Source organism: Poeciliopsis prolifica, unplaced genomic scaffold (genome assembly GCF_027474105.1).
Source record: "Poeciliopsis prolifica strain line A6 unplaced genomic scaffold, Auburn_PproV2 SCAFFOLD009, whole genome shotgun sequence".
Lineage (NCBI taxonomy): Eukaryota > Metazoa > Chordata > Actinopteri > Cyprinodontiformes > Poeciliidae > Poeciliopsis > Poeciliopsis prolifica.
In genome coordinates this window covers 910,927-980,636 of record NW_026562384.1, presented here as the reverse complement: position 1 = coordinate 980,636, position 69,710 = coordinate 910,927, and the positions used below count along the sequence as shown (strand labels likewise).

The following is a 69,710-nucleotide window of genomic DNA, read 5'->3' as shown; positions in this document are numbered from 1 at the left end:
CTCTCCTGGTTATTTATGTGTGTGTGTGTGTGTGTGTGTGTGTGTGTGTGTGTGTGTGTGTGTGTGTGTGTGTGTTCTCTGTATTAAACTCTCCAAAACACTTCCCCGGATCTGTGAAACGTCTAAAAAACAAAAACACATTCATACATATTTCAGAGAGGAACCCATGTGGGACCACCGATCAGACTGATGATTACCAGATCTGATTTTTTTTTTTGTTGTTTTTATTATTTGTCTTCCAAAGAACAAAACAAGCTGCTGGAAATGTATCTGAAGAAATGAGAGGAAAAGGCGACAAAGGGAATGTGAGGGAGTGGGATGTAAGGAAGGGTGTCCACAGCGAATCTTTCAGAGAAATAAAGCAATAAGGAAATGAAAGGGGCTTCTGTTTCAAAATGAAGATTTCATGTACAACTCTAGCATAACTTTTTGAACTGTTAGATTCACAGTGCATATGGAAAATTTTCACTTTTCCCTGATTTTAGGTTACAGACTTATTCTAATATCTATTAAAGGATCAGAATTATAATTTTCAGGCACATTGTGCCATTTTATCGCTCAATCAAGTAACTATGTTAGGATTAGTTGCGCTATGAATATTAAATATGATTTAGAAGAAATTTTAATGTATAAATGAATGCTGAAGTAGCTCCTATAATGAGCTCAGCTGATGTGCGTTTGCTAATTGCTGCTGGCTAGTCTGAAGGAGCCGAGTGGAGGCGTCATGAGGGAGAGCTGCTGTGAAGCATGGAAGCTCGGAAACTGCAGGTCTCAGGAGGAGCTTTGCTCTCGAAGGCGGGGCTTGGTCCAACCGGCCGTTTTCCACAGCTGAATGGTTGCCATGGAGATTAAATCAAAGCAACACTCCAGGTATGTTTCTGATGAGGGAATGATATCACACCGCCCCTCTAAATGAATTTATTTTCTCAAAATTTTACACACAAATTCCAAAGTTTGCGAAAAAAAAAAAAAAACCTTACATGATGTAAATATGTTATATTAGATGGCACAATAAGTTCTAAGATTTAGTGGATCATAGTTTACTCTGTATTAAAGTTTGATCTAAAACATTTAAGTTTGACCAAAAATCATGAACTTATCACTACGATGAATTATTTCAAGAAGTCCATCAAATAGCCAGCAGGAGTGTGAGATATTTAGTGGACGCTACCAGCAGTCATCGTCAGTGGTAAGTATGTGACACAGACGTCAGGGTTTATGGATTAATTGCATGCCAAAGACAAGCAGTGGAGTGTGAGTTTAATCATGTCATCATTCATATGCGAAGGATGTCAGATATCTGATGGTAAGGTCACCCGCAAAGGTCCCTCGCTTACAGCCTTCTCATTACGAGAGGGCAAAACGCCGACTGTCTGTCACAAACAGAACTCATTGAACTGATTCATCTGAGATGGAAGCTGCGTTTCCACGCAGGATTGAGAATACAGATTGAACAGGGTTTTTTCCTGTCCACATAACGAGCTAATTTGTGAAACAGGAAAGCTCTGCTGAGTTTCCACATTGGCTTCAGGTGAAAACAAGTCGCTTTGCTTTCCAAACTGGAAGGTTCTGGAAAATCCAGTTGTGTTGCCGACGTGTGGACCGGACATTCAGCGATTTACAAAAACAAAATGATTTATTTTGATCAACAGTGATGTAGCGGTGCGCTTTCTCTGTACTGTGCTGGGAATCCTGGTAACAACAGATTTGATTTGGACCGAGTTGAAGGTGCCGTCGGTCTCACTGAGAGGAAGGGGCGTTTAGCGGGTCGCCGTCGTGTTCCGCTCTGCACATCTGGTTCTCGTTATTCCATGTGATCTGCAGCGGCGCTGAGGCGGACCGTCTGTCTGCGGCTGGGACTGACGGACGGCCACAGAGGACCCGACAGGACTCTTCCATTCCGTTTGATCCCTGAACAGCCCGCGGAAGCGAGCTTCAGATGAGACACCTATGTTGTGATCTCCTGTTGGTGCTGGTGAGCATTGATGGGTCTGGCCTAGTTTGTGACTTGTGAAATTTATGACTTGTGTTTTTGCAGCTTTGTGTTTCGTTTCCTTTCCTCATCTCTACATGTCAACGTTGTTCGTTTTTCAGTTGGGTGTTAAAACCATCTGGATTTTGACTCATATTGAACAACAAGGTGTATTTTATTCCAACGTTACAGTGGTGAGAGTTGAACTTCTAAGGCAGTAAACTTAGAAAAAACACTTTGCTCATTCATTTTCTCTGACTCTGTTTGGCTGAACCCCCAGCAGTGGAGATAAAGGAGACTGCAGATATTTCCTTCTGTCAATATTAGATTTAGTATCTGTAGATATTAGACATTAACTTCCTGAGACCATTCTGCGCTGTGTGCATTAATGCATGTTAAGGTATATTTGTGTTTGAACTATTAAAATAGGGAGTTGAAATGGGATTTTGTGTTTTCCTTTGACGTTTTGACAGACGTGTTGTCACATTAAAGCACAAAAAGAATGTGGTTAACCTTTTCGGCTTCCAGAAAACGGTTTTCTGTGTGCAATAAGAAACACACCACTCTTTCGAGATGCATCAGAGAGCATGAATAAAAAAAAGAAAATGGAAACAGAATTATTTTTCTTTTTCTCCTCCTGCCCTTTAAAGCTTGGTTGGGCTTTTTTTCCCTCGCCCAACCTCCATCCCTCTTTCCTGCAATCTCTGTCCTTTGCCTGGGAAGGAAAATGGAGTCCCTGGCCCAGTGCCACACCTGACACTCCAGCCTTAATCTGATTAATGTTTTTAATTTATATAAGTGAGTTGGCAGAGAGGTAAAAACAGAGGCTGTTGCCTTTTACTGCTGCTGGAAGCAACGACTCACATGCGCTTATTTGCACCGGCCGGATCTTGAAAGGGTAAACCGCGCGTGTGTGAATAAAAGCGGCGTGTCGGTGGCAGACAATAAGATAGAGACGGAGTGGAGTAAACACGGAGTCAGAGATGAAAAACGTGAGAGCAAACAGCGAGGGCGAGAGGTGAAGTGAGGAGAGTGAGAGACAACAAAAGGGGAGAAATGGGAAGAGACATGCTGTAGGGCAGGAGGAGTAAAAGATGAGAGGAGAGAGAGAGAAAAAGATATGAAAAACCCAAGAAGACAAAAAGAAATGACAGAGGAAGAAAAATGGATAAAAACCTGAGGACAGTTTAATTGGGGGAAAAAAGAAATAGAAAATCTTTCAATTGATAGATAATCAAACCCACAAGCTCCATTCCCTAAATTAAAAATATGATGCCGGGCACAAAGAACCGCTGGGAATCTGTTTTATTATATTGTCTCCATGTTGTTGTGTGGATCCCGGATCACACTGAGTGTCTCTGCCTCTCTGTCTGCAGATCTAGATTCTGATCATAGCGTGTTCAGGGATTTTAATGTTCCATCTAATTTATGAGTCCAGTCACTTACGTAGAAGCTGATCCACAAACATAAACACACACACACACACACACACGCGCACACGCACACACACACACACACACACGCGCGCGCACGCGCACACACACACACACGCACGCACGCGCACACACACACATCTTGAATAATAAGTGCTGTACACAAAAAAAACACAAAACCCTACCAACTACATTTGGTTTAGTTTCTAGAACAAATATCTCAGGCCACTTGGAATAAGACAAAACTAGCTTGTAACTTTTCAGAAGAAATAGGAATTTAAATTAATAATGACTTAGTATCGATGTAAAACTACTATTTCTAAGTGAAACAAACTGCCGGTAGAAAAAAAAAAAATCATTTTATTTTGTAATATGGGAAAAATGTCTTGTTCTCCAAATACACCTTGTCTAATCAGTCAGTTCTGCGGGTCTGAGATGTTTGTGCTCAACCACAGTGAGCCAGTTCCACAGGGAGCGTGAGGAATGATTTCACTACTATTTTTATTTGTGTCACTGTGGATGTCCCAAACACACCAGCATGATGTCACCAGTGGTAATGGAAGAAATGAAGCTGAAAAGGGACAGAGTTGTGTTTTCCAGGCACATAATGCCGTTTTGTTGCACAATCAAATTACTATGTTACCTTCTGTTGTGATGAAAATGCTTTACAAGTCAAATAGAACAAAAAATATAAATAAATAAATTGGCAGGAAGTCATCACAAAATTATAACGTGACACAATGCTCAAAAAGTGGACTTTATATGACATTGACCCTGTAAGGATAACTGTCTATGGGAACTGTTGAAGCAGCACCTTGTGGTCTGGGTTGGCCTCAAGGTTTCCATCGTCTGTGGCAGAATAAGGAAAAGTTCTGGCTTCAGTCGGGACATTCTGGCTCATCTCACCGAAAACTGTCTCACAGAAACTGGCGATATGTACAACCAGGAAACAATCCTGGTTGCGCCAAATGGCAACGTTATCACCACCCGAGTTCAGATTCATACCAGACTCATTAACATTAGATGCTCCTCATCCCACAAACAGCAGTGTCTTTTTCTCTGTGGCCTCCGCCTGCCAGCTCGTGTTCACGCCTCACACCTTTTCTTCCTCTGACGCCGTCTCAGTTCTGACCTCTTGCCTTTTCATTTTCTGATGCATAATGACAATGCTTCCTGTCTGAGTGTCTCTGTTCAGAATCCACGGCATTGATGACTGTCTTCTGTTTCCTCCTGTTATCTCTCTGATATGAACATTAAAGCAAGCAAATGTTAATTGGAGCAGAAACAGAGTTAAACTGCAAATGTCTGACTGAGCTGTGCTATAATTTGAAACCCCTCACAAATATTTAGAGATGTTTTCTTTTTCAGGATGACAGTTTTACGTCCGGTGAAACTAAGAGCCCGAATGATGTACTGGACTGACCTGGACTTGGAGACTGAACTGGATGAATGTGGCATTGTTCAGCCAGAGCTGCATTGTAGCTGTTGTTGGACGTAAATGAACCAGTTCCTGAAAATTGACTTTTGATCTCCAGTCTCTGTAGTCTCTTTAAAAACTCTTCAGGAAGTCATCACAACACGGCTCCTCTATTAACCCTTTAGCAAGGCTTTTACCGGCGTTGCAGTGAGAAGCAGCTCCTGCGCTGAGCTCAGCTGATGCTCAGTTCCATCGAGGTTTTTGCTGTTTTCTGGTCTGAAGGAGCAGAGTGTGGAAGAGCTACTCTTACAGATGGAGGCTTAGAAACTGGAGCTCAGAGGAGGAGCTTCGTCCTCCAAGGCGGCACTAAACCCATCCAGGTGTTTTGTGCAGCTGAATGGTTGCCATGGAGACCAAATGATTTCTCAAACATGTGTCAAAGAATCAAAGCTACACTCCAGGTTTACTTTTGATGAGGGAACAGCATTATAATGTGAACTAAAGCTGGAAACAAGCGCTACCCCGAGTCCAACCAGGTCTGCTTCATATGAGTTTCTGAGTTTGAGAGCAATTTGTCTTTGCAGAATCCAACGTGAGGAAACACGTTTTGACAGGCGGAGGTTCAAATCCCTTTTTTCCAGCACCAGGCCACGGACTTGGATTGGAAAATTTGAAACTGAACGTTAAAACGACACAGATTGGAAAAACTTTCTTCTGTCTTTCAGGATCTTCGAAAACGTTTCTCTCTGAAGCTTTTCCCTCAGACGTTTCCAACATTCGCTCACAGCATAGAGAACTCTTATGTAATGTTATGTATTTTTAGAGGAAACAATCCAAGAATTTCCAGTAGTTACACAACACCGCAAGACTGACAGTGTTCTTTTCAAACTTCCATCTAAACTGATGCAAGTCGGTCAAAAGAGAGTAATGGGAGAAATGAGGTGGAGGCTGAGAAACGCTGAAGAGTCTCAAGTTTCTAATTTGTTGCTCGTTGGCCTTTCATCTCCCTGCTATGATTCTGTAGCTTTCTTTTTGAAAGCCTTTTTCTTTGCCATTTTCTTTCCCCCCCAAAAATCCTGCCCTGACCCTCAAGCAGCACTTTCAGGAGGCTGAACTCCAAACGGAGCACAAGTGCAGCCAGAGACGCACATCCAAAATAACAATGAGAAACTCGGAGGCGTCCACGTCCGGTTCACGCTCAGCGGTGTGACTTCCAGGGCCACTTTACACAAACACACATGGAGAAATGGTGTGGCAGGGTTTCATTTGGAAACCCTGCCACACCATGTTTTTTTTTTTTTTTTTAAATTGAGCTAAAAGGCGCTCAGGGCTCTTATTTCCTTCATTTTGTACGCTTAGTTTTAGAATAAAGTGGAGTGCTTTTGTTTTTGCTATGAAGGAATTGATGGAACATAAATGCTTTGCCTCCACATTAGCACATGTTCGTTTCGGAGCGTCCTCCCCAGGATTCACGTTGCTGCGTATCAAAGAGGCGAGTTTGTGTTGTTGCTTGAGGACGGATCCGCAAGAATCTGCCTGCTCTTGCTTCCCTGACTATTGAACTGTGCAGTATAGTTTACCTCTCCTCACCAGAGCCCCACAGTCCCTCTTTTCCCTTCCTTTCCTTTCCCATCCCTTCTTCTTTTGGTCTTGCCAGCTCTTCTCTCTCGGCTGATGCTGTGTGTGTGCTGCAGGGAGTCAGCTGTGCTTCTGCCTCTCCTCTCCACAGAGGTTCTGTCCTTTGAGCTGAGCGAAGGGGGAAGCTCAGCAACGAGCACCTGAGGAGAGGCAGGAACCACGCAGAAGACGGCAGACAGATGGCAGACAGACGTAGGTGTCGTTTTGGAGACGGAGGAAAAGTTCTGCTTGAGTAAAAACACAGGCCTGTTTATCGCTGCCTTGTTTATTAGGGTGCAGAAAGATCTGGGAACTGGAAATCTACACAGCACAACTTTTAGAGAAATGCAGGGTTTTTTAAGTCTTTTTGTGTTTTGCATATTTTGGGTGTTTTTCTGTTTATTTTAACCATAGTCAGATCTTGTAACGCTATTATGTTGTTAATACTTAACACCAACAATACTGTATTTCTTTTATATCTCTCATTCTTTTGATAGAGGTCCTAACTACACCTAAAGTTATCTCACAGATAGATCTCCAACAATTAGCATCTTTTTTATATCCAGGTACAATCAATGGTATTTCTGCACCGATTTCAGATGTTTAAAAAGTCTGAGCTGCAGACTCAGATTGTGACTGATACTGACTTTTTTTCTTGCCTGAAATTTCGCTAAATATAGCAAGAAAGTTGCCGAGTTAGCGACAGTGGGATGACTATTATTAACTGCAAACATCCAGGCTTGATGACCTGCTGGGAGGAGCTAACTGTCAAACCTCTCTCAAGGACACTGGTTGATTTTTAGACCATTACTGATGTAGATCAGTGCAGGTTTCAATGTTCTCTCAAAATGAAGGAAATCGGCACTGATGTTGCTTTATTCTGCACCCCCAGACTAAAGCAATATTACAACAATAAAATCTTACAAGAATAAAGTTATAACAATACAAGAAAAGTCCCAATATCAGAAGAACAAAGTGGCAACATAACCAGAATAAAGTTGTATTATTAACGATCAAGTTTATGTGTACAGCAAATTTCAGCAAGATGCTTTGCATCATGCAAACATAAAATGTGACTAGCATTTGGAGTGCACTCTAGACAAAAAAACAAACAGTGTGAAACAAGAGCAGGTATTACAAAATGAGAGATCTGGCTGAGAAAAGGCAGAGTGTTCTGGTGAGACAGAGCAGCAGTGTTGAAGCATCAGGACTCACTCTTGCTCTATCATCTCTGCCTGAGGATGCTGGAGGCGCTTGGTTGCCCGGGCGTCCTCATCCAGGCCATTGAACAGCTCCAGAGACTTAAGGATCATCTTATTAGTTTCATCCTGATACATTGGTGGCCTCCCCTCATTGATCTTACTGTCATCCTGCAAAAAATAAAAAAATAAAGATATCAGACACAATTAAATGCTTCTGTTTCAGGTTTTACAGGCTGGGGGTTGTGCAGCTCAACCGTCTGGGTCACACTCTTCTCTGTGAGGATCATCACAGGATCATCTGGTAATCACTTCTGATCAATTCCTGACACCAAGTGCCTGCATGTTACTGTTGCTTCCAAATCAAATTATTTTCATACAGTGGGGTGAAAAGACGTTTGCCCCCTTCTGAATTTCCTTTATTTTTCACACTTCGGTGTTTCAGAACATCAAACCAATTTAAACATTAGTCCAAGACAACAGCAGTAAAAACAAAAATGCTGTTTTTTTGGGGTTTTCTTTTTTAAGAAAGGTGTTTTTTTTTTTTTCATTAAATAAGAAACGCAATTAAAATCACACATTAATAAGCTTGTTCTCATGATAAGTCAACAAACATGCCGCACTGTCATCCTCCAACTACTTCCTGTTCTTTGTGTTTTGTGCCAGTGGCGTAAAACACACAGTATTTCTATTGAAGTTTTTTGAGATGAACAGATTTTGATACAGTCAGAAAAGGACACCTTATCCTGACACAAGAGTTTCTGCAAAATTGGCGTGTTTCGGTTAAGTAAATCATCTTTGAAATGTCAAACATATGGTCAATGGAAACGCAGCTAGTGGTGAAACTTCCCAGGAGACAGACATACAGTGTGGCAGGACAAAATGTGGACATGGGCTCATAAGGTAGTGAGGACATTGAGCTAAACCTCAGACCCTGTTGAGATAAAGGGCCTTGAATAAATATTCATACTGTTCAAAGATTTCCTTGTTAATTATGCTGCAGCTTTAAACTTGAATGCCTTTCGCTGGAGATTTCTTCTCTAAACCCACTTCATGACATTTCAACATGAATGTTTCTCTAACCGTATAAATGGGTTTAGATCACTTAGGAAGCAAGGGAAACTAAACATCCTACAACATTCTCGCGATGCTAAGCTAGCTTCTCCATTACGAAAACCGTTCAAGCTAAAAGTAAAAAAATAAAAGCTGTTGCGGTTCGGTTCATGCAGAAGTTATTTACTTCCAATACTTGTCATCTATGCTTTAAAGATGCAGAATGTAACTTTTATACCAAAAATATAGATTTTATGTATTTGTTGAAACTGTAAGTATGTTGTACGGCATAAGACAAATGATCTGACTCTCTTTCACTCTTTCTCTCTCACACACGCACACACACACACACACACAATTATTTAGCTCCAAAAACACAAAATCTTGGTGCGATTTCGAAAATTTCTCTGGCATTGGCTGCTTACCATGCTGAAAGAGGCATATTAATTTAAAACATGGGATACTTATGGAAATGATAATAATGTGACAAAAATTGACAGTTCTCATTTTAAAATACCATATAGTTGTTGTTACGATATGTTCATCAGTGAATGGTAGCTTTCTTTTGCAGTGGATCTCATTTTTGGCATCAGAACACTGGGCAGACTAGAAACTAAACTAAATTTAAAAAAAATACTAGGTAAGATAATAAATTCAAAGTTCTGCAAATTCAAACTAGTTTCATACTCATCTTATTTCTATGTGTATCATCATACCACCCACAACAAGGAAGAAAGTAATAAAAGTTTCCAATTCTAACGCTGATACTGAACGTCTAATTGTGACTGTAGGCCAGAGCATGAAGTATAAATGATTTCCAAAGAGAATACTTGATTTGTTTTCAGAGATTTTTTCTTTTCTGGGCTCACACTGATTTACATCTGTAATTCCTCCATGTCTGTTTAGTGGAATGCTGCCTGAGGCTCCATAAGATTCAATACACATTTTTGTGCGATTGTTTTAAAAAATCCAATTATATATTCTAACTACTGAAAAGCTGTAGTTGTAATTGCTGTTCCATTCACAAACAATAAAGCACATCTTCAGTCCTTATATTTTTAGCTTAAATACATACATTAACTAAGTACTGAAATATATGAAACGATGAGAATTGATTCAAAAGTCATTTGAAGATCTTGTCATTATTTTTGTGAAGCCCCGTTTTGATCAAGTTTGTTGAAATGAGGGGTGAAAGTATTATGTCATTATTGGAAATAGTCTCCTTACCTGCAGTTTATATCCTACACATTTGAAACCAGATATAAAAAAAATTGACCAAAAAGACACAGACATGTTTAAATTAGAATACATTTTTCTTGTTCTAGCTGGCTTACAACTACCAATTTTATTTATATTTGATAAACGGCACACAAATTGGCAAGAACGTGTTTTAAAGGGGTAGAATTCAAAGACAGGATCAAAAAAGTCTACATAAAAATTAAAAAGATCTCACCAAGGCAACTAAAGCAAGACGTTTTTGGTCTGATTTAACATCAGAAAAGATGTGTTTGTGTCTTCTTACTTAGTGTATGTAAATATAATATATGTTTCAGACTATATCGTTAAATTAAAACTGAAACACAAAATGATGTAAAAGGGACACATTGCTATGTCAGCAGATATTAAACACCCCGACATTCCCAAGATGTCAGTACTTTGTCTTTTGACCACAGGGATTGTCTTTGTGGTCCAGCTGCTGTGGTTTGGATGAGTTGCAGCTCATAAGGCAGATTGAGACAACTAGTATTGTCAATTAGTGTAGCAAGACATCTGTTTAGCAGAGAAATCAGCACCAACCTTCAAAGGTTTTTGTGAAAGTCTAGACATTTAACATCTGCTAGCATAACAGGGGTACCTCAAGGATATGAACGTTTTCATTTTGAGCTGTTTTGAAGTTGCTAAAATCAGCTAAAACCGATTCATAATTTTGCCACACCAGCTGCCTGATGGCATTGCTTTTCATGGTTTGAACTAATGGCCTAGCAAAATTTGGTTTTCAGTGCTTAGCCCATATGCTGATATTACATAACCTCCACAACTGATGCTGAAAACCTTGCTCAGCCTTGCTTTCTAAAATCTCTAACAAGTTTCAGCTCCATTTAAATCTGTTCTACAGCCTGGTTCATGAATCAAAAGTCGGTATGCCTGTATGCTGCACACTGGTGAACTGCAAAGAATTCAGCCAACATCGCGGTCATAATTATGGTCTACATAAGCTAACTAAGAAAACTCCAGTTTTGGCTTAGTTAGCTTTTCTAACATCGCTGTTATTGTTTCTTTCCTTAGGTTGAAGTTCAGTGACCTGGTCCGTCTCGGCATCTGTTTGAGCAACTCATGTAGGGAAAAATACATCTAAATCACTTTTCTTGCTACAATATCCCACAATGTTGATATCTACCTCATCATTTACTATTTCCCACTCATCTACACTCCTCCTTTAAACTGCATGGACAGCAATGATTTAACTTCTCTGACCTCTACATTACATTATAATGTTATTCCCTCATCAAAAAGCAAACCTACAGTGTTGCCTTTACTCTTTCTTGCATGTTAAAGAAATCCTTGAACATCCAGTGCCAACCTGTGTAGAATTGTTTGGAGGACTTCCTGAAGGCGGAGTTTCAGAAAGAGCAGAAGATATTAAGAGAGGGGGGCCCAATCTCAAGGCATCAAATATCAAAGTCAAATTTCTTTTCTGCAATATTTTATATATTCAACAATTTTATAACAACTCAAGTAAACATAGTAACTTGATTGTGCCATAAAATGGCACTATGTGCCTGGAAAAAACATAATACTGCCCCTTTAAAGTAATTGTTTACAACATAAGAGGTCTATGAGAATAAAGTAAGGAAATTACACTAGAACTTATGGAAACTGTATGTTGATTTGGTAGTTTTTATGCACTATTTGGCTAAATTCATGTCATTCATAGAAGACTATTACTGTAGTGGTGACTTATAATTAAGTCACCATTAATTATATTCATTTCCATTACAACTGTTTTCATAGTCTATTCTAGTGTATTGCAAGATTACAGTGGATTGTTTTATTATTTTTATTGTTATTTTTTTACTGTCAATGTGGGTACAAGTGGGCTCATACTAGCCTACACTTCTCTATATATTCAGAAGCCTAAAACGCTTTCTTGGTTTAAATTGACCAAGCAAAATGTTGGCTTCAGCTTCATGTAAGGATTTGAATGTGCCTCTTCATCAGCCCTCCCTCCCCCTTTCTAAAAATGGAGCCCAACAAAATAAAAGAACGACAGTCTATAGCATATCAACCCGTCAGCGGTCTGTGACCATCGGCATCAAAGAGAGCTGGATCAAAAGCGATGAAAAATACATCTAAAAACTTCATTCACGCAGCCAATTGCCTTCAGTTACTAAGCGCTTCAAAGCCAGAGCGTTACCTCATTTCCTCCAAGACGCTGAAGTACCGAAACCATTAGCTGGATGTCTGAAAAATATTCATTCATGTCTGATTTTTATAATATACAAAGTTTTTTAATGAGAAGAAAAAACAGCACCCAAACCAGAGTGTGGTGTCAAAGTTTTAGGCAGGTGTGGAAAAAAAAATTACATTTAAGTCCACATCTCTGTGTCAGAAATGCATTGGTCTGGTGTGATATTGTAATTTTAAGTGTCATGTTTTCAATGGTTGTAAGGAGAAATCATAATAATCATAAAAAGGCTTGAAAACACAAGTCTCTGAGGAATTGATCTATAAGCAGTGGAGGCCCAGAACGACTTTCAACAATAAGCTGCTTATGATTGCATATTTTAATAACACAAACAACCAATATGCCTTAATATGCCTTATTACACACAGTGGAAACCATCTTGGCACGACCACAGAGGGAGGCTTACATCCAAAGTTTTCCTCGTCTTTCAGGAATCCATGCCGAGAAAAATTAATGGTGCATCGCACGCTTAACATTTTAATTCATGAATATTTTTAAAAGAAGAAGAGTTCTACAAACAAATAAACGAACATGACCTCTGCATTTTTAAATTTGTGTATTTTTAAAGCCACTTTTGCAGCTTTGAAAATTAGCTTTGAATGACTTCAGTTGTTCTAAAAATGCTGTGAATGACCTGGAATTCACTTCCAGGTAATTTCTTTGTGTTAATAGTAATCGGTTTGACTTTTTATAAATTCAGGTTTTCCTTTGAGATTACGGTTGGGATTCCTGTGGATTCCCAGTGAGACGGCAGCCACTTTGACATTTAAATAAATTCTCAATCAACACATTTCTTTGCGCCTGTGAATGTTTTAGAATCTCTACAGTGGCCATCAGTATTCTAGTGCTCCACACTGTTCTAGTGCCTCTCCCAAAACCCAGACAAATGGCAAATATAACCTTTAGTTGTCCAGACACACACACACGCACCCCCCTCCACACACACACACACGCACACACACACACCCACACACGAACACGCACACACACGTGTGCACACTATCACATTTACTGGCGAAAGAATCAAAAATGTTTCCCAGATGAGAACTCAAACTTTGTTCTGCATATCAGTTTCCCACCCTGCTAAGCCATCATTGATTATTAATAAGTTGCAGATATAATCCCTTATTCATGGAGATGTGACCGTGGTTTCAGACATGGATCCAGAATCTGAGACTTTATTAGATTCAGTTTGTTTTACAATTTGAGCCTTTACACAAGCATGAAGCTGAAGTTACTGTGAAAATTTAAAAGTGAAATAAAAGTTTTGCTAAAAATTACACTAATATGTCATTGGCAAAGAGATAATCAAAATAAGTGCACATATGTGTACAAATGATGATTTGCTTAATATATCAGAAAATGCAGTGAAGCGGGCACTGTACCAGTCTGTCGAGGTGAAGAGAGAGCTGAGCCAAAAGTTGATCTAAATTTTTAACCTCATGTATATTCAAGAGCTTTGGGTCATGTCCAAAAAAAAGGTGCTGGATACAAGCAGCCAAAATTAGTTTATGCGTAGGGTGTCTGGACTCTGAGATCAGATATCCAAAGGGGAATCAGAGTAGAGCCTCTGCTCCTTCACATTGAGAGGTGCATCTCGTAAGGATGCCTTGTAGACACCTATCTGGTGAGATGTTCCAGTCACTGCGACAGACTGGCGACCTGTCCAGGGTGTACCCCGCCTCTCGCCCGGAACGCAGCTGGAGATAGGCATCAGCACCTCCCGACCCCGTTAGGGAGAAGAGTGCTCAGAAAATGGATGGATGGAAATTCCAGTCAAGTTCCACTGGGAGGAGAATCAGGAGAAGACCGAGGATAAAATGCCAAAAAAATCAGCATAAAGTTATTTGAAATTGCTGGTGCCTCTGGAATCTTAAATTGGAGGATCCTCCAGAACCTTTAATAAAACCCGAATGAAGTTCTTTTGAATGAAACATCTGGAAATCCTGAGGTCTTCTGTTCCTTCTTTTAATGTGTTAGAAATTAGGTTCAGGGGAAGAGGTAGCGGGATCGATGCCTGCATTAACCAGAAACTCCTTATCTGGGCTAATCAGACTTCTCACTTAAAATAGATTCTCTTGTCAAATACCACCATCTCCAGCAGAATAGTTCAAGGGTTTACAATGAACTCTTTTCATGTTCTTTTGACTGAAACCTACTGCAGTTTTTGAGATCTTCTGATCTGTTTTCTTATAAGCATGTGGGGAATCTAGTGGTAGAGCGTTCGCTTAGCATGCAAGAGGTAGCGGGATTGAGGCCTGTTTTCTGCAGAACTTCCGTATGTCGGCCACTTTGTCCTTTTACTTAAAATCGAGTATCTAGAGGTAGCGAGATTGATCCCTGCATTTTGCAAGCTGGTCTACTATATCTGTTATCTTTCCCATCAATGAAGATTGAGTATCTCGTGAAGTACTGGCGTGTGCTTCAGTACTGTATGCTCATAACCCAGTTGCCATAATGAATGTTATGGAATTTGTGTTCTTTGCACTTTACTGGTCAATTTAACAGTTGACTAGGGAATTAGAATAACAAGCAATGTATCCTTGATGAAACTTGAACATCCTGAGTGATCTTTATCAAACCATTCATAGTAGACCCCTAACACAGAAAACTCTTCTTCCATGTGTCAGAGGTCACATGCCTTCCCAATGTAATACATCCGACGAGGATGGGATTTGAACCCATGCGTGCTTAGCACAATGGATTAGCAGTCCATCGCCTTAACCACTCGGCCACCTCGTCCTTGTTGTGAGTACTGAGTGGAGGTCCCTTGTGCCATAATAACCCAATATACTGGGCGCCAGTTACACTCCTGAGGTTTTCTGATACTTTTTCTTCTTAGAGTGTGGGGAATTAGCTCAAGTGGTAGAGCGCTCGCTTAGCATAAGCAGGGGCCCGATCTTTGAGCCCCGCCCCTCACGCAAAAATGACGCAAAAGGGGTCGAGTTTTCACAGACTCGTGAATGGTGTGTACTTGGTTCGCATTTTAGCGTGTAATTGTAGTTCATAGATTTGAAATTGTTTATCTCAAGGCATCGAAGGCGGGTCGCGAACCAGCGACCCAGAGGGTCGCGCCGGTCCTCTGCCACTTTGTGAAACCGCTCGCAGAAGCGCAGAATCTACGTCGGAATTTTGAGTCGTGGATTTTTTTTTGTTTCGTTTCACCTTTACATACTTTTTATTTTTTTATTTTTTGTATTGTTTATAATATGTATCAGGTTAAATTAAGTTCAGAGTGTAAAATACATATTTAAGTAAAATCAGTCACAATATGTACCTACATCGTAATATGATCTTATGAGAACTTAAGCTTTCTGACACCTCAGTGTAACTGCACTGTGTTAGGCTGCTCTTTGACCTTTCAAAGACTAGCCTGAAATCCCACAGGAGTCAAAGTTCAAGTGATGAGCAGCACCTTACCTGAGCCCCTGCTGTTCAGTAAACGTTGCATACTCCAGATCAAAACAAGTAAAAGCAGCACAACAAAGTGATTCTGTGAACAGGTTTTATTCAGAGAAGAACACACTTCCACTTATAATGAATAGTATCTTGTACTATAAATTGGAGAAAAAAATCACAATAAAAAATACACAAGTATAAATAAAAAGTACAAAAGATTTATTTACATTTTTACAGAATGAACATCCACCTATGGGGGTAGGGGTTGTGGAGGTTGTGATGGTTGTGGTGGTTGTGGTGGTTGTGGTGGTTGTGATGGTTGTGGAGGTTGTGGTGGTTGTGGAGGTTGTGGAGGTTGTGATGGTTGTGATGGTTGTGATGGTTGTGGCGGTTGTGATGGTTGTGATGGTTGTGGTGGTTGTGATGGTTGTGGAGGCCTTTGCTGGCGCTGCTCTGCCAGCCAGGCCTCCAAAGACTGCCCACCAGCGCTGCCCGGCTGTGGCCAAAATCTTTTGTCTTTGGATGGCCACATGTCCCACACATGTTGAATGCCACCTTCCTGGTGTATCTCCTTTTCTGCACACCGGCGGCCTCTTCCTCTGCCCTGCGTCGCCGATTCCTCTTTGTGGAGCGGGGCACAGGGCAGCTGGCAGAGGAGCCACTGGCATTCCCACCAGAAGGACAGGTGGAGTGAGGACAGGAGTTGCTGGGGGATCACCTGCACCTGTCAGTGCTGACCCCGGCTGACCCCCTAGCGTGATCTGGAGTCCTGGCACTGGAGCTGCCGGTAAGATGGGCCGCAGCGCCGTGGCACTGGCTGGGTGTCTGCCTGGCCGCAGCTTGGGAGCCTGACCCGCCCTGTTTGGGGGCAAGACAAACTCATATTTGGCCCCTGAAGTTGTTGGAGTCTGGCTCAGTGGTTCCCGTGGAGCAGGAAGCTGAGAGCCGGCCACAGCGATGCGGTCGTCACTAGCAAGGCCCTGGGTCAAAATACTCAGCTCCTGGTTGTTTTCCATCCGATTAAACCTGCAGTTACAAAAACGTCATAGCATCATAAGAAACAGACCTTTCTTTCAAATGTCTGTTTACAAAAAAAGAAAAAAACCCCACAAAGAAACATACTTACCACTGTGTCAAGGTCCTTTGATTTAACAGAAACAGCTGAAGAGATATGGCCTCCATGAGGGGCTGGCTGTGGAGGACCAGGTCCCGGATGTGGTGATAGTCTGTCAGGACTTTGGTCCATCGAGGAAGCCTCACACCAGCCTTCTTGGTTGGGGACTTATGCATCGAGCACAGCTTGATGCACATGGCCTCCACCACGCGACTGGTGCTGGGCCACTGGGCAGGCCCCCCCGGATGTCCAATCAGACATCTCTTCACACTCTCCACTCCAGGTGTGACGCCGGTATTCTTGGGAGCCTTGAAGCGTCCATGGACCAGTTTGGGCTGGTGTCTTGGCTGGTAATGGAGCCTCCTCTTGTCTCCATCTGGAAGATCGGCCCACAGACGGATGACCTCTGTGACCTGCTGCTCTTCCAGGTAGAGCGCCTGACGGAGGGACACCAGGTACTCAGCCAAGTCCTGCACCTTGTCCCAGCCAGGGATGCCATCAGGGCCAAGAACCGGAGCCTGCATAGAAGAATTAAAATACAAAATGTCAGGTAAAATGTCAGCATTAAACCACGTACAATATTAGTAACAATCTGCAGGTAGACAGAGTAGCAGCTGATGAGTAATCTACTCACGGGAAGCTGGAGTGGACCGCTGGACCCAGAGGACCCTGCAGGAGCGGGCGCTGCATCCGTCTGGGCGGTGGGCCGTGGCGGAGACTCTCCTTGGATGGATGATGTGTTCGGCCCTGAGGAAGAGGAGAGCGAGGCCAGGGAGATGCTGCTGTCCTCAGGGTTGAGGGCCTCATAGAGGACGGGAAGCGTCAGGTCCTCCGGTTCCTCCTCTACGAAGCCGTCGTCAGCCTCCTCCCCATCCTCCATACTCTCCACCAACCGATCCTCTTCTTCCTGGTCGACCACGACAGTCAGGGAGCGACCGGACTGGCTGTACAGATACTCCATCCCAAGGAGTTCTCCTGCAAGAGAACATAGTCCGGAATTGGAACAAAATAAGTATTCATCCATGCAAGTCAGCAGGCAGAAAAGTAAAGTAGAAGCATAAAGTTAATGAAAAGGCAATTCACTGCACTGAAGGAAACTTTCAGATACGACTTGGTTAAACCTTGAAGCAGGCATCACTCCCCTTTGTGCCAAAAAACCTTTTCATAAAATTTTTATAAAAAACGTTACATTTAACTCTTTCAGTGTGCAAGAAGTCTAGGTTTTATTTACAAAGTACATTTAAAAAGTGGTATTTTAAATCAAATGTGCTGCTTTTGTATCTGTACTATAACATAACTGAGAACATAAAAAACCAAATAAATAAATAAACTGTTGCACTTTGCTATTCAGCTGAATAATTGCTTGTCTTGTGAGAGTTTTGCACAACCCTTCTGAGTCAACGGTGATCATTCTGACCAGTATACGCTCCAGGAGGCTGGTAGCGCTTATCCAATGGAGCCTTGAGGATCTTCCGGCTTAGTCTGTCCAGCGCCTCCTGGTTCCAGCGCATCAGGCCTTCAAGTAGGTAGGCCTGGAAGTGTGCGGCACTGGCGCTGGTCCCTGCAGGTCAGAGGAAATGTATTCTACTTAAAACGATCAGGAGAAAAGCAGAGAAACATTAAAATGCTAATGAGTTACCTGGGATGAAGCGGTTGAGGTGGAGGTGGAAGGACTCCAGGGAGGTGGAGCCACGAGCGCAGCGGTAGCAGCAGAGCTCCACATCACCTTTCTTCAGGGTGCCTGTCTTCAGGTAGAGGGGGAAGCCCTCTGGGTCCTGAATGCAGGTGATGTGTCGCCGCTGGTCCAGCCAGATCTGCTGGATGCGCTCGTGGTCCAGCAGCGGCACTCCCAGAGTGTCCTTCCCACTCTCGCCGTCCAGCTCATCGATGAGCGCCTTGATCCTCCTGGCCGTCTCCTCCACGCCCCGGGTCCTTCTCCGGCAGTGCAGCGCCAGCTCCCGTCTGGTGATCTGCCGGTCAAGCGCCTTCTGGGACACCGGGCCCGCCCCTCTGGCCAGGAGCTCGCCCTGCTTGGCCAGCCGGAGAGCTGCGACGTCCTCCGGGTCCAGCTCAAAGATGCACCTGGACAGGGTTCATGTTGACAATGTGTCTGTTTGAGTTAAACACTTTTGACTAAACACTAAAAGATAAACGACAAAAGAATGTGCAGAGTTTTAGGTTTGATTGAAGCTACTTCATAGTTTGACTCTAGATGTTAGTTGACAACATGCTCTGCCAATGTAATCAATTGCATCTGTTAACTGAAATCAACTTTACATTTCTGACATTATTTTATTCAACGGCATTTAATTCTGTCTCGTTTCATGGAGCTTTGCACACATGAAGCCCAGACCTGCTGTGTTGGCAGTGATGTTAAATATGCGGCTAAAAATGACTAAATATGCCACAGTTCCACCTTCACCTGGACAGCCGCGCCATGAAGGTGCCGTAGAGCGGGTGAGCCTCCGTGATGACGCCTGCTGCAAACCGACGCATGAAGTGCCAGATGTCCAGGCGCACTTTCAGCTCTGTCCAGTCGCTGAACATAGCTGCGACCTGCGCCTGGCCCCGAGCGTGCGGGCTGCAGCAGTCCCGGTCCACGTACATCACAGAGGGCGGTGCCACTCCCGCCTCCCGGTAGCGCCTCACCAAGCCTGCTGCCATAGGCCAAAGGCCGTGCCCCTCCGCGGCTGTAAGGACAGACACCAAGACCTGGCCGTGCTCATTGCTGACATTGGTGCACCAGCCGGCGGTGTTGGCAGCGGCACCGGCCAGCTTCTTGGTGACCTAAAAAATTAAAACAACAATGCAAATGAAGCCAGATAACCAAAACTGTAAATTAAAACTACATTCAAACTGTTTTGTACCTTTTTGGTGGTTCCATTTTGAGGACAGAGCCAAAGACAGATGTAATTTTGGCCCTGACCTCGGGCAGCCGCGAGAGCACGTCCCTGGCGTACACGGACAGCAGCCACTTGGGTTTGGGGAGAGGCAGCAGAGGCGGGGGCTGGAGAACAATGGCGGCTGGATGACGGACGAGTCAGCAAAGGGCTCACAAGCTGTGAGATATTCCAAAGAACGGCGCATCCACGCTGCGCTGTGCTCTTCCGTCAGCTTGTGATACAGCTGTGTGACACTATTCCCTTGGGTCCTCTCCCGCATCAGCACCACCACGCGGATGTCACAGGCGTATCTGCAGAAGGCCACATGTGTCTGGTCAGTGTCAATGGCATGCTTCACTTTAATGCCAGTGAAGCATGAAAGTAGCCCTTTACATGTTACACAGCACAAGCACATTAAAATGCATTGCTGTTATCATCAGTGTGCTTTACCTGTATGTGAGGACGGCAGAAAATTTGGTGCGGTGCCCCAGGTCCAGCTGCCTTAGGATGTCCTCTGACCAAGCCGGATACTTCTTCTTGCATCCTTTGCACTCCAGATACTCTGTGGCCAGGTCATACCACTCGTCTATGTCCAAGACCTTGCGGACGGTCTGGTACAGGCCGGCAGCCGTCAGCCTGTGGCTGCTACAGGCCGGCTGGACACAGACAAGTGGAACGGACCACATCTTTAGGGGCATCCAGAGAAACAAAGGGCGGGTGAAGAAGACATCTGCAGAGGCCGGAGGCTGATTGAAGACAGTTGGGGGCTGAGGTGGATGCCACCAGAACTGAGGATGGGGCCTCAGCTCCGTCTTCCCAGTTTTTGCATTTCGGCAAAAATTGCTTTCCTGATCCAGTCCTGCTGGAAGGGTGGGAGGTGCTCCTTCCAGCGACCAGGAAGCTCTGCAGGGGACTGCAACACGGGGTTGGGAAGGCACGGAGCGGCAGCAGCAGCAGAAGTAGCAGCAGCTGGAGCAAACAGTGGCAGAATTAGTTTATTGTTAAATAAGGATTGTCAGCACATGCCTTTTTCAGCACTGCTAGACAGCTGCAAAGCCTACAACGTTTTGTGAAAAGCATGACATTTAGTAGAAAGGTGATACGATGAGACAGTGATGTTATGGAAGAAATCAGTGAAAGGAGTTTTATTTTCACCCGAGCACCATTTGGGTAAATACTAGAAGAAAAGTGAGATGGGAAGCAAAGCATCATAACACATGACAAGCTAACTGACTACAACATGCTGCAGGGAGGAGAACGGGGGGTCAATGAGCTTCGATGATTAGGGTAAAAATGAAATAAGCAAAGTTCACATACACCTTTAAATTACCCTTTTGCTTTGAAGAATGACACTCAATCTGTACAATGAAATAAAAGATTGTGTCATTGAATGGTTATATAGTAGCAATAATTGTAAAACCTTGTTTGGCATTTACATACCTGGAGGAAGCTGCTCCTCAACTTGTGAGGCCAGAGTGACCATTTCCTGGTCATCTTCCTCCTGAAAGAAAACTCCAGCAGCATCAGGAGCATCAGCAGCATCAGGAGCATCAGCAGCATCAGTAGCATCAGCAGCAGCTACATCTGTAAAATAAAACACAATTAAGCACACATCATCAACACATCTGTGTGTCCTGATTTGTTCATTTTAAAGTGGACCCAAATGTAGAGACAGAGGCTGCAAGTAGCTGATGAAAGTTTCATGGAAATCAATAGTTCTAACTATGGCAGAACTACTACTACTACTGAGCAGATTGTCTGGCAGGTTGCAGGCTGAGAAGAGAGAGAGAGAGATAAATTGGCACAGAGGGCAAGAACACAAACAAACAAGAACTATTAATCTAACAATAACAAATAATAACTGGACAAAACAACATACTGAAGGGCTGAAGTAAAGTAAAACAAGAACAAGACTGGTCTAATCAAAGAATAAGTCGAACAGAAATCAAAACTAAAATTACAAACAAACACCAGAACAAGCCAGGACCTGACACTGTGTGCATGACCGGTACTCACCGTGGGTAAAGAGCCGTCTCCGGGCAGCGGACTCAGACAGAGGTGGGCGACGAGGGACTGCAGCTGTTAAAAAAGATATTTTTTAACCTCATACACTGCATGAGGTTAAAAAGGATGGTTTTGAGGATCATTTAGTACGTACAGGTTTTGGATGGAGAAAGTATTTTGTGTGCCAGCTGTGAAGGAGACAAATGCTTCCCATGTGCCAACAGGGTCTTTACAGTGGCAGCCATCAGGGGCCTGTTCTGACTGGCAGCAGGTGGAGGAGGAGTAGGAGGAGAAGTGGCCGTGGAGGAGGAGGATGCAGTGACGGTTTGCAGATGGGCAGGAGACGGAGCTTGTCTCTTCTGCACGTAGGCTTTGAAGAGTGCCATGTTGGTGTTCGGCCGGGCGTTGGCCTTCTTCAGGTAGCTGATGAAAGCCTGGGCCTCCCTGCTGGGGTCCTCATACACTTCCTTCATGGACCTGCCTTTAAAGTCTCCGAACTCCACCATCAGACACCCAGAGTCACCAGTCTTCTGGGCCTCCAGGAGCATGGCCTTCTTCCTCAGGAACACCTCCTCAGCTTCCCCCACCTCCTTGATCTGGGAGGTGTACTTGAGGAACAGGTGTTTATTGGCCGACAGCGGGTTGTCCTTCTCCTCTTCCCTCATCATGCTGCTGACCAGATAGACTGCATAGCCCAGTGAGTTTTCAAGTATCCAGAACCTCTGGCCCTGGTACTTCCCAAACTGAATTTTGCAGTGGGCCAGAACCAAGAACTGGTCAGTCGGATCCCCTCCACTCTGCCTCACAAAAGCACTGGCCTCAGCCAGAACCTCCTCCTTACGGCAGGCCCTCCCTGCCACAGCACCTTCACTCCGGTTTGCCTCCTCAGTTGGGCCCATAAGGAGCTGACCCTGAGGAGTTCTGCGGAGAACTGGATATGAATGCATTTTCTGACAGGGAAAAAGCATAAATAAGTATTCAAAATTAAATATAAATATCATTGTAATTAACACAATCATTACACTGGATTCATGTCGCTTTTTTCACTCGGCATACTCTGAATCAATACCACATAGCAGTATGATTTATTATAAAATAATGCAGGATATTATCATTTGTAGCTCCGTTATGTTGCCCACACTGTGGACAGCAGGACCCGGCAAAACAACGCGTTGCTATAGGCGGACAAAAAAATATTTATTGATGACAGAAATAACACATATTGGTGGAATCGTCTTACAGAATTATGTGCAATTTTTATATGTTTCTGTTTTTTTTGGCGGGGGTGGAAAAAAATCCCACACGAAGCCCCGTTATCGTTCTCCACGCCGCAGTAACATGTTATGCTAACTTCGGCTAGATAAACACGGAATCTCATACACTGAGCTGTTGCAAAGAAAAACATATTTAAACTTACCGATCGCCAACTATTTCAAAGAATTATTTATTAAAAATCCTAGCTCCTGTCGCTTAGCTCGTCGTCGTCACTGCGCCAGATCGTGGAAGCTGATTGGTCAAAAGTAAGCCACAGTGCCCCAGCTCGGGATGTGATTGGCCCACCCGGACATGAAGCAGCACCGATTGGCTGGCGTTGGGCTTACTTTGCTCAAAGTAAGCCCTTCTCCGCTCTAACATTGAGATGCTGCAGCGCATGTGAGGTAGCGGGATCGATGCCTGCATTCTCCAGAAACTCCTTATTTTGGCTAATCAGACTTCTCACTTAAATACATTCTCTTGTCAAATACCACCCTCTCCAGCAGAATGGTAATATGGCCTTATGAAAAGCTCTTTTAATTTCTTGAATGAAATGTATTGAAAATCCGGAGAATTTCCAGCTTTTTTCTTGAAAGAGCAAGGGGAATTAGCTCAAGTGGTAGAGCGCTCGCTTAGCATGTGAGGGTAGCGGGATCGATACCCGCATTCTCCAGAATGTCTTGATCTCTGCAGTTACTCTTTTCACTTCATTTGAGTATTTTGTCAAGTACCACTATCTCCAGCAGAATAGTTCAAGGGCTTACAATGAACTTCTTTCATGTTCTTTTGACTGAACCTACTGCAGTTTTTGAGATCTTCTGATCTGTTTTCTATAAGCATGTGGGGAATCTAGTGGTAGAGCGTTCGCTTAGCATGCAAGAGGTAGCGGGATTGAGGCCTGTTTTTCTGCAGAACGTCGTATGTCGGCCACTTTGTCCTTTTACTTAAAATCGAGTATCTAGAGGTAGCGAGATTGATCCCCGCATTTTGCAAGCTGGTCTACTCTATCTGTTATCTTTCCCATCAACTAAGATTGAGTATCTCGTGAAGTACTGGCGTGTGCTTCAGTACTGTATGCTCATAACCCAGTTGCCATAATGAATGTTATGGAATTTGTGTTCTTTGCACTTTACTGGTCAATTTAACAGTTGACTAGGGAATTAAAATAACAAGCAATGTGTCCTTGAAACTTGAACATCCTGAGTGATCTTTATCAAACTATTTCATAGTAGACCCCTAACACGGAAAACTCTTCTTCCATGTGTCAGAGGTCACATGCCTTCCCAATGTAATACATCCGACGAGGATGGGATTTGAACCCATGCGTGCTTAGCACAATGGATTAGCAGTCCATCGCCTTAACCACTCGGCCACCTCGTCCTTGTTGTGAGTACTGAGTGGAGTCCCTTGTGCCATAATAACACAATGGACTGGGCGCCAGTTACACTCCTGAGGTTTTCTGATACTTTTTTCTTGTTAAGCGTGGAATTAGCTCAAGTGGTAGCGCTCGCTTTGCATAAGCAGGGGCCCGATCTTTGAGCCCCGCCCCTCACCAAAAATGACGCAAAAGGGTCGAGTTTTCACAGACTCGTGAATGGTGTGTACTTGGTTCGCATTTTAGCGTGTAATTGTAGTTCATAGATTTGAAATTGTTTATCTCAAGGTATCGAAGGCGGTCGCGAACCAGCGACCCAGAGGGTCGCGCCGGTCCTCTGCCACTTTGTGAAACCGCTCGCAGAAGCGCAGAATCTACGTCGGAATTTTAAGTCGTGGATTTTTTTTATTGTTTTCGTTTCACCTTTACATACTTTTTATTTATTTTTTTTGTATTGTTTATAATATGTATCAGGTTAAATTAAGTTCAGAGTGTAAAATACATTTAAGTAAAATCAGTCCAATATGTACCTACATCGTAATGATCTTATGAGAACTTAAGCTTTCTGACACCTCAGTGTAACTGCACTGTGTTAGGCTGCTCTTTGACCTTTCAAAGACTAGCCTGAAATCCCACAGGAGTCAAAGTTCAAGCGATGAGCAGCACCTTACCTGAGCCCCTGCTGTTCAGTAAACGTTGCATACTCCAGATCAAAACAAGTAAAAGCAGCACAACAAAGTGATTCTGTGAACAGGTTTTATTCAGAGAAGAACACACTTCCACTTATAATGAATAGTATCTTGTACTATAAATTGGAGAAAAAAAATCACAATAAAAAATACACAAGTATAAATAAAAGTACAAAAGATTTATTTACATTTTTACAGAATGAACATCCACCTATGGGGGTAGGGTTGTGGAGGTTGTGGTGGTTGTGGTGGTTGTGGTGGTTGTGGTGGTTGTGATGGTTGTGGTGGTTGTGGTGGTTGTGATGGTTGTGGCGGTTGTGGAGGTTGTGATGGTTGTGGAGGTTGTGGAGGTTGTGATGGTTGTGGAGGTTGTGGAGGTTGTGATGGTTGTGGAGGTTGTGGAGTTCTTTGCTGGCGCTGCTCTGCCAGCCAGCCTCCAAAGACTGCCCACAGCGCTGCCCGGGCAGAATGTGGCGCTGCCAAAACGGCTGTGGCCAAATCTTTTGTCTTTGGATGGCCACATGTCCCACACATGTTGAATGCCACCTTCCTGGTGTATCTCCTTTTCTGCACACCGGCGGCCTCTTCCTCTGCCCTGCGTCGCCGATTCCTCTTTGTGGAGCGGGCACAGGGGCAGCTGGCAGAGGAGCCACTGGCATTCCCACCAGAAGGACAGGTGGAGTGAGGACAGGAGTTGCTGGGGATCACCTGCACCTGTCAGTGCTGACCCCGGCTGACCCCCTAGCGTGATCTGGAGTCCTGGCACTGGAGCTGCCGGTAAGATGGGCCGCAGCGCCGTGGCACTGGCTGGCTGTCTGCCTGGCCGCAGCTTGGGAGCCTGACCCGCCTGTTTGGGGCAAGACAAACTCATATTTGGCCCCTGAAGTTGTTGGAGTCTGGCTCAGTGGTTCCCGTGGAGCAGGAAGCTCAGAGCCGGCCACAGCGATGCGGTCGTCACTAGCAAGGCCCTGGGTCAAAATACTCAGCTCCTGGTTGTTTTCCCTCCGATTAAACCTGCAGTTACAAAAACGTCATAACATCATAAGAAACAGACCTTTCTTTCAAATGTCTGTTACAAAAAAAGAAAAAAAAACCCACAAAGAAACATACTTACCACTGTGTCAAGGTCCTTTGATTTAACAGAAACAGCTGAAGAGATGTGGCCTCCATGAGGGGCTGGCTGTGGAGGACCAGGTCCCGGATGTGGTGATAGTCTGTCAGGACTTTGGTCCATCGAGGAAGCCTCACACCAGCCTTCTTGGTTGGGACTTATGCATCGAGCACAGCTTGATGCACATGGCCTCCACCACGCGACTGGTGCTGGGCCACTGGGCAGGCCCCCCCGGATGTCCAATCAGACATCTCTTCACACTCTCCACTCCAGGTGTGACGCCGGTATTCTTGGGAGCCTTGAAGCGTCCATGGACCAGTTTGGGCTGGTGTCTTGGCTGGTAATGGAGCCTCCTCTTGTCTCCATCTGGAAGATCGGCCCACAGGCGGATGACCTCTGTGACCTGCTGCTCTTCCAGGTAGAGCGCCTGACGGAGGGACACCAGGTACTCAGCCAAGTCCTGCACCTTGTCCCAGCCAGGGATGCCATCAGGGCCAAGAACCGGAGCCTGCATAGAAGATTAAAATACAAAATGTCAGGTAAAATGTCAGCATTAAACCACGTACAATTAGTAACAATCTGCAGGTAGACAGAGTAGCAGCTGATGAGTAATCTACTCACGGGAAGCTGGAGTGGACCGCTGGACCCAGAGGACCCTGCAGCGGGCGCTGCATCCGTCTGGGCGGTGGGCCGTGGCGGAGACTCTCCTTGGATGGATGATGTGTTCGGCCCTGAGGAAGAGGAGGGCGAGGCCAGGGAGATGCTGCTGTCCTCAGGGTTGAGGGCCTCATAGAGGACGGAAGCGTCAGTCCTCCGGTTCCTCCTCGAAGCCGTCCGTCAACCTCCTCCCCATCCATACTCTCACCCAACCGATCCTCTTCTTCCTGGTCGACCACGACAGTCAGGGAGCGACCGGGCTGTACAGATACTCCATCCCAAGGAGTTCTCCTGCAAGAGAACATAGTCCGGAATTGGAACAAAATAAGTATTCATCCATGCAAGTCAGCAGTGGCAGAAAGTAAAGTAGAAGCATAAAGTTAATGAAAAGGCAATTCACTGCACTGAAGGAAACTTTCAGATACGACTTGGTTAAACCTTGAAGCAGGCATCACTCCCCTTTGTGCCAAAAAACCTTTTCATAGAATTTTTATAAAAAACGTTACATTTAACTCTTTCAGTGTGAAAGAAGTCTAGGTTTTATTTACAAAGTACATGTGGTATTTTAAATCAAATGTGCTGCTTTTGTATCTGTACTATAACATAACTGAGAACATAAAAAAACGAAATAAATAAATAAACTGTTGCACTTTGCTATTCAGCTGAATAATTGCTTGTCTTATGAGAGTTTTGCACAACCCTTCTGAGTCAACGGTGATCATTCTGACCAGTATACGCTCCAGAGGGGGTAGCGCTCATCCAATGGAGCCTGGATCTTCGGCTTAGTCTGTCCAGCGCCTCCCTCTCCACGCTGCCGTAAATCCTCAACTGGGCGGCTCCCCCAACCGCTTCCTCCATCCGGTCCTGGTTCCAGCGCATCAGGCCTTCCAGTAGGTAGGCCTGGAAGTGTGCGGCACTGGCGCTGGTCCCTGCAGGTCAGAGGAAATGTATTCTACTTAAAACGATCAGGAGAAAAGCAGAGAAACATTAAAATGCTAATGAGTTACCTGGGATGAAGCGGTTGAGGTGGAGGTGGAAGGACTCCAGGGAGGTGGAGCCACGAGCGCAGCGGTAGCAGCAGAGCTCCACACCACCTTTCTTCAGGGTGCCTGTCTTCAGGTAGAGGGGGAAGCCCTCTGGGTCCTGAATGCAGGTGATGTGTCGCCGCTGGTCCAGCCAGATCTGCTGGATGCGCTCGTGGTCCAGCAGCGGCACTCCCAGAGTGTCCTTCCCACTCTCGCCGTCCAGCTCATCAATGAGCGCCTTGATCCTCCTGGCCGTCTCCTCCACGCCCCGGGTCCTTCTCCGGCAGTGCAGCGCCAGCTCCCGTCTGGTGATCTGCCGGTCAAGCGCCTTCTGGGACACCGGGCCCCCCCCTCTGGCCAGGAGCTCGCCCTGCTTGGCCAGCCGGAGAGCTGCGACGTCCTCCGGGTCCAGCTCAAAGATGCACCTGGACAGGGTTCATGTTGACAATGTGTCTGTTTGAGTTAAACACTTTTGACTAAACACTAAAATAGATAAACGACAAAAGAATGTGCAGAGTTTTAGGTTTGATTGAAGCTACTTCATAGTTTGACTCTAGATGTTAGTTGACAACATGCTCTGCCAATGTAATCAATTGCATCTGTTAACTGAAATCAACTTTACATTTCTGACATTATTTTATTCAACGGCATTTAATTATATTCTGTCTCGTTTCATGGAGCTTTGCACACATGAAGCCCAGACCTGCTGTGTTGGCAGTGATGTTAAATATGCGGCTAAAAATGACTAAATATGCCACAGTTCCACCTTCACCTGGACAGCCGCGCCATGAAGGTGCCGTAGAGCCGGTGAGCCTCCGTGATGACGCCTGCTGCAACCGACGCATGAAGTGCCAGATGTCCAGGCGCACTTTCAGCTCTGTCCAGTCGCTGAACATCGCTGCAACCTGCGCCTGGCCCCGAGCGTGCGGGCTGCAGCAGTCCCGGTCCACGTACATCACAGAGGGCGGTGCCACTCCCGCATCCCGGTAGCGCCTCACCAAGCCTGCTGCCATAGGCCAAAGGCCGTGCCCCTCCGCGGCTGTAAGGACAGACACCAAGACCTGGCCGTGCTCATTGCTGACATTGGTGCACCAGCCGGCGGTGTTGGCAGCGGCACCGGCCAGCTTCTTGGTGACCTAAAAAATTAAAACAACAATGCAAATGAAGCCAGATAACCAAAACTGTAAATTAAAACTACATTCAAACTGTTTTGTACCTTTTTGGTGGAGTCCATTTTGAGGACAGAGCCAAAGACAGATGTAATTTTGGCCCTGACCTCGGGCAGCCGCGAGAGCACGTCCCTGGCGTACACGGACAGCAGCCACTTGGGTTTGGGGAGAGCAGCAGAGGGGGGGGGGCTGGAGAACAATGGCGGCTGGATGACGGACGAGTCAGCAAGGGCTCACAGCTGTGAGATATTCCCAAAGAACGCGCATCCACGCTGCTCTGTGCTCTTCCGTCAGCTTGTGATACAGCTGTGTGACACTATTCCCTTGGGTCCTCTCCCGCATCAGCACCACCACGCGGATGTCACAGGCGATCTGCAGAAGGCCACATGTGTCTGGTCAGTGTCAATGGCATGCTTCACTTTAATGCCAGTGAAGCATGAAATTAGCCCTTTACATGTTACACAGCACAAGCACATTAAAATGCATTGCTGTTATCATCAGTGTGCTTTACCTGTATGTGAGGACGGCAGGAAATTTGGTGCGGTGCCCCAGGTCCAGCTGCCTTAGGATGTCCTCTGACCAAGCCGGATACTTCTTCTTGCATCCTTTGCACTCCAGTACTCTGTGGCCAGGTCATACCACCCGTCTATGTCCAAGACCTTGCGGACGGTCTGGTACAGGCCGGCAGCCGTCAGCCTGTGGCTGCTACAGGCCGGCTGGACACAGACAAGTGGAACGGACCACATCTTTAGGGGCATCCAGAGAAACAAAGGGCGGGTGAAGAAGACATCTGCAGAGGCCGGAGGCTGATTGAAGACAGTTGGGGGCTGAGGTGGATGCCACCAGAACTGAGGATGGGGCCTCAGCTCCGTCTTCCCAGTTTTTGCATTTCGGCAAAAATTGCTTTTCTGATCCAGTCCTGCTGGAAGGATGGGAGGTGCTCCTTCAGCGACCAGGAAGCTCTGCAGGGGACTGCAACACGGGTTGGGAAGGCACGGAGCGGCAGCAGCAGCAGAAGTAGCAGCAGCTGGAGCAAACAGTGGCAGAATTAGTTTATTGTTAAATAAGGATTGTCAGCACATGCCTTTTTCAGCACTGCTAGACAGCTGCAAAGCCTACAACGTTTTGTGAAAAGCATGACATTTAGTAGAAAGGTGATACGATGAGACAGTGATGTTATGGAAGAAATCAGTGAAAGGAGTTTTATTTTCACCCGAGCACCATTTGGGTAAATACTAGAAGAAAGTGAGATGGGAAGCAAAGCATCATAACACATGACAAGCTAACTGACTACAACATGCTGCAGAGGGAGGAGAAGGGGGTCAATGAGCTTCGATGATTAGGTAAAAATGAAATAAGCAAAGTTCACATACACCTTTAAAATTACCCTTTTGCTTTGAAGAATGACACTCAATCTGTACAATGAAATAAAGATTGTGTCATTGAATGGTTATAGTAGCAATAATTGTAAAACCATGTTTGGCATTTACATACCTGGAGGAAGCTGCTCCTCAACTTGTGAGGCCAGAGTGACCATTTCCTGGTCATCTTCCTCCTGAAAGAAAACTCCAGCAGCATCAGGAGCATCAGCAGCATCAGCAGCATCAGGAGCATCAGCAGCATCAGGAGCATCAGTAGCATCAGTAGCATCAGCAGCAGCTACATCTGTAAAATAAAACACAATTAAGCACACATCATCACACATCTGTGTGTCCTGATTTGTTCATTTTAAGTGGACCCAAATGTAGAGACAGAGGCTGCAAGTAGCTGATGAAAGTTTTCATGAAATCAATAGTTCTAACTATGCAGAACTACTACTACTACTACTGAGCAGATTGTCTGGCAGGTTGCAGGCTGAGAAGAGAGAGAGATAAATTGGCACAGAGGGCAAGAACACAAACAAACAAGAACTATAATCTAACAATAACAAATAATAACTGGACAAAACAACATACTGAAGAGCTGAAGTAAAGTAAAACAAGAACAAGGCTGGTCTAATCAAAGAATAAGTCGACAGAAATCAAAACTAAAATTACCAACAAACACCAGAACAAGCAGGCCCTGACACTGTGTGCATGACCCGGTACTCACCGTGGGTAAAGAGCCGTCTCCGGGCAGCGGACTCAGACAGAGGTGGGCGACGAGGGACTGCAGCTGTTAAAAAGATATTTTTTAACCTCATACACTGGATGAGGTTAAAAAGGATGGTTTTGAGGATCATTTAGTACGTACAGGTTTTGGATGGAGAAAGTATTTTTGTGTGCCAGCTGTGAAGGAGACAAATGCTTCCCATGTGCCAACAGGGTCTTTACAGTGGCAGCCATCAGGGGCCTGTTCTGACTGGCAGCAGTGGAGGAGGAGTAGGAGGAGAAGTGGCCGTGGAGGAGGAGGATGCAGTGACGGTTTGCAGATGGGCAGGAGACGGAGCTTGTCTCTTCTGCACGTAGCTTTGAAGAGTGCCATGTTGGTGTTCGGCCGGGCGTTGGCCTTCTTCAGGTAGCTGATGAAAGCCTGGGCCTCCCTGCTGGGGTCCTCATACACCTCCTTCATGGACCTGCCTTTAAAGTCTCCGAACTCCACCATCAGACACCCAGAGTCACCAGTCTTCTGGGCCTCCAGGAGCATGGCCTTCTTCCTCAGGAACACCTCCACAGCTTCCCACTCCTTGATCTGGGAGGTGTACTTGAGGAACAGGTGTTTATTGGCCGACAGCGGGTTGTCCTTCTCCTCTTCCCTCATCATGCTGCTGACCAGATAGACTGCATAGCCCAGTGAGTTTTCAAGTATCCATTGGAACCTCTGGCCCTGGTACTTCCCAAACTGAATTTTGCAGTGGGCCAGAACCAAGAACTGGTCAGTCGGATCCCCTCCACTCTGCCTCACAAAAGCACTGGCCTCAGCCAGAACCTCCTCCTTACGGCAGGCCCTCCCTGCCACAGCACCTTCACTCCGGTTTGCCTCCTCAGTTGGGCCATAAGGAGCTGACCCTGAGGAGTTCTGCGGAGAACTGGATATGAATGCATTTTTCTGACAGGGAAAAAGCATAAATAAGTATTCAAAATTAAATATAAATATCATTGTAATTAACAACACAATCATTACACTGGATTCATGTCGCTTTTTTCACTCGGCATACTCTGAATCAATACCACATAGCAGTATGATTTATTATAAAATAATGCAGGATATTATCATTTGTAGCTCTGTTATGGACAGCAGGACCCGGCAAAACAACGCGTTGCTATAGGCGGACAAAAATACATTTATTGATGACAAGAAATAACACATATTGGTGGAATCGTCTTACAGAATTATGTGCAATTTATATGTTTTCTGTTTTTTTTTGGCGGGGTGGAAAAAAATCCCACACGAACCCGTTATCGTTCTCCTCGCCGCAGTGACATGTTATGCTAACTTCGGCTAGATAAACACGGAATCTCATACACTGAGCTGTTGCAAAGAAAAACATATTTAAACTTACCGATCGCCAAACTATTTCAAAGAATTATTTATTAAATAATCCTAGCTCCTGTCGCTTAGCTCGTCGTCGTCACTGCGCCAGATCGTGGAAGCTGATTGGTCAAAAGTAAGCCACAGTGAGCCACCAGCTCGGGATGTGATTGGCCCACCCGGACATGAAGCAAGCACCGATTGGCTGGCGTTGGGCTTACTTTGCTCAAAGTAAGCCCTTCTCCGCTCTAACATTGAGATGCTGCAGGCGCAAGTGAGAGGTAGCGGATCGATACCCGCATTCTCCAGAATGTCTTGATCTCTGCAAGTTACTCTTTTCACTTCAGTTGAGTATTTTGTCAAGTACCACTATCTCCAGCAGAATAGTTCAAGGCCTTACAATGAACTCCTTTCATGTTCTTTTGACTGAAACCTACTGCAGTTTTTGAGATCTTCTGATCTGTTTTCTTATAAGCATGTGGGGAATCTAGTGGTAGAGCGTTCGCTTAGCATGCAAGAGGTAGCGGGATTGAGGCCTGTTTTCTGCAGAACGTCCGTATGTCGGCCACTTACTTAAAATCGAGTATCTTGAGGTAGCGAGATCAATGCCCGCAATCTCCAGAATCTCTATAACTGGGCTACCTATTCTTTTCACTTCAGATCTTTTATCTTGTCAAGTATGACAATCTCCGTAGAATGGGTCAATGGTTTACGAGCTATTCTCATCATTTGTCTGAAATCTACTCACAATCCTGAGAATTTCTGGTAATTTTTTAATGTAAGAGTGTGGGAAATTAGCTCAATTGGTAGAGCGCTCGCTTAGCATGTGAGAGGTAGCGGGATCGATGCCTGCATTCTCCAGAAGCTCCTTGTATTGGCTAATCAGACTTCTCACTTAAAATACATTCTCTTGTCAAATACCACCCTCTCCAGCAGAATGGTATATGGCCTTATGAAAAGCTCTTTTAATTTCTTGAATGAAATGTATTGAAAATCCGGAGAATTTCCGGACTTTTTTCTTGAAAGAGCAAGGGGAATTAGCTCAAGTGGTAGAGCGCTCGCTTCGCATGTGAGCGGTAGCGGGATCGATGCCCGCATTCTCCAGAATGACTTGATCTTAACAAATTTTTCTTTCACTTCAGGTCGAGTATTTTGTCAAGTACCACCATCTCTAGCAGAATAGTTCAAAGGCTTACAATAAACACTTTTCATGTTCTTTTGACTGAAACCTACTGCAGTTTCTGAGATCTTCTGATCTGTTTTCTTATCAGCATGTGGGGAATCAAGTGGTAGAGCGTTCGCTTAGCATGCGAGTGGTAGCGGGATTGATGCCTGTATTCTGCAAAACGTCTGTGTATCGGCCACTTTGTCTTTTTACTTAAAATCGAGTATCTTGAGGTAGCGGGATCGATCCCCGCAATCTCCAGAATCTCTATAACTGGGCTACCTATTCTTTTCACTTCAGATCTTTTATCTTGTCAAGTACGACAATCTCCGTGGAAGGGGTCAATGGTTTACGAGCTATTCTCATCATTTGTCTGAAATCTACTCACAATCCTGAGAATTTCTGGTAATTTTTCAATGTAAGAGTGTGGGGAATTAGCTCAAGTGGTAGAGCGCTCGCTTAGCATGTGAGAGGTAGCGGGATCGATGCCTGCATTCTCCAGAAACTCCTTATCTTGGCTAATCAGACTTCTCACTTAAAATACATTCTCCAGCAGAATGGTATATGGCCTTATGAAAAGCTCTTTTAATTTCTTGAATGAAATTTATTGAGAATCCGGAGAATTTCCGGACTTTTGTCTTGAAAGAGCAAGGGGAATTAGCTCAAGTGGTAGAGCGCTCGCTTAGCATGTGAGAGGTAGCGGGATCCACACCTGCATTCTCCAGAATGTCTTGATCTCTGCAAATTACTCTTTTCACTTCAGGTCGATTATTTTGTCAAGTACCACTATCTCCAGCAGAATAGTTCAAGGGCTTACAATGAACTCCTTTCATGTTCTTTTTGACTGAAACCTACTGCAGTTGTTGAGATCTTCTGATCTGTTTTCTTATAAGCTTGTGGGGAATCTGGTAGAGCGTTCGCTTAGCATGCAAGAGGTAGCGGGATTGAGGCCTGTTTTCTGCAGAACTTCCGTATGTCGGCCACTTTGTCCTTTTACTTAAAATCGAGTATCTAGAGGTAGCGAGATTGATCCCCGCATTTTGCAAGCTGGTCTACTCTATCTGTTATCTTTCCCATCAACTAAGATTGAGTATCTCGTGAAGTACTGGCGTGTGCTTCAGTACTGTATGCTCATAACCCAGTTGCCATAATGAATGTTATGGAATTTGTGTTCTTTGCACTTTACTGGTTAATTTAACAGTGACTAGGGAATTAAAATAACAAGCAATGTGTCCTTGATGAAACTTGAACATCCTGAGTGATCTTTATCAAACTATTCATAGTAGACCCCTAACACGGAAAACTCTTCTTCCATGTGTCAGAGGTCACATGCCTTCCCAATGTAATAAATCCGACTAGGATGGGATTTGAACCCATGCGTGCATAGCACAATGGATTAGCAGTCCATCGCCTTAACCACTCGGCCACCTCGTCCTTGTTGTGAGTACTGAGTGGAGGTCCCTTGTGCCATAATAACACAATGGACTGGGCGCCAGTTACACTCCTGAGGTTTTCTGATACTTTTCTTGTTAGAGCGGGGGAATTAGCTCAAGTGGTAGAGCGCTCGCTTTGCATGTGAGAGGTAGCGGGATCGATGCCCGCATTCTCCAGAATGACTTGATCTCTGCAAGTTACTCTTTTCACTTCAGGTCGAGTATTTTGTCAAGTACCACCATCTCTAGCAGAATAGTTCAAGGGCTTACAATAAACACTTTCATGTTCTTTTGACTGAAACCTACTGCAGTTTCTGAGATCTTCTGATCTGTTTTCTTATCAGCATGTGGGGAATCAAGTGGTAGAGCGTTCGCTTAGCATGCGAGAGGTAGCGGGATTGATGCCTGTATTCTGCAAAACGTCTGTATATCGGCCACTTAGTCTTTTTACTTAAAATCGAGTATCTTGAGGTAGCGAGATCCATCCCCGCAATCTCCAGAATCTCTATAACTGGGCTACCTATTCTTTCACTTCAGATCTTTATCTTGTCAAGTATGACAATCTCCGTAGAATGGGTCAATGGTTTACGAGCTATTCTCATCATTTGTCTGAAATCTACTCACAATCCTGAGAATTTCTGGTAATTTTTCAATGTAAGAGTGTGGGGAATTAGCTCAAGTGGTAGAGCGCTCGCTTAGCATGTGAGAGGTAGCGGGATCGATGCCTGCATTCTCCAGAAACTCCTTATCTTGGCTAATCAGACTTCTCACTTAAAATACATTCTCTTGTCAAATACCACCCTCTCCAGCAGAATGGTATATGGCCTTATGAAAAGCTCTTTTAATTTCTTGAATGAAATGTATTGAAAATCCGGAGAATTTCCGGACTTTTTCTTGAAAGAGCAAGGGGAATTAGCTCAAGTGGTAGAGCGCTCGCTTAGCATGTGAGAGGTAGCGGGATCGATACCCGCATTCTCCAGAATGTCTTGATCTCTGCAAATTACTCTTTTCACTTCAGGTCGAGTATTTTGTCAAGTACCACTATCTCCAGCAGAATAGTTCAAGGGCTTACAATGAACTCTTTTCATGTTCTTTTGACTGAAACTACTGCAGTTGTTGAGATCTTCTGATCTGTTTTCTTATAAGCTTGTGGGGAATCTAGTGGTAGAGCGTTCGCTTAGCATGCAAGAGGTAGCGGGATTGAGGCCTGTTTTCTGCAGAACTTCCGTATGTCGGCCACTTTGTCCTTTTACTTAAAATCGAGTATCTAGAGGTAGCGAGATTGATCCCCGCATTTTGCAAGCTGGTCTACTCTATCTGTTATCTTTCCCATCAACTAAGATTGAGTATCTCGTGAAGTACTGGCGTGTGCTTCAGTACTGTATGCTCATAACCCAGTTGCCATAATGAATGTTATGGAATTTGTGTTCTTTGCACTTTACTGGTCAATTTAACAGTTGACTAGGGAATTAAAATAACAAGCAATGTATCCTTGATGAAACTTGAACATCCTGAGTGATCTTTATCAAACTATTCATAGTAGACCCTAACACAGAAAACTCTTCTTCCATGTGTCAGAGGTCACATGCTCCCAATGTAATACATCCGACGAGGATGGGATTTGAACCCATGCGTGCTTAGCACAATGGATTAGCAGTCCATCGCCTTAACCACTCGGCCACCTCGTCCTTGTTGTGAGTACTGAGTGGAGGTCCCTTGTGCCATAATAACACAATGGACTGGGCGCCAGTTACACTCCTGAGGTTTTCTGATACTTTTCTTGTTAGAGCGTGGGGAATTAGCTCAAGTGGTAGAGCGCTCGCTTTGCATGTGAGAGGTAGCGGGATCGATGCCCGCATTCTCCAGAATGACTTGATCTCTGCAAATTACTCTTTTCACTTCAGGTCGAGTATTTTGTCAAGTACCACCATCTCTAGCAGAATAGTTCAAGGGCTTACAATAAACACTTTTCATATTCTTTTGACTGAAACCTACTGCAGTTTCTGAGATCTTCTGATCTGTTTTCTTATCAGCATGTGGGGAATCAAGTGGTAGAGCGTTCGCTTAGCATGCGAGAGGTAGCGGGATTGATGCCTGTATTCTGCAAAACGTCTGTATATCGGCCACTTAGTCTTTTTACTTAAAATCGAGTATCTTGGGGTAGCGAGATCCATCCCCGCAATCTCCAGAATCTCTAAACTGGGCTACCTATTCTTTCACTTCAGATCTTTTATCTTGTCAAGTATGACAATCTCCGTAGAATGGGTCAATGGTTTACGAGCTATTCTCATCATTTGTCTGAAATCTACTCACAATCCTGAGAATTTCTGGTAATTTTCTATGTAAGAGTGTGGGGGATTAGCTCAAGTGGTAGAGCGCTCGCTTAGCATGTGAGAGGTAGCGGGATCGATGCCTGCATTCTCCAGAAACTCCTTATTTGGCTAATCAGACTTCTCACTTAAAATACATTCTCTGTCAAATACCACCCTCTCCAGCAGAATGGTATATGGCCTTATGAAAAGCTTTTTAATTTCTTGAATGAAATGTATTGAAAATCCGGAGAATTCCGGACTTTTGTCTTGAAAGAGCAAGGGGAATTAGCTCAAGTGGTAGAGCGCTCGCTTAGCATGTGAGAGGTAGCGGGATCGATACCCGCATTCTCCAGAATGTCTTGATCTCTGCAAATTACTCTTTTCACTTCAGGTCGAGTATTTTGTCAAGTACCACTATCTCCAGCAGAATAGTTCAAGGGCTTACAATGAACTCCTTTCCTTTTTCTTTTGACTGAAACCTACTGCAGTTTTGAGATCTTCTGATCTGTTTCTTATAAGCATGTGGGGAATCTAGTGGTAGAGCGTTCGCTTAGCATGCAAGAGGTAGCGGGATTGAGGCCTGTTTTCTGCAGAACTTCCGTATGTCGGCCACTTTGTCCTTTTACTTAAAATCGAGTATCTAGAGGTAGCGAGATTGATCCCCGCATTTTGCAAGCTGGTCTACTCTATCTGTTATCTTTCCCATCAACGAAGATTGAGTATCTCATGGTGTACTGGCGTGTGCTTCAGTACTGTATGGTCATAACCCAGTTGTCATAATGAATGTTATGGAATTTGTGTTCTTTGCACTTTACTGGTTAATTTAACAGTTGACTAGGGAATTAAAATAACAAGCAATGTGTCCTTGATGAAACTTGAACATCCTGAGTGATCTTATCAAACTATTCATAGTAGACCCCTAACACAGAAAACTCTTCTTCCATGTGTCAGAGGTCACATGCCTTCCCAATGTATACATCCGACGAGGATGGGATTTGAACCCATGCGTGCTTAGCACAATGGATTAGCAGTCCATCGCCTTAACCACTCGGCCACCTCGTCCTTGTTGTGAGTACTGAGTGGAGGTCCCTTGTGCCATGATAACACAATGGACTGGGCGCCAGTTACACTCCTGAGGTTTTCTGATACTTTTTCTTCTTAGAGCGTGGGGAATTAGCTCAAGTGGTAGAGCGCTCGCTTTGCATGTGAGAGGTAGCGGGATCGATGCCCGCATTCTCCAGAATGACTTGATCTCTGCAAGTTACTCTTTTCACTTCAGGTCGAGTATTTTGTCAAGTACACCATCTCTAGCAGAATAGTTCAAGGGCTTACAATAAACACTTTTCATGTTCTTTTGACTGAAACCTACTGCAGTTTCTGAGATCTTCTGATCTGTTTTCTTATCAGCATGTGGGGAATCAAGTGGTAGAGCGTTCGCTTAGCATGCGAGAGGTAGCGGGATTGATGCCTGTATTCTGCAAAACGTCTGTATATCGGCCACTTAGTCTTTTTACTTAAAATCGAGTATCTTGAGGTAGCGGGATCGATCCCCGCAATCTCCAGAATCTCTATAACTGGGCTACCTATTCTTTTCACTTCAGATCTTTTATCTTGTCAAGTATGACAATCTCCGTAGAATGGGTCAATGGTTTACGAGCTATTCTCATCATTTGTCTGAAATCTACTCACAATCCTGAGAATTTCTGGTAATTTTTCAATGTAAGAGTGTGGGGAATTAGCTCAAGTGGTAGAGCGCTCGCTTAGCATGTGAGAGGTAGCGGGATCGATACCCGCATTCTCCAGAATGTCTTGATCTCTGCAAATTACTCTTTTCACTTCAGGTCGAGTATTTTGTCAAGTACCACTATCTCCAGCAGAATAGTTCAAGGGCTTACAATGAACTCTTTTCATGTTCTTTTGACTGAAACCTACTGCAGTTGTTGAGATCTTCTGATCTGTTTTCTTATAAGCTTGTGGGGAAATCTAGTGGTAGAGCGTTCTTAGCATGCAAGAGGTAGCGGGATTGAGGCCTGTTTTCTGCAGAACTTCCGTATGTCGGCCACTTTGTCCTTTTACTTAAAATCGAGTATCTAGAGGTAGCGAGATTGATCCCCGCATTTTGCAAGCTGGTCTACTCTATCTGTTATCTTTCCCATCAACTAAGATTGAGTATCTCGTGAAGTACTGGCGTGTGCTTCAGTACTGTATGCTCATAACCCAGTTGCCATAATGAATGTTATGGAATTTGTGTTCTTTGCACTTTACTGGTCAATTTAACAGTTGACTAGGGAATTAAAATAACAAGCAATGTATCCTTGATGAAACTTGAACATCCTGAGTGATCTTTATCAAACTATTCATAGTAGACCCCTAACACGGAAAACTCTTCTTCCATGTGTCAGAGGTCACATGCCTTCCCAATGTAATAAATCCGACTAGGATGGGATTTGAACCCATGCGTGCATAGCACAATGGATTAGCAGTCCATCGCCTTAACCACTCGGCCACCTCGTCCTTGTTGTGAGTACTGAGTGGAGGTCCCTTGTGCCATAATAAAACAATGGACTGGGCGCCAGTTACACTCCTGAGGTTTTCTGATACTTTTTCTTCTTAGAGCGTGGGGAATTAGCTCAAGTGGTAGAGCGCTCGCTTTGCATGTGAGAGGTAGCGGGATCGATGCCCGCATTCTCCAGAATGACTTGATCTTAACAAATTTTTCTTTTCACTTCAGGTCGAGTATTTTGTCAAGTACCACCATCTCTAGCAGAATAGTTCAAAGGATTACAATAAACACTTTTCATATTCTTTTGACTGAAACCTACTGCAGTTTCTGAGATCTTCTGATCTGTTTTCTTATCAGCATGTGGGGAATCAAGTGGTAGAGCGTTCGCTTAGCATGCGAGAGGTAGCGGATTGATGCCTGTATTCTGCAAAACGTCTGTATATCGGCCACTTAGTCTTTTTACTTAAAATCGAGTATCTTGAGGTAGCGGGATCGATCCCCGCAATCTCCAGAATCTCTATAACTGGGCTACCTATTCTTTTCACTTCAGATCTTTTATCTTGTCAAGTATGACAATCTCCGTAGAATGGGTCAATGGTTTACGAGCTATTCTCATCATTTGTCTGAAAATCTACTCACAATCCTGAGAATTTCTGGTAATTTTTCAATGTAACAGTGTGGGGAATTAGCTCAAGTGGTAGAGCGCTCGCTTAGCATGTGAGAGGTAGCGGGATCGATGCCTGCATTCTCCAGAAACTCCTTATCTTGGCTAATCAGACTTCTCACTTAAAATACATTCTCTTGTCAAATACCACCCTCTCCAGCAGAATGGTATATGGCCTTATGAAAAGCTCTTTTAATTTCTTGAATGAAATGTATTGAAAATCCGGAGAATTTCCGGACTTTTTCTTGAAAGAGCAAGGGGAATTAGCTCAAGTGGTAGAGCGCTCGCTTAGCATGTGAGAGGTAGCGGATCGATACCCGCATTCTCCAGAATGTCTTGATCTCTGCAAATTACTCTTTTCACTTCAGGTCGAGTATTTTGTCAAGTACCACTATCTCCAGCAGAATAGTTCAAGGGCTTACAATGAACTCTTTTCATGTTCTTTTGACTGAAACCTACTGCAGTTTTTGAGATCTTCTGATCTGTTTTCTTATAAGCATGTGGGGAATCTAGTGGTAGAGCGTTCGCTTAGCATGCAAGAGGTAGCGGGATTGAGGCCTGTTTTCTGCAGAACTTCCGTATGTCGGCCACTTTGTCCTTTTACTTAAAATCGAGTATCTAGAGGTAGCGAGATTGATCCCGCATTTTGCAAGCTGGTCTACTCTATCTGTTATCTTTCCCATCAACGAAGATTGAGTATCTCATGGTGTACTGGCGTGTGCTTCAGTACTGTATGGTCATAACCCAGTTGCCATAATGAATGTTATGGAATTTGTGTTCTTTGCACTTTACTGGTTAATTTAACAGTTGACTAGGGAATTAAAATAACAAGCAATGTGTCCTTGATGAAACTTGAACATCCTGAGTGATCTTTATCAACTATTCATAGTAGACCCCTAACACGGAAAACTCTTCTTCCATTTGTCAGAGGTCACATGCCTTCCAATGTAATACATCCGACGAGGATGGGATTTGAACCCATGCGTGCTTAGCACAATGGATTAGCAGTCCATCGCCTTAACCACTCGGCCACCTCGTCCTTGTTGTGAGTACTGAGTGGAGGTCCCTTGTGCCATAATAACACAATATACTGGGCGCCAGTTACACTCCTGAGGTTTTCTGATACTTTTTCTTCTTAGAGCGTGGGGAATTAGCTCAAGTGGTAGAGCGCTCGCTTTGCATGTGAGAGGTAGAGCGATCCATGCCCGCATTCTCCAGAATGACTTGATCTTAACAAATTTTTCTTTTCACTTCAGGTCGAGTATTTTGTCAAGTACCACCATCTCTAGCAGAATAGTTCAAAGGCTTACAATAAACACTTTTCATGTTCTTTTGACTGAAACCTACTGCAGTTTCTGAGATCTTCTGATCTGTTTTCTTATCAGCATGTGGGGAATCAAGTGGTAGAGCGTTCGCTTAGCATGCGAGAGGTAGCGGGATTGATGCCTATATTCTGCAAAACGTCTGTATATTGGCCACTTACTTAAAATCGAGTATCTTGAGGTAGCGAGATCAATGCCCGCAATCTCCAGAATCTCTATAACTGGGCTACCTATTCTTTTCACTTCAGATCTTTTATCTTGTCAAGTATGACAATCTCCGTAGAATGGGTCAATGGTTTACGAGCTATTCTCATCATTTGTCTGAAATCTACTCACAATCCTGAGAATTTCTGGTAATTTTCAATGTAAGAGTGTGGGGAATTAGCTCAAGTGGTAGAGCGCTCGCTTAGCATGTGAGAGGTAGCGGGATCGATGCCTGCATTCTCCAGAAACTCCTTATCTTGGCTAATCAGACTTCTCACTTGAAATATACCACCCTCTCCAGCAGAATGGTATATGGCCTTATGAAAAGCTCTTTTAATTTCTTGAATGAAATGTATTGAGAATTCGGAGAATTTCCGGACTTTTGTCTTGAAAGAGCAAGGGGAATTAGCTCAAGTGGTAGAGCGCTCGCTTCGCATGTGAGCGGTAGCGGGATCGATGCCCGCATTCTCCAGAATGACTTGATCTTTGCAAATTTTTCTTTTCACTTCAGGTAGAGTATTTTGTCAAGTACCACCATCTCTAGCAGAATAGTTCAAAGGCTTACAATAAACACTTTTCATGTTCTTTTGACTGAAACCTACTGCAGTTTCTGAGATCTTCTGATCTGTTTTCTTATCAGCATGTGGGGAATCAAGTGGTAGAGCGTTCGCTTAGCATGCGAGAGGTAGCGGGATTGATGCCTATATTCTGCAAAACGTCTGTATATCGGCCACTTAGTCTTTTTACTTAAAATCGAGTATCTTGGGGTAGTGGGATCGATCCCCGCAATCTCCAGAATCTCTATAACTGGGCTACCTATTCTTTTCACTTCAGATCTTTTATCTTGTCAAGTATGACAATCTCCGTAGAATGGCTCAATGGTTTACGAGCTATTCTCATCATTTGTCTGAAATCTACTCACAATCCTGAGAATTTCTGGTAACTTTTCAATGTAAGAGTGTGGGAAGTAGCTCAAGTGGTAGAGCGCTCGCTTAGCATGTGAGAGGTAGCGGGATCGATGGCTGCATTCTCCAGAAACTCCTTATCTCGGCTAATCAGACTTCTCACTTGAAATAAACCAACTCTCCAGCAGAATGGTATATGGCCTTATGAAAAGCTCTTTTAATTTCTTGAATGAAATGTATTGAGAATTCGGAGAATTTCCGGACTTTTGTCTTGAAAAGCAAGGGGAATTAGCTCAAGTGGTAGAGCGCTCGCATTGCATGTGAGAGGTAGCGGGATCGATGCCCGCATTCTCCAGAATGACTTGATCTTTGCAAATTTTTCTTTTCACTTCAGGTCGAGAATTTTGTCAAGTACCACCATCTCTAGCAGAATAGTTCAAAGGCTTACAATAAACACTTTTCATGTTCTTTTGACTGAAACCTACTGCAGTTTCTGAGATCTTCTGATCTGTTTTCTTATCAGCATGTGGGGAATCAAGTGGTAGAGCGTTCGCTTAGCATGCGAGTGGTAGCGGGATTGATGCCTGTATTCTGCAAAACGTCTGTCTATCGGCCACTTAATCTTTTTACTTTAAATCGAGTATCTTGAGGTAGCGGGATCGATCCCCGCAATCTCCAGAATCTCTATAACTGGGCTACCTATTCTTTTCACTTCAGATCTTTTATCTTGTCAAGTATGACAATCTCCGTAGAATGGGTCAATGGTTTACGAGCTATTCTCATCATTTGTCTGAAATCTACTCACAATCCTGAGAATTTCTGGTAATTTTTCAATGTAAGAGTGTGGGGAATTAGCTCAAGTGGTAGAGCGCTCGCTTAGCATGTGAGAGGTAGCGGGTTCGATGCCTGCATTCTCCAGAAACTCCTTATTTTGGCTAATCAGACTTCTCACTTAAAATACATTCTCTTGTCAATACCACCCTCTCCAGCAGAATGGTATATGGCCTTATGAAAAGCTCTTTTAATTTCTTGAATGAAATGTATTGAAAATCCGGAGAATTTCCGGACTTTTTTCTTGAAAGAGCAAGGGGAATTATCTCAAGTGGTAGAGCGCTCGCTTAGCATGTGAGAGGTAGCGGGATCGATACCCGCATTCTCCAGAATGATTTGATCTTAACAAATTTTTCTTTTCACTTCAGGTCGAGTATTTTGTCAAGTACCACTATCTCCAGCAGAATAGTTCAAGGGCTTACAATGAACTCTTTTCATGTTCTTTTGACTGAAACCTACTGCAGTTTTTGAGATCTTCTGATCTGTTTTCTTATAAGCATGTGGGGAATCTAGTGGTAGAGCGTTCGCTTAGCATGCAAGAGGTAGCGGGATTGAGGCCTGTTTTCTGCAGAACTTCCGTATGTCGGCCACTTTGTCCTTTTACTTAAAATCGAGTATCTAGAGGTAGCGAGATTGATCCCCGCATTTTGCAAGCTGGTCTACTCTATCTGTTATCTTTCCCATCAACGAAGATTGAGTATCTCATGGTGTACTGGCGTGTGCTTCAGTACTGTATGGTCATAACCCAGTTGCCATAATGAATGTTATGGAATTTGTGTTCTTTGCACTTTACTGGTCAATTTAACAGTTGACTAGGGAATTAAAATAACAAGCAATGTATCCTTGATGAAACTTGAACATCCTGAGTGATCTTTATCAAACTATTCATAGTAGACCCCTAACACGGAAACTCTTCTTCCATGTTTCAGAGGTCACATGCCTTCCCAATGTAATACATCCGACGAGGATGGGATTTGAACCCATGCGTGCTTAGCACAATGGATTAGCAGTCCATCGCCTTAACCACTCGGCCACCTCGTCCTTGTTGTGAGTACTGAGTGGAGGTCCCTTGTGCCATAATAACACAATGGACTGGGCGCCAGTTACACTCCTGAGGTTTTCTGATACTTTTTCTTGTTAGAATGTGGGGATTAGCTCAAGTGGTAGAGCGCTCGCTTTGCATGTGAGAGGTAGCGGGATCGATGCCCGCATTCTCCAGAATGACTTGATCTTTGCAAATTTTTCTTTTCACTTCAGGTGGAGTATTTTGTCAGTACCACCATCTCTAGCAGAATAGTTCAAGGGCTTACAACAAACACTTTTCATGTTCTTTTGACTGAAACCTACTGCAGTTTCTGAGATCTTCTGATCTGTTTTCTTATCAGCATGTGGGGAATCAAGTGGTAGAGCGTTCGCTTAGCATGCGAGAGGTAGCGGGATTGATGCCTATATTCTGCAAAACGTCTGTATATCGGCCACTTAGTCTTTTTACTTAAAATCGAGTATCTTGGGGTAGTGGGATCGATCCCCGCAATCTCCAGAATCTCTATAACTGGGCTACCTATTCTTTTCACTTCAGATCTTTTATCTTGTCAAGTACGACAATATCCGTAGAATGGGTCAATGGTTTACAAGCTATTCTCATCATTTGTCTGAAATCTACTCACAATCCTGAGAATTTCTGGTAATTTTTCAATGTAAGAGTGTGGGGCATTAGCTCAAGTGGTACAGCGCTCGCTTAGCATGTGAGAGGTAGCGGGATCGATGCCTGCATTCTCCAGAAACTCCTTATCTTGGCTAATCAGACTTCTCACTTGAAATATACCACCCTCTCCAGCAGAATGGTATATGGCCTTATGAAAAGCTCTTTTAATTTCTTGAATGAAATGTATTGAGAATTCGGAGAATTTCTGGACTTTTGTCTTGAAAGAGCAAGGGGAATTAGCTCAAGTGGTAGAGCGCTCGCTTAGCATGTGAGAGGTAGCGGGATCGATACCCGCATTCTCCAGAATGTCTTGATCTCTGCAAATTACTCTTTTCACTTCAGGTCGAGTATTTTGTCAAGTACCACTATCTCCAGCAGAATAGTTCAAGGCTTACAATGAACTCCTTTCATGTTCTTTTGACTGAAACCTACTGCAGTTTTTGAGATCTTCTGATCTGTTTTCTTATAAGCATGTGGGGAATCTAGTGGTAGAGCGTTCGCTTAGCATGCAAGAGGTAGCGGGATTGAGGCCTGTTTTCTGCAGAACTTCCGTATGTCGGCCACTTTGTCCTTTTACTTAAAATCGAGTATCTAGAGGTAGCGAGATTGATCCCGCATTTTGCAAGCTGGTCTACTCTATCTGTTATCTTTCCCATCAACGAAGATTGAGTATCTCATGGTGTACTGGCGTGTGCTTCAGTACTGTATGGTCATAACCCAGTTGCCATAATGAATGTTATGGAATTTGTGTTCTTTGCACTTTACTGGTCAATTTAACAGTTGACTAGGGAATTAAAATAACAAGCAATGTATCCTTGATGAAACTTGAACATCCTGAGTGATCTTTATCAAACTATTCATAGTAGACCCCTAACACAGAAAACTCTTCTTCCATGTGTCAGAGGTCACATGCCTTCCCAATGTAATACATCCGACGAGGATGGGATTTGAACCCATGCGTGCTTAGCACAATGGATTAGCAGTCCATCGCCTTAACCACTCGGCCACCTCGTCCTTGTTGTGAGTACTGAGTGGAGGTCCCTTGTGCCATGATAACACAATGGACTGGGCGCCAGTTACACTCCTGAGGTTTTCTGATACTTTTTCTTGTTAGAGTGTGGGGAATTAGCTCAAGTGGTAGAGCGCTCGCTTTGCATGTGAGAGGTAGCGGGATCGATGCCCGCATTCTCCAGAATGACTTGATCTTTGCAAATTTTTCTTTTCACTTCAGGTCGAGTATTTTGTCAAGTACCACCATCTCTAGCAGAATAGTTCAAGGGCTTACAACAAACACTTTTCATGTTCTTTTGACTGAAACCTACTGCAGTTTCTGAGATCTTCTGATCTGTTTTCTTATCAGCATGTGGGGAATCAAGTGGTAGAGCGTTCGCTTAGCATGCGAGAGGTAGCTGGATTGATGCCTGTATTCTGCAAAACGTCTGTATATCGGCCACTTAGTCTTTTACTTAAAATCAAGTATCTTGAGGTAGAGGGATCAATCCCCGCAATCTCCAGAATCTCTATAACTGGGCTAACTATTCTTTTCACTTCAGATCTTTTATCTTGTCAAGTACGACAATATCCGTAGAATGGGTCAATGGTTTACGAGCTATTCTCATCATTTGTCTGAAATCTACTCACAATCCTGAGAATTTCTGGTAATTTTTCAATGTAAGAGTGTGGGGAATTAGCTCAAGTGGTAGAGCGCTCGCTTAGCATGTGAGAGGTAGCGGGATCGATGCCTGCATTCTCCAGAAACTCCTTATCTTGGCTAATCAGACTTCTCACTTGAAATACATTCTCTTGTCAAATACCACCCTCTCCAGCAGAATGTTATATGGCCTTATGAAAAGCTCTTTTAATTTCTTGAATGAAATGTATTGAAAATCCGGAGAATTTCCGGACTTTTTTCTTGAAAGAGCAAGGGGAATTAGCTCAAGTGGTAGAGCGCTCGCTTAGCATGTGAGAGGTAGCGGGATCGATACCCGCATTCTCCAGAATGTCTTGATCTCTGCAAGTTATTTTTTCACTTCAGGTTGAGTATTTTGTCAAGTACCACTATCTCCAGCAGAATAGTTCAAGGCTTACAATGAACTCCTTCATTTCATCTTTTGACTGAAACCTACTGCAGTTTTTGAGATCTTCTGATCTGTTTTCTTATAAGCATGTGGGGAATCTAGTGGTAGAGCGTTCGCTTAGCATGCAAGAGGTAGCGGGATTGAGGCCTGTTTTCTGCAGAACTTCCGTATGTCGGCCACTTTGTCCTTTTACTTAAAATCGAGTATCTAGAGGTAGCGAGATTGATCCCCGCATTTTGCAAGCTGGTCTACTCTATCTGTTATCTTTCCCATCAACGAAGATTGAGTATCTCATGGTGTACTGGCGTGTGCTTCAGTACTGTATGGTCATAACCCAGTTGTCATAATGAATGTTATGGAATTTGTGTTCTTTGCACTTTACTGGTCAATTTAACAGTTGACTAGGGAATTAAAATAACAAGCAATGTATCCTTGATGAAACTTGAACATCCTGAGTGATCTTTATCAAACTATTCATAGTAGACCCCTAACACAGAAAACTCTTATTTCATGTGTCAGAGGTCACATGCCTTCCCAATGTAATACATCCGACGAGGATGGGATTTGAACCCATGCGTGCTTAGCACAATGGATTAGCAGTCCATCGCCTTAACCACTCGGCCACCTCGTCCTTGTTGTGAGTACTGAGTGGAGGTCCCTTGTGCCATAATAACACAATGGACTGGGCGCCAGTTACACTCCTGAGGTTTTCTGATACTTTTTCTTGTTAGAGCGTGGGGAATTAGCTCAAGTGGTAGAGCGCTCGCTTTGCATGTGAGAGGTAGAGGGATCGATGCCCGCATTCTCCAGAATGACTTGATCTTAACAAATTTTTCTTTTCACTTCAGGTGGAGTATTTTGTCAAGTACCAGCATCTCTAGCAGAATAGTTCAAAGGCTTACAATAAACACTTTCATGTTCTTTTGACTGAAACCTACTGCAGTTTCTGAGATCTTCTGATCTGTTTTCTTATCAGCATGTGGGAATCAAGTGGTAGAGCGTTCGCTTAGCATGCGAGAGGTAGCGGGATTGATGCCTATATTCTGCAAAACGTCTGTATATTGGCCACTTACTTAAAATCGAGTATCTTGAGGTAGTAGCGAGATCAATGCCCGCAATCTCCAGAATCTCTATAACTGGGCTACCTATTCTTTTCACTTCAGATCTTTTATCTTGTCAAGTACTACAATCTCAGTAGAATGGGTCAATGGTTTACGAGCTTCTCATCATTTGTCTGAAATCTACTCACAATCCTGAGAATTTCTGGTAATTTTTCAATGTAAGAGTGTGGGGAATTAGCTCAAGTGGTAGAGCGCTCGCTTAGCATGTGAGAGGTAGCGGGATCGATGCCTGCATTCTCCAGAAACTCCTTATCTTGGCTAATCAGACTTCTCACTTGAAATACATTCTCTTGTCCAATACCACCCTCTCCAGCAGAATGGTATATGGTCTTATGAAAAGCTCTTTAATTTCTTGAATGAAATGTATTGAAAATCCGGAGAATTTCCGGACTTTTTTCTTGAAAGAGCAAGGGGAATTAGCTCAAGTGGTAGAGCGCTCGCTTCGCATGTGAGAGGTAGCGGGATCGATGCCCGCATTCTCCAGAATGACTTGATCTTTGCAAATTTTTCTTTTCACTTCAGGTCGAGTATTTTGTCAAGTACCACCATCTCTAGCAGAATAGTTCAAAGGCTTACAATAAACACTTTTCATGTTCTTTTGACTGAAACCTACTGCAGTTTCTGAGATCTTCTGATCTGTTTTCTTATCAGCATGTGGGGAATCAAGTGGTAGAGCGTTCGCTTAGCATGCGAGAGGTAGCTGGATTGATGCCTATATTCTGCAAAACGTCTGTATATCGGCCACTTAGTCTTTTTACTTAAAATCGAGTATCTTGGGGTAGTGGGATCGATCCCCGCAATCTCCAGAATCTCTATAACTGGGCTACCAATTCTTTTCACTTCATATCTTTTATCTTGTCAAGTATGACAATCTCCGTAGAATGGGTCAATGGTTTACGAGCTATTCTCATCATTTGTCTGAAATCTACTCACAATCCTGAGAATTTCTGGTAATTTTTCAATGTAAGAGTGTGGGGAATTAGCTCAAGTGGTAGAGTGCTTGCTTAGCATGTGAGAGGTAAAGGGATTGATGCCTGCATTCTCCAGAAACTCCTTATCTTGGCTAATCAGACTTCTCACTTGAAATATACCACCCTCTCCAGCAGAATGGTATATGGCCTTATGAAAGCTCTTTTAATTTCTTGAATGAAAATGTATTGAAAATCCGGAGAATTTCCGGACTTTTTTCTTGAAAAGCAAGGGGAATTAGCTCAAGTGGTAGAGCGCTCGCATTGCATGTGAGAGGTAGCGGATCGATGCCCGCATTCTCCAGAATGACTTGATCTTTGCAAATTTTTCTTTTCACTTCAGGTCGAGAATTTTGTACCACCATCTCTAGCAGAATAGTTCAAGGGCTTACAATAAACACTTTTCATGTTCTTTTGACTGAAACCTACTGCAGTTTCTGAGATCTTCTGATCTGTTTTCTTATCAGCATGTGGGGAATCAAGTGGTAGAGCGTTCGCTTAGCATGCGAGAGGTAGCGGGATTGATGCCTGTATTCTGCAAAACGTCTGTATATCGGCCACTTAATCTTTTACTTAAATTCGAGTATCTTGAGGTAGCGGGATCGATCGCAATCTCCAGAATCTCTATAACTGGGCTACCTATTCCTTTCACTTCAGATCTTTTATCTTGTCAAGTATGACAATCTCCGTAGAATGGGTCAATGGTTTACGAGCTATTCTCATCATTTGTCTGAAATCTACTCACAATCCTGAGAATTTCTGGTAATTTTTCAATGTAAGAGTGTGGGAATTAGCTCAAGTGGTAGAGCCCTCGCTTAGCATGTGAGAGGTAGCGGGTTCGATGCCTGCATTCTCCAGAAACTCCTTATTTTGGCTAATCAGACTTCTCACTTAAAATACATTCTCTTGTCAAATACCACCCTCTCCAGCAGAATGGTATATGGCCTTATGAAAAGCTCTTTTAATTCTTGAATGAAATGTATTGAAAATCCGGAGAATTTCCGGACTTTTTTCTTGAAAGAGCAAGGGGAATTATCTCAAGTGGTAGAGCGCTCGCTTAGCATGTGAGAGGTAGCGGGATCGATACCCGCATTCTCCAGAATGATTTGATCTTAACAAATTTTCTTTTCACTTCAGGTTGAGTATTTTGTCAAGTACCACTATCTCCAGCAGAATAGTTCAAGGGCTTACAATGAACTCCTTTCATGTTCTTTGACTGAAACCTACTGCAGTTTTTGAGATCTTCTGATCTGTTTTCTTATAAGCATGTGGGGAATCTAGTGGTAGAGCGTTCGCTTAGCATGCAAGAGGTAGCGGGATTGAGGCCTGTTTTCTGCAGAACTTCCGTATGTCGGCCACTTTGTCCTTTTACTTAAAATCGAGTATCTAGAGGTAGCGAGATTGATCCCCGCATTTTGCAAGCTGGTCTACTCTATCTGTTATCTTTCCCATCAACTAAGATTGAGTATCTCATGGTGTACTGGCGTGTGCTTCAGTACTGTATGGTCATAACCCAGTTGCCATAATGAATGTTATGGAATTTGTGTTCTTTGCACTTTACTGGTTAATTTAACAGTTGACTAGGGAATTAAAATAACAAGCAACGTGTCCTTGATGAAACTTGAACATCCTGAGTGATCTTTATCAAACTATTCATAGTAGACCCCTAACACGGAAAACTCTTCTTCCATGTGTCAGAGGTCACATGCCTTCCCAATGTAATACATCCGACGAGGATGGGATTTGAACCCATGCGTGCTTAGCACAATGGATTAGCAGTCCATCGCCTTAACCACTCGGCCACCTCGTCCTTGTTGTGAGTACTGAGTGGAGGTCCCTTGTGCCATGATAACACAATGGACTGGGCGCCAGTTACACTCCTGAGGTTTTCTGATACTTTTTCTTGTTAGAGTGTGGGGAATTAGCTCAAGTGGTAGAGCGCTCGCTTTGCATGTGAGAGGTAGCGGGATCGATGCCCGCATTCTCCAGAATGACTTGATCTTTGCAAATTTTTCTTTTCACTTCAGGTCGAGTATTTTGTCAAGTACCACCATCTCTAGCAGAATAGTTCAAGGGCTTACAACAAACACTTTTCATGTTCTTTTGACTGAAACCTACTGCAGTTTCTGAGATCTTCTGATCTGTTTTATTATCAGCATGTGGGGAATCAAGTGGTAGAGCGTTCGCTTAGCATGCGAGAGGTAGCTGGATTGATGCCTATATTCTGCAAAACGTCTGTATATCGGCCACTTAGTCTTTTTACTTAAAATCGAGTATCTTGGGGTAGTGGGATCGATCCCCGCAATCTCCAGAATCTCTATAACTGGGCTACCTATTCTTTTCACTTCAGATCTTTTATCTTGTCAAGTACGACAATATCCGTAGAATGGGTCAATGGTTACGAGCTATTCTCATCATTTGTCTGAAATCTACTCACAATCCTGAGAATTTCTGGTAATTTTTCAATGTAAGAGTGGGGCATTAGCTCAAGTGGTAGAGCGCTCGCTTAGCATGTGAGAGGTAGCGGGATCAATGCCTGCATTCTCCAGAAACTCCTTATCTTGGCTAATCAGACTTCTCACTTGAAATACATTCTCTTGTCAAATACCACATTCTCCAGCAGAATGGTATATGGCCTTATGAAAAGCTCTTTTAATTACTTGAATGAAATTTATTGAAAATCCAGAGAATTTCTGGACTTTTTTTTTGAAAGAGCAAGGGGAATTAGCTCAAGTGGTAGAGCGCTCGCTTCGCATGTGAGAGGTAGCGGGATCCATGCCTGCATTCTCCAGAATGACTTGATCTTTGCAAATTTTTCTTTTCACTTCAGGTGGAGTATTTTGTCAAGTACCACCATCTCTAGCAGAATAGTTCAAAGGCTTACAATAAACACTTTTCATGTTCTTTTGACTGAAACCTACTGCAGTTTTTGAGATCTTCTGATCTGTTTTCTTATAAGCATGTGGGGAATCTAGTGGTAGAGCGTTCGCTTAGCATGCAAGAGGTAGCGGGATTGAGGCCTGTTTTCTGCAGAACTTCCGTATGTCGGCCACTTTGTCCTTTTACTTAAAATCGAGTATCTAGAGGTAGCGAGATTGATCCCCGCATTTTGCAAGCTGGTCTACTCTATCTGTTATCTTTCCCATCAACTAAGATTGAGTATCTCGTGAAGTACTGGCGTGTGCTTCAGTACTGTATGCTCATAACCCAATTGCCATAATGAATGTTATGGAATTTGTGTTCTTTGCACGTTACTGGTCAATTTAACAGTTGTCTAGGGAGTTAAAATAACAAGCAATGTATCCTTGATGAAACTTGAACATCCTGAGTGATCTTTATCAAACTATTCATAGTAGACCCCTAACACAGAAAACTCTTCTTCCATGTGTCAGAGGTCCCATGCCTTCCCAATGTAATACATCCGACGAGGATGCGATATGAACCCATGCGTGCTTAGCACAATGGATTAGCAGTCCATCGCCTTAACCACTCGGCCACCTCGTCCTTGTTGTGAGTACTGAGTGGAGGTCCCTTGTGCCATAATAACACAATATACTGGGCGCCAGTTACACTCCTGAGGTTTTCTGATACTTTTTCTTCTTAGAGCGTGGGGAATTAGCTCAAGTGGTAGAGCGCTCGCTTTGCATGTGAGAGGTAGCGGGATCGATGCCCGCATTCTCCAGAATGACTTGATCTTAACAAATTTTTCTTTTCACTTCAGGTCGAGTATTTTGTCAAGTACCACCATCTCTAGCAGAATAGTTCAAAGGCTTACAATAAACACTTTTCATGTTCTTTTGACTGAAACCTACTGCAGTTTCTGAGATCTTCTGATCTGTTTTCTTATAAGCATGTGGGGAATCAAGTCGTAGAGCGTTCGCTTAGCATGCGAGAGGTAGCGGGATTGATGCCTATATTCTGCAAAACGTCTGTATATCGGCCACTTAGTCTTTTTACTTAAAATCGAGTATCTTGGGGTAGTGGGATCGATGCCCGCAATAACACAATGGACTGGGCGCCAGTTACACTCCTGAAGTTTTCTGATACTTTTTCTTGTTAGAGTGTGGGGAATTAGCTCAAGTGGTAGAGCGCTCGCTTTGCATGTGAGAGGTAGCGGGATCGATGCCCGCATTCTTCAGAATGACCCTTCAATGAAGAATGATTATTTTGTGAAGTACTTGAGTATGTCTATTGTCAGGTTTTTTCACCTGGACATTCTCACACACTGGAAAAATGGAGAAAGACAATTCAAGATTTGGAGCAAGGAAGATTTCTCCATCTCAATCTTCCAAAACCTACACTCTGAACCACGTTCATCGACATTGCTTTTTATTTTCCTTAGGGTAGTCCGTTGTTACAGACATGTTAAACAGCTTCTAGAAGGAGGGGCAAAACAGAAAACTCCGATGCCATTGCACCATACATACTGGCAATGAAGTTTCTTAGTATTTATGCATCTCTGGCATTAAGGAAGTTTCATAATCTCGGAGTGACAAACTTTGACCGTTTAGTATTTGGTGTTTCTTTGTCCGGTCAGCTCTCCAGAGTGGTTGGCCTCTCCTTCCAAATTGGCATGCTTATCTCCTCTTTCAGAACTTACGAAAAGGGACAAATTCTAGAAACATAGAATCTCACATTCAATATAATAATTAGTATTTATATAGAATTTATATAGTTTATTACTTTAATACTATCATCTATACTCATGACCCAGTTGCCAAAATGGATGTTATGGAATTTGTGTTTGATTTTTTTCTCATCATCATAACAGTTCTCCGACAGTGGTGGGATTCACATCTATGCATGCAAAGCACTATGTATGTGTAGTACATAGTGATATTACCATATCACTTTAGGTAATATGTATGTATTACCTAATATGTATGTATTACCTAAAGTGTCAAAACATAATAATTTAGATTTAACGTTACATTCTTAATTTCTCCAGCCAAGATCCAGTAAATAGTTTTATGACAAAACAGAAATGGTAAAGAATGTCTCCAAAATACTCTGGTGTCATTCTGCTAGCTTCAACACTTTCAGCATCTTTGCTTAAGGTCTAATTCAAACCTCATTTTTAAATTCAACTAGACATAACTGTGTTATCAGCCTCTTTTTAAAACTGGCCTGTTATAATTTTTTTAATGTCCTGCACAGCTCACAATATGTTCCACTTTTATTCCTTTTTAACTTCAAGGCCAGATCATGTCTGGTTTTTTTCACTTGGTTAATCAGCTGGCTGACCACGTTCTATTGCTCACACAGACCAAAGCTGAGTAATAGGCCCAATATCCATTTTGTTGAGTTTGGCCAATATTTACCTTGTTGGCTGACAAAACCCTAAATGCAAATAGGATAATACAACAGATGACATTGGTTGAAACGTATCTTGTGTCATTTGCTGCTTATCCTACAAAATCTTGTTATAATTGTGTCAATATTAAAAAAATGTATTAAGCTTTTGTTCAATTTAAGCATTGCAAAGTCATAGAGCTTATCTGTGTTTATTAGAGAGAAATTACTTTCAAAACAGTTTTATGTCAATCCAGATGTATCCCAAATTGTAATTAATATACAAGTTTTTCTGATACCAGTACATTTATTCATTTGGGCATCGTTTATTAATGATTTGAATTATATTTTAGATATCGTTCATTGTCTGGCTTAAGTTGGGTTGGTTGCTGTCTTTGTCATTAACTTTGTCATATATTATCCTGTCCAGGATAAATACACATCTTCAAAGTCAAAAATTAAATCATTTTCAGTTTAACTTTTGGGGTTCACCATAAGTCTATGGAAGATTTAATTTGACATATGTGAACTGTATGCATTCAACAACTGAAACCAGACAACTAAATAACATAAATGGATAGATGGCGTAAAATGTATTGTTGGAACGATGGAAATATGCTCCAGTTTCTTCAGCTGCTATAGGAAGGAGTCCCCATTGTTGTTATCACTGCTCCCTATCAGCAACAATCTTTCCACTTTCCGCTGCATTTCAAACCTAATCGGTAATTTCCTCTGAAATCCATCTTTTGTCCTCTCATGTGACTTCCCTTTTTAAATCTCCTCACAGAAGTGCTTACTGCAAATCACAGTTAGTTGACATTAACTCCAATTTGCAAAGTTTCAATTTCCAAATGAAATTTTGCCTTTCCAGTAGGACAAGTCCCTTTCAAGCCAGAAAAATTCTGACATTTTTTTTCTGTGCTGAGAATTGATGAGCTCTATGTCTATTCCAATTGTCAACCCCAACATGCACATGCATTAACCATATCTATCTGGAGCTCAGCAGTAAAAGACAACTGTTGAGTTTGGTCTTCCAGAGCAATTTTGAAAAGATTTTATGAAAGTAGACCCTCGGCACAAAATCATAAACATAATTCAGGCCAACAGATCAACAGTTGTAGGTATGAGGGTGAGTTGAAAAAACTTCAGCAGTCAGAAATCTAGGCTGTCTCACCCCATAGTTGAGCTGCAGTTACACTCTAATTTAAGAAAAAAACAAAAACTTTGGTGCACTTAGAGGCAAGCTGTGGAAAAATTGTAAACAGTGCTGAGATCCTGTCTTCACTTCTGTACAGAGCACAGATGTATCCACAAACTAAAAGTTGAATGGCATTTGTAGGTGAAGCCATGATGGCACAGTGAGTCCTTAAAAAAGTGGATTTTCAGGATTTTTCAACATCTGACCCTATTGACTTGACTGGGGTTTTTGTGGCATAGTTTATTGTCACCTATTACATCGCGAGGATAACTCGAAACCCAGAAGAGTTAATAGCACCCTACTTGAGATCAAGCTGCACGCCTTGATAAAATATTTTATATCAAATTGTGGCGGTGCACGCAGCGGCTTCTGTCATCTTACCTTCAGTCAGTGCTTGGGGTTTTTCTTTTGGGGTGTAGTTTTTCGCCTATTACGTTGCCATGGCAACAAAAGTAGGCATTTTCTCGAGATTGGTCGGAGCTCGTGCCGTTAGCTCCTCACATACGTCATTTAACCAGGATGCACTGTAAATTAAACAACAAATTTTCATTTGAATTAATATAAACTAAACTGCCTACAATATTTTTACCGCATTGCTTTGTTTAAGTGAAATAAATCTATTTCAAATGAAGTCTATTTTCACAACTGGTCATGTCGCATTAAGATTTGTGAATTCTTACAAGGTATTTAGAACTAAAAGTTAGACTGTTGTGCATCAGACAATGTTTATCTGCCGTTTAAAAGAATTTCCCAGATGCTCTTTAAATTTGGTTATTTTTCTAAATATGTCGGAACCATGTCTGACTGAGCATTGTGTCTAAAATTAGCTTCCACTTCAGCGCTGGTATTTCACCTGGATAAACAACTACTGTGCAAATTCACATGGAGAAGAAAAGTGATGTTAGACTCTCAAAGGGCCTTTCAACATGTACAAGAAAGAACAGAGTTTCAATATGATGAAACAACCGAACAGCATAATAATGTGCGCGGTAAAAATGACCACAAAGACCTCAGAGGAAAAGACGAAAAAGGTTTTGAATGTGCACCGTCATTAGTCGAAATGTCAAAACAACTAACTCTGCATGGTGTCGGCCATATGTGCTGGAGTCATAAGCACCAGCTGTAATGCTTTCACTACATACAGTATGCTGTGCCACAGCTCTTCAAACAACTTCCACGCTAATATTTAAGCCAGAGTGATTGATGGCACCTGAATGGAGAGGCTTTAAGACATCGGTGTTCAGTCTCCCAGCATCATCAGCTAAAAGCAGCCTCATTTATTCTGCAAAGCTGTTCGTACGCATGAGCGTACCATATGGCAGTTGGCCGCGAATATTTCCTAATCATTTACGGTGATGTTTGATTTGTTCCATATCCATGAGCGAGGGACACACAGACATGAGGCACATCTGTACAAACTTTATGTTTCTTCCTAGACAAAAGCATACGCATACTCATTGTAAAATTCATGTGAAGCTCATAATCATTCATTTTCCAATGACGAACATCTCAGTCTTTGAAATATTCATTTCACTATGTTCTTTATGTTGGGTGATTTCCTCCATTGTATCGATTGTATCTGTTATCAGCCGTCGCTTTACCTGCTTGTGGGAAACAAACAAAATGGAAAGTCATTAAATAAACTTGCGCCGGGCTGTTCGACATGCTACGCTAGAGTGTCCTCAACAGCTAAGCACCAAAGGATGTTGCTGATGATGATGTTTGCGTGATTATTTGTGTGAAAGCTGTAGAGTACCTGCACATTCATATAGTGTGGATGTCTGCATATTGAGATTTAGCTGCTATATAAAGCACATAACTACCTGACTAATGACTTTCCTGCTGTTTAAGCCCCCACCTTGTTTTCGGACAAATCGTTCGCAGTCGGCACAAGCACATTGGCTAAACAAGTCAGCAGCTAAATGGCTGTAAATCAGCTTTTTTCACTGCATTGTGCAGAGTGTCATGAGAGCTGCTTATGCTTTCACAAACGCAAAGGTGCTTCAAAACCCAAAAAGTGGCAGGACAAAAAGGAAACAGGTAAAAAAGAAATGGCTCTTTCACTTTAAGTGTCAATGAGTTCCAAGTTCAACAAGGGCTTACCAGGCATTTTGATGAACATATTGAACTTGATCTATATGTTTTGTTGCTGAATATGAACAAAGGGCGGGTATGAGGATGTGATGAAAAATGAGTGAAAAGATATTATAAACGTGACAGAGCCTCGAAGAAGAGGAGCATCAAGAAAAAATTTGATGGTAACGGGGGGATTTGACAACTAAAGCCTTTTTAAACTGACTGGTGTTCATACCACTCACTCTAACCAGTTAGGCCAGAAAAACAGCATAAAAGTTTTATGCTTTCACATTCTTTCGTAATTAAACCTAGAGAAAGTCAAGCTGACAGTGAAGTTTGATTAAAGATGGCTTGACAGTTACAATGACTTCATTTGAATTGGTTTTTCACCTCAACAACTTGTTGAGTTTGGGAGTTGCACATGCAGTTCTTGCCTGTTCTGTGTAGAACTGACCACTGACCCAACATACAGGTTTTTATTTCAATTGTGAGAGGAAGCCAGATTGGGTTTGTTTCTGCCCAATTGGGCTGGTTTTGAACAAACAGCTTTAGGTGGATTGTTGAAATCTCGGCTGCTTTTAACATTTGATGATGTAGTTTACAGAAAGTGTTCAGAAAAAAATTCATTCAAAATAGTTGTCACTGTATGGCAGAGAAGCAGAAAACACTTAATAAAATGTAGTCTTACTTTACTGCATTTTATCTCATTAGTTTAGAGAAACATCTGGAGTCTGTTGAATGTGGCATCAATGATTAGCCATTATTTAATCAAGCATCACTATGTATTAGTATTGTAAAGCACAAATCCCAGACATCATAGTGAACTGGTACTATTTTCTTACATCACAATTTAAAAAGACAGTGTGCTACAAAAAACTCAAGTTTCATGTTCAAAGAATCCTTTGCAGTCCCAGATCTGGTTCTGTCAAAACATCACAAAGACCATAAAAACATCAAAAGTCTATTTTGTCGCTGTTTCTGTGAGTTTCATTCGACTTTGAGATTTGGGATGTTGGCTCAGTTTTGCATTGGAAGCTTGTCGGTCAGATCTGGGAGTTTTTACCGGAGAAGTAAGTACAAACAAAGACAGAACATTAAACTCCACAAAGAGAATCTGCAACTCAAAACTGTTTTAGACTTAGACTTGTACTTTATTGATCCCTTGGGAAGACTCCCACAGGAAATTAAAGAAAGATACAATCCATCGTTCCCTGCCGAAACCCGGGATCGAACCAGGGACCTTCAGATCTTCAGTCTAACGCTCTCCCAACTGAGCTATTTCGGCACAGATTTACTCTCTTTGGCAGCAATGGTGTCCAACGTCAGTCCTCAAGGCCTGCATTGCTTAGTTTTTTCATAACTGCAGCACATCTGAACCAGTAAACGTTTGTCAGCAGATTACTACAGAACCATTTCATTCTCAGGAGCCATTTGGATCATTTGTTCACACACTGATAGTGTAAGTAAGGGTAATTGTTACTGCAGCCTGCAATGTTTGGGTGACAGACGGACTTAGCAGGGGTTGGAACCATCAACCCTCCAGTTACAAGATCTGACTCCTGAACTACTTCGAGTTTTGCAAATCGTAAGGATAAACTTTAAATCAGTCAAATGTACATTGGGTAATGATAATGCTCATTTCCTTTACAGAAAAAAACTATTTCTCTGGAAAAATATCAATCTGTAACATGAAACTGTTTAAGAGAAACCTGAAGGTACAATTTCCTTCCAACTGCGATTGGTGTTCATGAGCGAAATAATATTTATTTACTTCAGCTGTTACATCACTGAGGTTACGTTGATGTTTGCCTGCCACGTTTCTGAAGCAGAAAATGAAAAGTTTACCGCTTAATGCTCCTTCTAGTTAGAAACTCCCATAGGATTGCCTGCGGCTCTGTTTCTCAAACTTATATGAGCGAGTGGGTTTATCTCCAATTGTACTTAGCTCAGCTCAGCTCTGCAAGCTTTACTTTAAATGATTCACACACGACTCTGTTTATTTAACATATACACGAAAATAGAAAACTGAAAAGAAAAGTTTGGCTTCCCTTTTCTAAAGTTGTGTGGAAAGGAAAGCGACTGTCATTCTTCTGGTTTTATGCCTTTCTCTACTTGCAAGTCAAATTACCCTGCACAGTGTTGTCAGTCCCTTGCCTGGAAGCGTGTTAATAGACAGCGTAACTAAGTGTTTTAATTCAAAGTGCACTCATATTTAATTAAGCGTATGGTAATAGCTCTGTCAGGAGAGAAACTTTTATACCTTCTGACGCTGGTCTTTTGTTTTTGCCCGACTGCCACCTGCGGTGCTGTGTGGATTGTTTCAGGATAGCTTCATTTGCATGGCCCTCAGTTAAATTTTAATTCAGAAAGCCCCACATGAAGGTATGCTAATCACAATTACAGGTTTAAATTTAAAAGACTCCCCCTTTGATGTTTCAGAGCGCCAGGCTCGCAGAATGTGACAACTTATTAAATCAAGAATTTCAGAGGACAGACTTGATGAACTTTGACCTAGGATATAGAAAACTGCAGGGGCCACATCATTGATTTATCACAAAGATTTAGCCCACATGATACTTTGTGAATTGTAAAATTCGTGCTGTGGAAGTGAACAGTCAGCAATTCATGCCAAGGGCTCTACTTCGACTATAAAAGTTGGGACTTGGATATATTGATAATATCTTCAATATATTAGATGAAATATTGGAGCTCAAGCCAATAATCTTCTGACATGCGCCACACAAATAAACTTGATTGATAAACTCTGGATCCAACATCAACTGGATTGCTTCCTGAATATGTTTGAAACTTCTATTCTATTTCTGGAAGTACAAGAAAATGTTAAATAATTTCTGACTAGGACATTAACGCTATAAATGGAAAAAATCCAACAATATGGTCCAGTAAAACCTGGACTGAAACTTTTACATGTCATTCAAAACTGAACTGGCAATCTGGAAAATTTTTACTCTACTTTTGAAAACAACGAAATCAAAGTACTTTCAATTAAATAAACACACTTTCACCTCGGGACCTCTTATGAACCCAAAAATAATAATTATGCATGCAGTGTTTATAGCTTCCTCCCCCCTCAGGCCAGGTTTTGCAAGGTCAGGGGTCATCAATGTTTAATGACTGGAAAAGTCAAATTTCTGTTGCAGAAACACAACAAACAACCACGTGCAGTCGGAGCTGGATTTGAACTCAGTGCAAAGATTCCAATTAAAAAGCATAAAAATCTGGGTGGCACTTTAACTATTTGCTGTCAACCACAACCATATGTCACCAAGTGTGTCTCTGTTTGGTTGCGTAGCTGTAAAATAAATGAAATGGGCAACAATCAATCCTTTGGAAAGTACCTTTCTTTCAGCCGACTGCTGAATAATGAGATCTGCCTTTTTACAGTCCAAGAAGAGCCTTGTCGGAAAGCCATTCAGTTTTAGTGCCTTCATCAAATATTCAATCTTCATCTACTGTTCAGGCTTATTCGTGATCATCATCATAAACAGTCCCGAATCCTAATGAATCCTCCTGATCAATGCGAATCATCGATTCATTGTCGTTCCAAGACTTTTGTGAATAACTTTCTCACGAAAGGAGAAAACCTTCCAGAAGATATTTTACTGTGGTAATAACTGCAATTTATTGCCTCATTATGTTTTCAGTGTAAGCGTAAATAATACAATCTTGGGTGAGGACCTATTCAAAATGAGAAGATCAGCTCGAGAGACGAGGAGAATTCGGAAAAAAACTGAACCATGTAGAGAATTCAGGCACAGTTTAAGTGTGGTTCACTCAAACTGAACCACACTGAGGAAGTTCCAGTACAAATAAAAATAAAAAAATAAAGAGAACTTGGCTTTTCTAAAGCCTTGAAACCTCTGTTCACAACATGATATGGGCTTGAAAGGTCTTAACTGGAGGTAGAACTGAATAAGTAGTTTTTTGTTGTTGTTTTTTTTAGGAGAGTATGGCAAAAAAAAATGTGTGAAGAAGACTTGTTATAAAATGTGTGCATAAAAGTACCAGAGATGAGATTGACAGAGAAAATCCTCTCTTAATAAATCGGTGAGGCAGAAATAAAATAAAATCTGCCTGAATCAGAAGCAAATTTGGCCAGGTCATGTAAATGAGAGTGGATATCTCTGTGGCTCTGGTCCTAATGACATAAAACAACAAAACTAAGTAGGTCATTTCCATAATGACTGAGAAGAAGCAGCAAGCTCTACTCTGCAGATAAACCACTACTTCAGCTAAAAGTCAATGCACTCACAGGCCACTTTACAAGGTACACCATTTCAATTGATATTATTATTATCATTACTACTAATAATAATAATCTAAGTATAAATCTAAGTATAAATAAATAATAACAAGTGCATCAGCTTATTATATGGCACAAATTCAATGCATTTGGAGATATTTGGGTAAGACGTCTTGCTGGAGTTTAAAAAAAAAAGCTGAAATAATATGAACAAAAAATATTTAAGGAGTGTATTAGATCCAGTGATGTCAAAACTGCTTATGTGCTACATTTTAACAAGAAAAACAGAGAGAAAGAGTTTTGTGGACACAATACATATAAAAATAACTGTTGGTATGCCTCTGTTAAAGGTGTTTTGTATTTTCCAGGTGCATAGTGTCACTTTGTAGCATAAGCAACTATGTAAAATTATGTTGTAATTCAAATGCTGTATATGTCAAATATGAAATTTGACTGCGCAATTTAACACCTTGAAATTGGGTCTCTGTCTCTTTAAGAAGCTCCTGCTCTTTCTGAAACTCCGCCTTCAGGAAATTCTGACATTTCTTCTCTATTAACATTGTTAAACAATGTTTTTACCAGCGTTGCATTGAAAAGTAGCTCTGATAATGAAGTCTGCAGATGTGCAGGTGTTTGCTAATTGCTGCTGGCTCGTCTGGAGGAACTGAGTGGGGGACTGGAGGAGCAGGTTGCTCTGTGAGGTGTTGTACAACTGAATGGTTGCCACAGGCGATATAGGATTTCTGAAACATGCATGAAAGAATCAAAGCAACGCATCAGGTATGTTTTTGATGAGAACATGACAAGATGCAAAGCACAAAAAAAAATAATTTTAAAAAATATGGCCCCTTTAACAAAAAACCCAATATAGATCACTGAAATAATTTGGAACTACCAAGAGAAGTTAATTTAACAGAAAATTAACCAATGAAAATCAGACATTGCTGCTGAACTGTGGTTCAACAGAGTCCATCTAACAAAGTGAACACATGGATAAAAAAGACTGCACCTCTTTAAGCCATTCTTGACTTTGCCCTTTCCACAGCTGCAGCAATACCTTCAAAAGTTTAAAACAATTGGAACAAGGTTGGACCGAGACCCAAGAATAACTTGACATCGCACACAGCGAGGAGGACAGCAAGCCAGGTGAAAATCCAAAGTTTGCTGTTAGGTAGCAAAGGTTTAGGTACAAACAATCCCCCTGTGGCTTTGGCTGCACACGGTCACAATTCTTTCATCTTGTTTCACTGTCACTAGGTAACCGCAAGACTCAGATTTCATAAAACCTCAGGAGGCAGGTGTCACAAGGGGTTCAGTGATAGACGAAGCTAAAAATAAGTGGGACTAAAAAAAAAAGGCTCTCCTCATTAGCCTTTGCTACTCTCCTGTAAGTACATCCTAAGCAGGAACAAGATGGAATAAAAGAACAAAATGGCAGGCCTTCCATCATCCTTTGAATTCTGTCTTGAGCAACAGAGCTGCCTTTAATACTTCCCTGCGTGAAGTTTCCCGAACCCCAGTGTTTCAGTTCGGTCTGTGCTGATGGCTCTCGTCCCTTTGTTTCGTCTCGTGTCACTGTGACAGCTGGACGTTTCATCCCAGCCCTGAACTCACACTGATGCCCGACTTTCTTTGATTTCTTGCCTTGTTGTGAGATGCGTTCTCTTGTGAGAACACATGTCCCATAGCACTGGGTTCAAGTTTCTCACAAAGCGCCACCCACAGACATGTAGGGCAGGTTCAGTGAGAATCTTTGAATACCAGAAGCGATCAAAAGCATGTTTACAGTTCAAAGCTCTCTGGAACTCATGCATGTTTTAATTAGGCCTGTCGCGATAAACGATAAATCAATTAATCGGACAATAAATTAAAACTATCGACCTCATTTCAATTATCATCTATATCGTTTCTTCCTGCCTTTTTCTCTTACTGTTGATGACACTGAATGAAAAAAGGCTAAACTCCGGTGCTCTCCACTGACCCTCCCTTCCTTATTTCCTTAGTGTAATGCCCAGTGCGTGCTGCACCATCTTATGTCGCCGGTTGTTGGCCCATTATCAAAACCTGAGAGACACATTAGCCGACAGAAATCCAAGGTATAACAGTTCGAACGAACCGTGTTGTGTCCAACAATGGACACAAAATAATAAGTCCAGTTCACTAATTTTGAAACCAGGCATTAATCAATTCCTTACTACAATCTACCTGCAATGCATGTGGCTAGTGTCAGTCTGACTGAATGAAAATCATTATAACCTATTTATGTCACGTTAATGAAGAACAGCTGAAAAGTTACTGGGTTTTCTGGTAGTAATTTCGCTCCAACTCCTCCCCTAGTTATTTATATTTTCTTTGCACGAACTGTTGAATAAACATTCATGTTGTTTCCGATGTCTGCTGGATTTCGGGTTGCACCGTGTCAGCTGTTCGGGATTCCCTCCGTGTTTCCCCTCAGAAAGCACGAGGAGAATCCACGCTTTCTACCGGTCACATTCAACAGGCTGCGTTAAGCTCCCAGTCTGGGCAAATCTTTGATTTAGATCGGAGCGGACACGGTAATCTACCGTAACACACCACACAAGTGACAATCTCAGAATGAAGAACGTTCTAAGATTGTCATTTGGGGTGAAAAATCCCGTAGTTTAAACTATTGCATCAGGCAGTCGGATTCTTCTCTATTTAAATCTAATGATTACTGAAGAGCAATATGCAATACAGACTTCATAATCTGCACTCTTGGTTGAATGCAGTATTTATTTCCACTTTGGCTTTATGTTGTTTAGTTTTTATTCAAGTACATTTATTGTTAATGGAGACTGAGAATCTATTTTATTTTTGTTTTTGGTTGCTTTATTTATTTTATGTATCAGTTCCAGTGTTAAGTTTTCCTTTGAAAGTAAAGTGTATCAATCTTTGACAGGAAATTGCATGTATTATTACGTAATTTCTATTAAATCAGTGTAAAAAGGTCTTCTACCAATATTATCGTTTATCGCAATAATTTTTTGAGACAATGAATCGCCCAGCAAAATCTATTATCGTGACAGGCTTAGTTTTAATTAGACGTGTCTGAAATCAGAGTTCCCAGTTACATCCTAACGTAATGAAGAAACAGCTCCAGTTAAGTAAAATTCCTTTCTGCTGTCCAGCAGGACCGAGGTTGGTTTATGACTCCCTACCCAGGAGTTGAGCTTTAAGATTGTTAAGAGATTAAATTTATATCACGGTTAAGTTCACATGGATTCAGGTTGCCGTGTCACAAATTTCCATAACTGTTAGTAGCTGAATTTCCATTAACCACAGAATTGCACAAATTGAAGCTATGAAAAGAAATTTTCAATTTTGAAAAAAAAAGTCATGTTTTTGATAAAAAGTTTTCTGCGCGAGGATGAAGTGGTTTTTCAGCCTTATCAAAATGGATGCATCTCTCAAAACTGCCATGGAAACACTGTTTTCACATCACACAAGTCACGCCATCAACAGCCGGATGTTACTACTGAATGAAACGCCAAAGAAGACTACAGGAAGTGTTAGGAGTATGATGGTTTGTTTTTGTCTCTTTTGGATAATGTGCAGCTGGCTCCACCAGAGCTCTCAGCATCACAGTTCATAAAAAGTCGTGTGTCATTCTAATGTGTTGAATCCATAGCTCTTTTGTAAAATGGCAGACTACAGTTTCCCCAAAACGCTGCATACGTAGCCACTACCAAGGGCTACACATGTTACAGGCTTGTTGCTCCAATGCCTGAATAAGATGCTCCTCTGATTGGCTGATAGATGATGAGGGCTAGCGCCGTGAATGAATAATGAATATCTATTATCTAATGTAACCGCTACCATGATTTCACAATTATGAAAATGTGTTTTTTCCAACATTAGCTTTCTACAGACAAAGATTTGAGCACATGGATCCTGATAAAGTCATACAGGAAACATCGAATTCAACCTCATGCTTCTGACCAGTGTTTCTACCAACTACCAACATCATGTTTTTACTCCGGTTAATCATCTGCTTACTCCATCTAAACACATGAAGTTCCAGAACTATGATGTCAACAATGTCAGAAGAAAGCTAACACACTGCTGAAGTGGTCATAGCTGAAATTCTGAGTCAATACAGCAGAGAAAACTTTATACCAATTAGTCTGAACCGCTGCACTTGTTCATTTGTCTCAACGCCCCTATAAGCCCCTTCATCTTTATTAAGGTTAAAATGGGGGGAAAAAAGAACAATTACTGCTTGCTCCACTCAGCTAATTAGACTTTTGTCAGCTGGCACATATCACAGGGGAGGAAGAGTAAATACAAAAGTGATTAAATAAAGATTTTCAATCAGCCGCACAAATGAAGATGAGTCCAGACAGCGCTCTTTAAAGGAAACAGCAAATAACAGACTGAGATTAAAGTTGTTCATATTTACAGCCTGTAAACCATAAATAGCTGTTCTGAAAGTGACATGATGGAACTGTTTGTGCTGACAATGTTTGTTTATGGTATATCTTATTAGAAAATCTATATTAATTAATTATTCTATTAGCTATTAGCTGCACTGCCATAAAATGGTGAAACTAAGCTGCTCTGGTAGCCATTACTGGATAGTTTCATTAATCATCTAAAGCAGGTGTGTCAAACTCATTTTCATTTTGAGCCAAATCAAGATCATGAAGGCTCTTAAAGGGCCGGTTGTGCCAGAACATGTTGAATAAACCTGTTCACAAACTGTTAATATGTCAATAAATTCTTAAAATTACATAATATTTTTGAACATATTTTCAGTCCCTTCAGGAACTAATAATGAATGAGGCTTTTTATTTACTCGCTGTATAAATCATGGTCTATAATCATACATCAACTAAATTCTCAAAAAACTGGAGGGATTGATTGATATAAATTGGCAGTAAACAGATAAAAACTGCATTGATATGATTGATAACATAATATTTAATCACGCTTAGTGTTTAGTCTAGTCTGTGGAGGGCCACATAAAAAGCTACGGCGGGCCGGATTTGGCCCCCGGGCCTTGAGTTTGACACATGGGATCTAAAGCAACATGCAAAAAAAATCATAAACTAAAAACAAGAAGAGAAAAACGCCACCTGGTGGCCACAACAACACAATACAGAGGGACAGAGTTAAATTAACAGAGATTAAAAGTATAACTTAAAATAAAACATACCTGGGGGAGAAGAGCAAAACAAATTAACTTCCTCTCCTTGCACTCCAGCCCTAAATGTGAAAATAAAAATAATGTTCAACCGAGCTGTGCTGGACTAGCACCGCTAGGAAATTATAATAAAACTGTTTATAAAAACTGACAATGATAGTCAAAACTACAAAATAACACACTGACAAACAATAATAAACAAGATATGGTAGAAACCTCAAAATGAACAACAGCATCCATTTAGAAAACAAAAACATATCGCAGCAGAACTTTCCTGACTTACCCTCAGCAGCGCGAAACAAGCTGAGGAATAAACAGGGGGAAGCCGAGGAGCGAGGGCTGCAACTACGGAAGCCCGGGAGATACAAACGAGGCAGCGTGCAGGCAAAAACAACAAATCAAAATATCAGAAGATCAAATTCTCAATATAAAATAAATTAGAAATAAAAAATTTAAAACAGCACACTTGTAACTCTGTTACACAATTATTTGTGCAAAGACATCCAGTTAAAAAAAGACGTTTGCACTGAATCAAAGTTCAATAAAAATTTTGATCAACAGTAAAACTGACTGTATTTATTTATGCTTGTTATCTTGTTTATGATCTGATAATAACTCTCGACAACACATTCAAACTTGTCTTCTGCATTAAGTTACATTTGTTTTCAACTATCTGTTTAAATCAGGTCTGCCTTGCAAAAAATAACCTTATATCTAAATTAGTAGGTGTCGAGGAAATGATGTTAAACAAAAAGGAAAAACAGATAATGACCAACAAAACATGGAGAGTCACACCCACAACAACCCCAGCACCACAAGGGGAAAAAAAGTCAAACTTAACACAACTGCAATTGTGGTTTTGGATGGGATACAAATGTTGTTTTTTTTTAACATAGGTGGGTAAATAATGATAACCAGGACAGCTTTGATACAAAAAGTATACAATGAACACTCATATATTTATGGTATTTATTTATTTGAACTATTGACAGATTTTTCTGTTAGTCATTCACAGAATATTCAAATATTCATGGATATTTTTAGAATATACATAAAATAAGTATAATAAGAAGTTGAGCAATCTAGCTGGTGTTCTACTTGACACACCATCAGCTGACATTGGCAAACCAGCCAATCCAGGAGCGGCATTCATCTTCCTTGCTGATTGGCTGCGTCCTAAAGATTGAAGGTAGAAAGACTGTAGGTGTTAGCTTCTGTGGTAGTGTCAGGACGGCTTCCACTGTGTGCATTAATGCACATTAGGCAATATTTGGTGTTTGAACTATTAAAATAGGCAGTTATAGTTGCTTTCAGAGGATTTCTCTACTTGTTCCAGTAAAAAGATGGTGGATGTCTGGACAGAGACGGGCTGCCTACTTTCAGGCATTCTCATTGTGACAGACAGCCGAGTAACAACGGGGGTCTTGACCGTTAATTGAAGCTCTTGTGTGATAATACATTCCCCAATGTGTAATTACAAATTTCAGTGTATGCATTTTCACATAGGTATGATTAAACACCGTAGGAAAATGTTTTTTACTCCTGGCAGATTACAGACAGAAATAACTGCTGAGCCGATTAAAAAAACAGAGAAATCCTGCTTCACTCAGCGAAGCCTTCAGGGTTAGATGATTCTTTCTCTGGGTAATGAAGCAACCTTTTGTGAGATCAAATGACAACTGCAGGACTCTAGGTATCATTACGGTATATCTTTTTGAAGAAAAAACCACCATCCATTACACAACTACTGCCGTAGGTAAGTTTTAAGTAGCATCTTGAATTAAGGTGAGCTTAGTAAAACTGTAGCTGTTAGAAATGGTAGATATTTTTGCGGTGACTGTTACAAGCTGCAGTAAAAGTATTGCACAATGGAAAACATTTATTGAAGTAAACCTGCTTTGAATAGCAAAGTAATTTGAGAATATGCCTCTCATTTTTGTGTCTACTGCTCAAATGTGTATTTTAAATGACTGAAATTACTTTCTGATTGATCTTATATTTGTTAGCAAAATTCACAATAATTCTCAGCTCATAACATTATGTGGATTGTTCAGCAGCAAACCACGTTTTGACGCTTATTCTTTTATTTACAGTGTGTGTAAAACACCAGCATGTTGTTTTCGCAGCAATTACCCCTGGGACTTTTCACACAGCGCTGCCTGAAACAGCTCAGAATCCATAACCAGAGGCCGACTCAGTACATGTGACTGGATTTAATT

At 42.3% G+C, this 69,710-nt stretch overlaps 26 non-coding genes across 26 annotated transcripts; 13 read left to right on the top strand and 13 right to left on the bottom strand.

Annotated features, from left to right (window-relative positions):
• Positions 1 to 14,817: 14,817 nt before the first annotated feature.
• trnas-gcu (transfer RNA serine (anticodon GCU)) lies at positions 14,818 to 14,899 on the bottom strand. The gene has a single exon. It is a non-coding gene; the product is annotated as a tRNA-Ser (tRNA).
• Positions 14,900 to 24,108: 9,209 nt separating this feature from the next.
• Positions 24,109 to 24,190, bottom strand: trnas-gcu (transfer RNA serine (anticodon GCU)). The gene has a single exon. It is a non-coding gene; the product is annotated as a tRNA-Ser (tRNA).
• A 10,613-nt stretch (positions 24,191 to 34,803) lies between these two features.
• trnas-gcu (transfer RNA serine (anticodon GCU)) lies at positions 34,804 to 34,885 on the bottom strand. The gene has a single exon. It is a non-coding gene; the product is annotated as a tRNA-Ser (tRNA).
• Positions 34,886 to 34,988: 103 nt separating this feature from the next.
• On the top strand, positions 34,989 to 35,061 carry trnaa-ugc (transfer RNA alanine (anticodon UGC)). Its single transcript has one exon. It is a non-coding gene; the product is annotated as a tRNA-Ala (tRNA).
• A 729-nt stretch (positions 35,062 to 35,790) lies between these two features.
• Positions 35,791 to 35,863, top strand: trnaa-agc (transfer RNA alanine (anticodon AGC)). Its single transcript has one exon. It is a non-coding gene; the product is annotated as a tRNA-Ala (tRNA).
• A 627-nt stretch (positions 35,864 to 36,490) lies between these two features.
• trnas-gcu (transfer RNA serine (anticodon GCU)) lies at positions 36,491 to 36,572 on the bottom strand. The gene has a single exon. It is a non-coding gene; the product is annotated as a tRNA-Ser (tRNA).
• A 104-nt stretch (positions 36,573 to 36,676) lies between these two features.
• Positions 36,677 to 36,749, top strand: trnaa-ugc (transfer RNA alanine (anticodon UGC)). The gene has a single exon. It is a non-coding gene; the product is annotated as a tRNA-Ala (tRNA).
• Positions 36,750 to 37,475: 726 nt separating this feature from the next.
• On the top strand, positions 37,476 to 37,548 carry trnaa-agc (transfer RNA alanine (anticodon AGC)). Its single transcript has one exon. It is a non-coding gene; the product is annotated as a tRNA-Ala (tRNA).
• A 628-nt stretch (positions 37,549 to 38,176) lies between these two features.
• Positions 38,177 to 38,258, bottom strand: trnas-gcu (transfer RNA serine (anticodon GCU)). Its single transcript has one exon. It is a non-coding gene; the product is annotated as a tRNA-Ser (tRNA).
• Positions 38,259 to 38,363: 105 nt separating this feature from the next.
• Positions 38,364 to 38,436, top strand: trnaa-ugc (transfer RNA alanine (anticodon UGC)). The gene has a single exon. It is a non-coding gene; the product is annotated as a tRNA-Ala (tRNA).
• A 489-nt stretch (positions 38,437 to 38,925) lies between these two features.
• Positions 38,926 to 38,998, top strand: trnaa-agc (transfer RNA alanine (anticodon AGC)). Its single transcript has one exon. It is a non-coding gene; the product is annotated as a tRNA-Ala (tRNA).
• Positions 38,999 to 39,628: 630 nt separating this feature from the next.
• Positions 39,629 to 39,710, bottom strand: trnas-gcu (transfer RNA serine (anticodon GCU)). Its single transcript has one exon. It is a non-coding gene; the product is annotated as a tRNA-Ser (tRNA).
• Positions 39,711 to 39,815: 105 nt separating this feature from the next.
• Positions 39,816 to 39,888, top strand: trnaa-ugc (transfer RNA alanine (anticodon UGC)). The gene has a single exon. It is a non-coding gene; the product is annotated as a tRNA-Ala (tRNA).
• Positions 39,889 to 41,320: 1,432 nt separating this feature from the next.
• Positions 41,321 to 41,402, bottom strand: trnas-gcu (transfer RNA serine (anticodon GCU)). Its single transcript has one exon. It is a non-coding gene; the product is annotated as a tRNA-Ser (tRNA).
• Positions 41,403 to 44,584: 3,182 nt separating this feature from the next.
• On the bottom strand, positions 44,585 to 44,666 carry trnas-gcu (transfer RNA serine (anticodon GCU)). The gene has a single exon. It is a non-coding gene; the product is annotated as a tRNA-Ser (tRNA).
• Positions 44,667 to 45,560: 894 nt separating this feature from the next.
• trnaa-agc (transfer RNA alanine (anticodon AGC)) lies at positions 45,561 to 45,633 on the top strand. Its single transcript has one exon. It is a non-coding gene; the product is annotated as a tRNA-Ala (tRNA).
• Positions 45,634 to 46,262: 629 nt separating this feature from the next.
• On the bottom strand, positions 46,263 to 46,344 carry trnas-gcu (transfer RNA serine (anticodon GCU)). The gene has a single exon. It is a non-coding gene; the product is annotated as a tRNA-Ser (tRNA).
• Positions 46,345 to 46,449: 105 nt separating this feature from the next.
• trnaa-ugc (transfer RNA alanine (anticodon UGC)) lies at positions 46,450 to 46,522 on the top strand. The gene has a single exon. It is a non-coding gene; the product is annotated as a tRNA-Ala (tRNA).
• Positions 46,523 to 47,254: 732 nt separating this feature from the next.
• trnaa-agc (transfer RNA alanine (anticodon AGC)) lies at positions 47,255 to 47,327 on the top strand. The gene has a single exon. It is a non-coding gene; the product is annotated as a tRNA-Ala (tRNA).
• Positions 47,328 to 47,957: 630 nt separating this feature from the next.
• On the bottom strand, positions 47,958 to 48,039 carry trnas-gcu (transfer RNA serine (anticodon GCU)). The gene has a single exon. It is a non-coding gene; the product is annotated as a tRNA-Ser (tRNA).
• A 900-nt stretch (positions 48,040 to 48,939) lies between these two features.
• trnaa-cgc (transfer RNA alanine (anticodon CGC)) lies at positions 48,940 to 49,012 on the top strand. The gene has a single exon. It is a non-coding gene; the product is annotated as a tRNA-Ala (tRNA).
• Positions 49,013 to 51,225: 2,213 nt separating this feature from the next.
• trnas-gcu (transfer RNA serine (anticodon GCU)) lies at positions 51,226 to 51,307 on the bottom strand. Its single transcript has one exon. It is a non-coding gene; the product is annotated as a tRNA-Ser (tRNA).
• A 105-nt stretch (positions 51,308 to 51,412) lies between these two features.
• trnaa-ugc (transfer RNA alanine (anticodon UGC)) lies at positions 51,413 to 51,485 on the top strand. Its single transcript has one exon. It is a non-coding gene; the product is annotated as a tRNA-Ala (tRNA).
• A 1,434-nt stretch (positions 51,486 to 52,919) lies between these two features.
• trnas-gcu (transfer RNA serine (anticodon GCU)) lies at positions 52,920 to 53,001 on the bottom strand. The gene has a single exon. It is a non-coding gene; the product is annotated as a tRNA-Ser (tRNA).
• A 105-nt stretch (positions 53,002 to 53,106) lies between these two features.
• On the top strand, positions 53,107 to 53,179 carry trnaa-ugc (transfer RNA alanine (anticodon UGC)). The gene has a single exon. It is a non-coding gene; the product is annotated as a tRNA-Ala (tRNA).
• Positions 53,180 to 59,275: 6,096 nt separating this feature from the next.
• Positions 59,276 to 59,348, bottom strand: trnaf-gaa (transfer RNA phenylalanine (anticodon GAA)). The gene has a single exon. It is a non-coding gene; the product is annotated as a tRNA-Phe (tRNA).
• Between the last annotated feature and the right edge of the window lie 10,362 nt (positions 59,349 to 69,710).